The sequence below is a fragment of the Ambystoma mexicanum genome, chromosome 3q (genome assembly GCF_040938575.1).
Source record: "Ambystoma mexicanum isolate Mex_15411 chromosome 3q, UKY_AmexF1_1, whole genome shotgun sequence".
In the NCBI taxonomy this organism is placed as follows: domain Eukaryota; kingdom Metazoa; phylum Chordata; class Amphibia; order Caudata; family Ambystomatidae; genus Ambystoma; species Ambystoma mexicanum.
In genome coordinates, this window is record NC_090926.1 from 953,547,862 (window position 1) to 953,619,950 (window position 72,089).

Sequence of the window (72,089 nt, forward strand, 5' to 3'; positions counted from 1 at the left end):
CGTGACAACGGTACATTAAAGTACTATTCCCCTTTTTCTCTTTTAAGGTAGGCTCTAAAAAGAGACTCTTTTTTCTTTTTCTTTTTGGCCACATATCGTACAGACATGTATTTTTTTGTATTTTTGTCCTACCTTTACTCTTGCAAACATTACAGAACCTTCTCTAAAGCTAGTCTTATGTTCCAAAAAACATTGCATTTCCCAAAGAGGATAGCGCAACACCATCTCCTTCAAAGTAATGTGCATTGCTTGGAGCAATGTTATCGTGGCTACAAAAAAACATACCAACTTGTAGCATGAATGCAGGCATGCCGCGATTGATGATGCACCTCCCGATGCTTTGATCTGGACAGAAAACAGAAGTGTTGTTCCATTGCCCTCTTAGGAGTAAAGCAGAAAAAATAACTTTCCATGTTGGGAAGATGGTCATGAGTGCTTCAACTAACTGTGCCAAATCTGCCAACAAAGTATGCAAAGTCAGGTATCCCAAGTGTCAAGCACCGTAGTGCTAAATTGCCACATGAGGAGTGGTCATTTGACACATGTCTATGCAAACTTGCAGAATTGCCGGAGCATTGGCATAATTGTCAGCGCTCCACACCACCTCCACAAATGGTGTGCCACATGCCTACTTTCGGCATTGTGTTGTAAGCCTTGCACAAAAATGTCTCCAAGCAGCAAAACCCTGACCCTCTGAACCTCTGCCATTTTCAGTGTGTGCACCGTCTTTCGACACAAAAGACTAATGTGAACATCTGATTGGCTGATGCCTACAGTCATCTTTCCATGCAGGATTTGCTGTACAAACCCGTATGTGACACGCCCTATCAGTGGACAACGCGTTGCCTACGTGCGGCACGTAACTCTTACCCAGTCCTTCCACCCTTTCTACAGCGGTACCAAAGCGAGTCCCTCATTGGACACAACTAAGCAGGTGCACAATCATCCACCAATCACATAGAACATCCCTAATATAAACTCCATCATCAACATTGTGCACTTCAAAATTACTGTCGATGATTCTTAATGGAAATCGCATACCATTGCAAGGCACCTACTTCACAAGCGACTGAGCAAGGATTGCAAATTTCTATGTACAGCTCCATCCATGCATGTGCACATGCATCAGTATAGAGTACAGGTATGTATATTTGAATCAGAGTACATGCGGAAGCCTTATGATTTAAAATAGACAAAATAATGCCGGTAAATTTCCATAGGGAACACATAACAATGCTCCCCCTTTTAAAGTGCAAGAATGCCGATTTGTCATTAACAAATCGCACAACCGCTTACTGTCTTATGCATAACCTGTACATATGTTGCAAGCATGCCTATTTAGGCATAGCTCTCAACCATTTTTGTCTTAAAGGCAGGTGAAATCAGCCGATTTTGTTTTTGGCGGGTGAGACGCCCTTTGGATTGAATGGTTGTGCAGGAGGCTTGGTGGGTGAGTCTGCCCTTTACAAGGCGGGTAACACCCGCCAAAAGCATGTGAGTTGAGAAGTAGAATTTAGGGCAGACTTCAATTTTGTATGTGAAAATGTCAGAGTTCTGTACTCTGTACTGCCTACAGTAATGCTACTTGCAATGTGATCATATGAGAATAGTACTCGCTCCCGATTGTGGTTCTGACATGACCTTCGGAGGGTCTCCAAATTTTTGAACATCGTGCTTTTCATTAACAAGTACAAAATGTTTGCCCATCTAGTACTTTGCCCTATCGCTTACAAACCTCTCTCCTATGCATACTACACTTTGTAAAGACCAAAGCATTTCCAAACCCTTAAAAAATGTAGTTATTTTGAAGGACTTTCAAGTACCATATTGAAAGTAGTATGGAAAGACTGCACAGAGAGAAGTGAAATGTGCACGTGGACTCGGTTGAAATATGAAAGTTAAATCCTCTGACGAAAGAAGTACAAGTAAAGACTGCTGTATCATGACCGCTGAAAACACACAATGTAATTGATATCGTTTTTTTTGATTCACAGTGAAGACTACTGTCCTGAGAATCAAGAGCATCTACACTGCAGATGACATATCCGAAGAAACCTGCCTGGTCATCTTGTACAAAAAAGTAAGTACAGTACAACCTTCATATTGTAACTACTCCTTAAAGACGCTGCGTGGGTTATTTGTTTATTTTGGGCACCAAAGCAAGCATTCATTTGTACACCATTCTACCTACAAATATCCATTTACTGAACAAAGAATAACAGGTGGAATGATTGACAAATCCCTGTGTGTTTGGCACTGAAATAACATAGGGAATCCTTAGAAGGTTAGATCGTGATAGAAAGTTGTGGTAGCAAGTTTTTGCCATTTCGGTTATTAATAATGGTTCTCGTCACAAGTAGAGCACTTTGTACTCTCATCTAAAGCACATTGTACTAGTATACAAACAGTAAAGTAGCCTTACCAAATAATAGTTACAGGTCACTGTGCGTTAACACACCATGTCAAAGAGCTTCCCCATCACACGTATGCACACATGCACACAGCACACATACATTGGACAACAGACACCAAAGAATGCCTACCAAAAAGCAGCTCCGTAGAAAGGAACGCAGAATTAGAGAAAATAAAAATAAAGGTGCCCAATGTAAGCATCCACCTGTTGTAGAGTTAGTGGAGAATCTTGGTACAAACCACCTAATGCAGTTGGGTAACATAATAAAAGAAGTCTCAACTACCGAAACTGTACCTCCTCCATCAAACAGTGTCACAAAACATAGAAATGTTGTCAAAAAAACAGCTGCCAGTACAGCTAACAATATTCCTAATGATCCTGATAGTGTAAGAAGAACCCATACTAAAAAAAAGTATTTTAGCCAAAATGTTTCATCACAGAGTTCTTCAGAATCTACTAAGAAGAGGACCAAAATCATCCTTGCCCCTTAAAACGTCCCATAGAAAGTTAATTCTACAAGCACTCTCTGGACAGTGCAATACTTTGCAAAAGGAAGTTGTTCATATTAGTGTTAAAAAGGATGAAAGCACTAACAAAACTAAGTACCAAACTACAAATGAAACTCAGCAATAAACGGAATGTGAACAAAAATAATGTTTTGCATGTTTGTGGTGGTGAATGGAGTCACACAACAACCACAGAGCCATATTTTAATGAAGAAGAATACAAACAAAATCAAACAAACACAATTGCCGTCCATAGCAGTGGATGAGGGTATGAGATAATCCATACTACCATCACGGAACAAGAAACACTGCTTACAGAATTATCTTCTGAAAACTCAGAATTACCTCTTGATTCAGCAGAACCACACTGTCCAGTATACAAATGGCCGTGCACATCAATGTGTGCCATTCCAAACAAAGCTTTCAAATCTTTACGTCAGTTCCTCAATCAATATGTAAAAGGTAAAGACAAAAGTAAAATGAAAGTGCTGCAAAATATGGATATTTGTGTAGTGCGGAAAGTCACAGGACTAAAAGGACATTCATTAGCCTGCATTTCTGGCCCTATTTGCAAAAGTACCTTCCATAATATCAAAATAATAGCAGTACATCATTCCAAAGTAAGAAATTTAGTGTATAAAATATACTGTGCAAAATGTCCAGCTTCAGAATTAGGCAATTTAAATACCACTCTTCTGAATGGTACACCCAAATACTTACAAGAAGAAATGGACCGTATTCAGAAAAAGTATTTTGGAAGTGAAAGCCACATAGAAAATGCAACAGTTTTAGAGCATAGTAGCAAATTCTGCACATAGCAACCTTCTATTACACACATACAGAAAAGAAATACTAACATTTAAAAGGTTATCGGCTGAAGTACCAAACCATGTGCGTGTATGTTGCTGCAGAACGTTTTACAAAAGGAACACAAAAAATATGGACATAGCATACAATATAGAAAACAATGAAGACTCTAAATGGTTTGAATTAGCTTTGTACCTTTTAGCTGAAAACAAATATGAAATAACTGAACGCCTAATGTGTTGCAGTTACTGTACTGCAAAATTAGACAACAATCACACTCCTTCACGTGCAATTACAAATAATTTGGAATTGTTTCCTTTACCTAAAATCCTGCAACAGCTCAATTTGTATGAGAGCATAATAATTCAAACAGTTCACCTATTTCAAGCAAATATATGCCTTCATCCAAAAACATACCTTCCTCTGAATTGGTGAAAGGAATTTGTGGCAAAGTAGTTTACTTGTCATTAGATCTAACGGAAAATGTGCACACTTCAGGAGTGGAACGTTCAATAGACTATTCTTTAATAGTCTTCGTAAATGGAGTACCAACAAAGGTTAAAAAAAATTGGCAACAATTAGTAGACCTACACAAATTTACACAATATCTAAAATATAACAATGAGTACTACAAGGAAATAAATATTGATGAAAGCTTAAGGCAAACAACTGAAATAATTCAAGAGCCATCAGAAACTGGGCAATTCGAACGTCTGGATCCCGCTACAGTATCCACTCTTTTGGACCTTTACACAATTCATCCATTGCATTCCAATGAAATCATAGATGATGAAACTTACCAAATGCGACAAACCAAAGGGTCACCAATGAGTATTTGGGCAAAAAGTATAGAGCATGTGCTTTTCCACTGCTATTTCCTACCGGCAAAGGTGGGAGATACGATGATAGACCCACTCAGATTGGGGTATCAGAATACCGTTCATTACGAATGTATTCGCAAGATCCCAGATTTAGGCAAATGTGGAATACATATTCCACCTGCTCTATGAAAGTGAATTAGCAACACCATGTTATGGAGATGCACACATTCTTAAATCTGGAGCGCACTTTCAAAATATGTCAGCTATGCAGTTAATACAAAAAGTACAAGAAAAAGATGAGGTTTTCCAATCAAGTATGACAAATTTGTTTGAAAACATGCGTGGTACAAAGGAATACTAGTTTAGATGCATGGAGACGTGTGTTGCATGATCAGAAACCTTAGACCACTAACTTGGTTTGTTACTCTAAGTTGTGCAGAATATGCATGGGAAGATTTACATGAGTTCCTATGCATAGCAAACAGCAACAAAAATAACATATATATTTGCTCCAAAGAGCTCTTCATAGTCTTTTTTGAGTACCTCTTGTAATCTGAGGTGAATCAAAGCCAACATTAGGTTGGAGGCCATGCTCAGCTCATCTATTAGTAGCATTTTCATTTGTTTCAAAACTCTGCGTAGTTCCATTGCAGCTTCTGTAGAAAGTTTTGTAATAGTCTAATTTGTTTTGGTGTTCTACTGGAAGGAGTAGTAATCGGTGTAAAGTGACACTGCTTATGTTGTAGGTAGCTAAACCCGTGGGGCATTTACAACAGCTGACAGTTTGTTGTTTGTCAATTGTCAATTGTTGGAGGAACTTGCTGATGATTTTGATTAGAATGTTTTGCCTGAGCCATCTTGACCAGTGATGTATAGCAGTATAGGTTTGTAGTCTTGACAGGTACAGTTTTTATTTTTATGTTGCACACCATATTTAGTTTGTTTTGTTACTTCTTGGAAAATGCTACACTGCTCATTGTTCAGTTCTGATTTCAGTACAGCAAAGTCTTCTGTAGCTTGTTCATACTGACAGATGGTGTTTTCTACTTCTGTCATGGCTAATTCTGCCTCATTTGCTATTAGTGGCTGTCCAAGTGGTTCTTGGATTCCTGTTACAGATGGTTGACTACTGTCGTGAGTGTCCACTTCTAGTTGGGCCTAGAGTTCTTGGAGGTTGCTGCTCATTGTTTGGTACTGTGTAAAGTTTACGTCTGTTTAAGTGCTTTCATTTGCTTTGAAACTGTCTTCATAGTAGTCATTTGTATCCAGTAACTTTTCTTCTTTTCTCCATGGTTTAAAAATGTGTAGCAGGAATATGTAATACAGTTCTTTATGTTGAGGAGTTTTTAATGACAATTTGATATGATTAATTAAGCTGTGTTTGGTAAGTTTCACTAAGCTGCCTTCACAATTTGCTTCTCTGTATCTACCTTTCTTTTCATCTGGTTTAATATTATTTTTGTATGTGAAGTTTTAGGCTATGTGGTAGAGACACATGGTTTCCAAAGTGGCACTCCTGTTTAGGTAGTATGTGTCTAGTAAATTGTTTTTTCAAAATGTCTTGGCTATTGGGATCATTTTTGGCTATTGTTTCTATGTCCTCATATGATTTGAGAACTCGTTTTTCTAGATTTAGCGGGACCAACACTTAGCCATACTATATTGTCAGATTTTCCATACAAGGCAGTACCGGTCAAATGGTCTGCAGCTTCATAGCAGCCACATTCTCTATGGGAGAGCATTTTTATGCCTAAGCTGTACAATTTCTGTGACAGTGTTTTGGCAGATATCATATCATCCCAGAGATCCTGAAACTCTGTTTTCTCTGCTTTGGTTAAGTAGGCTGTATCTAATAAGTGTTCTTAGGTGATTTACCTTTGACACTATGGCTGTAATTCATATAAACCCATTTCAGCGCACAGCGTATTAATGGATTCCCACATCCATAACCAGCCGTGGCGCAGAGCGGCACATCGACCCTGCAGCAGCACCAGTTACGCCCCGTGAACCAAAAACATTGCACAAATCCTCTACATGGCGCAAAGGCCAGTGGACCAGCATACAGCCCCCCAACCAGGAAAATGCATGGAAAACTCCCCATGCACCCTTCGGAATATGCATGCCCGACTCGCGGTAGAGAGAACGCATGTAAAAGTCCAAGCGCACCCCTTGAAATACACGTACCCCGCTCGCACTAGCGAAAACACATGTAAAAGTCCATGTGCACACCTCGGAATACGCCTACACCACTCGCACTAGCAAAAATGCATGTACGAGTCCACACGCGCCCCTCAGAATACGCATATGCCGCTCGTGCTAGCGAAAACACATGTAAAAGTCCATGAGCAGCCCTCGTAATACGTGTACCCCACTCACGCTAGCGAAAATGCATGTAAAAGTCAACGCGCACCCCTCGGAATACACTTACCACGCTCGCGCTAGTGAAAACGTGTGTAAAAGTCCACACACACCCCCGGAATACACATACCCCGCCCACGCTAGCGAAAATGCATGTAAAAGTCCACGTACACCCTCAGAATACGTGTACCCCCCTCGCGCTAGCGAAAATGCATGTAAAGGTCCATGCGCACCCCCGGAATACACGCAGGTAGCCAATCCACCCTCCCCATGCCCCACAGGCAGCCCATCCATCCTCCCTATGCCCCACAGGCAGCCCACACCACAGGGGGGACTTTTTCAACACATTTTACCTAATATGAGCGGGGTGCGTGCATTCTGGGGGTGCGCGTGGACTTTTACACACGTTTTCACTAGCGTGGGCGGGGTACGTATATTCTGGGGGTGCGCATGGACTTTTACACGCATTTTCGCTAGCGTGAGCGGGGTACGCATATTCCAGGGGTATTCGTGGACTTTTACATGCGATTTGGCAGTGTGGGTGCTCCTTGGTGTGCCCCCCCTCCACATCCCCCTCAGGCAGCCCATCACCCCACACCATGCCCCACAGGCAGCCCACATGGCACCATGCACTCGGGAGTACCGACACATGTCCCCCACCCACCCCCATTGACGTGCACCTGCCAGCAGGCCCCGACTCATGTCCCCCCACACCCACCCCCATTGACGGGCACCTGCCAGCAGGCCCCGACTCATGTACCCCCATACCCCTCCCACCCACCCTCTCACCAGTGATCGGCACCTGCCAGCAGGCTGTGACTCATGTCCCCCGACGGGCACATGCCAGCAGGCCCCGACTCATGTCCCCCACCCACCCACCATTGACGGGAACCTGCCAGCAGGCCCTGACTCATGTCACCCCACACACCCCCATTGACGGGCACCTGCCAGCAGGCCCCGACTCATGTCCCCCTGCATCCCAACCCACCCCCATTGATGGGCACCTGCCAGCAGGCCCCGACTCATGTCCCCCCACACCACCACCAACCCCCATTGACGGGCACATGCCAGCAGGCCCCGACTCATGTCCCCGCACACCCCCACTCACCAGTGATGGGCACTTGCCAGCAGGCCCCAACTCAAGTCCTCCCACCCCCAGTGATTGGCACCTTTCAGCAGGCCCCGACTCATGTCCCCCCACACCCCCACCCACACCCATTGACGGGCACCTGCCAGTAGGCCCTGATTCATGTCCCCCCACACCCCCACCCACCCACCAGTGATGGGCACCTGCCAGCAGGCCCTGACACATGGCCCACCAAACAACATGTCCTAACAAAACCGACCCATGGCCCTAATGCCAACCCAAATCCCCCTTGCCCCTCAGTACAAGCATGCAACCATCCACAGAACCCACTCCCAAATTACCCATGCCATGACAGTCTTAAAATAACCACCATGCCCATGCATAAATGCACAACAGAGCCATACAGTGGCAACACATGACTGAGGCAATGTTCATTGAGACATGCACAAAAGCAATGATAGAACACAACACCAATCATAAAGTTAGAAAAAAATATTAAAAACATAATGAAGTACCATAGAGGAAATTAAACTTGAAAATCAATGTACAATGACAGATATAACCAAAGGAAATGATTATCCAATGAAAAAAATAAATAAACGTCAGGTTGAATAAAAAAAGTGGTCCATTGCCAATGTCATTAAGAAATAAATAATCCAAATAAAAGAAAACCATTGATCCATGGGAAAATTGAAAAAGAAAGTATGTATAAGTCTTCAACTATCTACAATCCAAGTCCAAAGGGTCCATGATCCCCAAAACAAACGAAACCTACAAAAAAGTCCTATGAAGAAAAAACTATATACATAAAGTGGAGCAAAGGGTGTCTAGTCAAAGGATCGAATCAAAAGGATCGACACCAAAGGGTCGAATGTTTTTTTTAAATTATATATATTTTTTTAGGTTTTGTTTTGGAAAAAAAAGCGTTTTTTATCAGAAAAAAGGGGGTTAGGGGTACCCCCCCCAAAAAAAATATGTGAAAAAAAAAGAAATCGATCCTTTGTCCTGTTGACCCTTTAGTGTCGATCCTTTGACCTGTCGACCCTTTCACTGTCGATCCTTTGACTGGCAACCGGAGCAAAGTCCATTATCTACAAAATAAAAGAAAAAACAAAGGAAACCTAACACTAATGAACTATGTACAATGGAGGCGGGCAAGTCCAACGGCTCACTTGTTGATGTTCCGGGTCAGGGCATCATCAAACTCCATGTCGATGTGTTGGAGGTGGGCCTCTTCCCTGGCCTCGAGGTCTTGCAGGGATGCAGTCATGGCCTGTTCCACCTCCCTGCGAATTGCCTCGAGGCACTCAGCCCGCCTCAATGCCCTGCGCATGGAGTTCTCCGTCCTGACCATAGTGAGCCGTGCCTCCTCCGCCCGCTGCCGCTCCGCATCTATCCGCTGGCCCAACCGCTGCCACACAGAAGACACTCCCAATCCAGGGTCTTCCTGCCCTCCGGCCGATTCCTGCCCCTGTGATGTTGAAGGACCCGAGCCATCATGGCTCCCACCCTGAGCTTGCCGCTCCCATACATGTGCCCTGCTGGTCGATGCCTGCACGTCCTCCTCTTGCTGGGTCCAGTTGTTGGGGTGGCCACCCCTGCTGGACCTCCGACTCCCGACTGTGGCAGGGATGTGTCCTCCACCAGCCTGGCCGCTGGGTCAGGAGCAGCTCCACAGGGTGCCCAGGTGATACTTGGGCAGGAAGATGGCATGGAGGACGACTGGTGCATAGGGGGATCAGTTTGAGGAGGGTGTCGCTAGAAGATCCAGCACACGGAGGAACCCAGCCTGGGTGAACTGTCCTAGTATGCCGACGCGGTCAATGAGATATTCAAAATGACATGCATTGTCCTCACGAGAACCCTGCACATCATCCTAAATACCACGTTGACGCAACGCCACCCCAGCTAGGACAGGCTCAACCCGGTCCCGGATTGCCACGTCCGCAGGGAGAGGAATGCCAGTTGTTGTTTGCGCATCCCCTCCCTGAAAACGGGTCTGGATGAAGGCTTCCTTGCTGGTGTGGGATGATGCAGTCACAGGATCAGGGATAGGATTACACACAGGCACCTCTGTGGTGGCCTGTGCTGCCTCCTGTCCCTGCCCCTGGACTGCACCACTAGCACCAGTGGAATGCCCTCCTCCCGTTCCCATGCGTGGGCCTTCCACGGCCTCCTCCTCAACCAAACTCCCCACCCACCCGGATGACTCCATGCCATCTTCCTCCATAGGCCCCTGTGGGGGCTCAAGCTGCCCAATACTGCTGCCGAGGAATTCACCTCCAACCTCTGCCTCTTGGACCTTCCCTCGGCAGCTGTGGTCATGGACGCGGCACCAGACTCCTTATTCCTGGAAGAGATGACAACGTGGGAGGAGAGCTGGGCCTTGCATCTCTGGCTGGTGGTGGGATCCCTGCGTGGCAGTGTCAAACTTCACAGATGCCATCTCACTCCCCAACACTCATATCATTTGAACCCACACACATGCAGAATTTGACAGGAATCGTGCAGCAGGCAGCAGCATCCATATGCACAAAACTGCATGAACAGGTTGGCACGATGTCACAAGCAGCATGGGGAGTGCCGAACACATGCACACACGACAACAGACAGACATGCCTCTGTACATCTCCACTACCTGCGCAGAGCAATCATCAGCAACTATGTCACATCTGCCAATCGGGTTCATACATGTCCATGTCACATGCATCCATGTTGTATCACTGTCGCCCACGTGCAACCCACACATGCACTTATATGCCATGCACATACATGAAGGTGTAACCAGCATCCATGTGTCATACCCCAACCATGCCATAGTACATACACATTAATACCAACATGTTTGCATCTCCACATGCAGTTGTGCATCATGCTTTGGAACACATACACCATTGATATGCCTCACTCATGACAGGACTCACATGCAGCACGGCCATGTCCCTAAACATACTCATCCATACATGGGCCTTTTCAGACATATCCCAAGCTGCACACTCCTTGCATACTTTAACATGCACTGTGTCCAATAAGTACGCATGGACACTTACCGCTCTACTCCGGACCGGACTCCCTCTCGAGGACCTGGCGTTGAAGAGCTGGGTTAATACGTTCCAGGACCCTCATGTCATTGATGGTAAATTGGACCCGGTGCCTCACTGCATGCGCTGCTCCCAAGAGGCGCCGGGCCTTCTGGAGTGTCCTGGACCTGAAGTCCTCCCTGCGGTTACAGACCTATTGTATGTCGTGGGTTGCCACCCCCTCCGCGTTGATGGCAACCATGATGTCCAGCCAGATCCTCTCCCGTCCATCCTTGTCGATGCGTCTTCTTCCATAGAGGGCATCATAATGCCCCTGGACTTGTTCCACCAGGATGCCAATCTATCCTGCTGAGAAGCTGGCAGCCCTCTGCCTCTCTGGCTGGGGGTTGCCAGTATTGTCTGATGGTGTTTCCCCCAACATGGCAACCCCCGAGGTAGGTGTGGGTGGGCAACTTGGTCCTGGGGCTGGGCTGTGGAGCGATGGAACTTCAGTCAGGAGTTTTCTGTTCCAGCAGGGGTGGTCACAGCAACTGGACCCCTGCAGATGGCTGACGTGCAGGCACCAAATGGCAGGGCACGTGGCCAGCAGGCAGGCAGGTAGCAGCAGATGGCAGATGGGAGTCTGCTCGAGGCTCTGGGGGGCAGGAAAATGGCCTTCTGGGCAGGAGCGTGGTCTTCCATGTGTTGTCACGTGGCCAGCTTGATACAGAGGGATTTGGCACGTGAAAAAACAGCACGTCACCGTGTAATTACAGGAAAGGCCCTTAGCGCGTAAGCACGTATGTGACGTGATACGCACAGGCATTTCCCTTGTCATGGGTGCATAGTGATTCTGCACGTGAAAAAACTGCACGTCTGCATGTTAATGCGTGTAATTCGAGGAAACGGCCTAAGAGCGTAAGTGACGTGACACGTGCAGGTGTTTCCCTCAGCACAGGTTAAAGGTGAGCGGGGCCAGCAGTTCGCTCTATGTGCCTTTTCGTGGAGACCGACGTGTGTTGCTACTTCTGGTTATTTCGCACACCATCACAACTTCACAGCGGATCAAGGATGTATCTCTTCTTTTGGAACAGGTGTTGGCTACGTGTGTTTTTCATTATCACCCTAGTCAGACGGTGAGTCACGCATGCTATTTTTCCCACTGTGGGTCCACCTATGTATCGCATACCCGTTTTTCAAGGTCATAGTAGCCTCCGTGTCCCACGCGTATGTGTTTTTCATGTCCCTGGGTGCCACCGCGTACTGCAGGAGGTTAATTCCACACACGTGGGCTACAGGGGGTTGCGTGCACAGTTTTACTGCAGTTTTGGGGTGCATGAGCATTGCGTGACCCGTCACATTATCACCGGGGTCACATCCAGCCTTGCAGGTGCACAGGGGTGATGTTAACATCTTGTATCCCACCCCCTTCACCCCAATTGCCCAGGACAATTGTCGTGTACACCTCCCATTGGCACTACCACATCTGTGCCAGTACTACTACATCTGTGCCATGGTTGGGAGGCCACGAAAGGTGAGGGGTGCCTCAGCGGGGCGTACTCCATGTGGCAGGCATGGTCAGGGATGTGGCCGGGGTGACCAGGGAGTAGGGGGACTCCAGGGTGTCCAGGGTGGCTGCAGAGAGGGAAGAGGCAGGGGTGCGCCACTTTGGCACGATGTTGTGCCATGTGTTTGTGCAGTCATGCTACCACCCCCTGTGGTTCCAGGATCTGGCACTGGCGCCCATGTGACCCGGCAATCCGTTTCATCGACTGCCACGGGCCCAAGGGTAGTGGTAGCTGCAGGTGCAGCTGTGGACACCACCACTCAGGCTCAGGGTCGGCCAGCACATGTTGCGTTGGCGCCTGAAGAGTCCCAGGATTGTTTCCAGGAGGTCAGGAGGCACACAGTAAGTGCACGCAGGGCTGCCCTTACCGAGGCACATGTCCCTGGGGCAGTATTGTCATCTGCTGCCCCGAGCAGCCGGGTGTTGGCAAGTGCATGGGCAGATACAGCCGACACCACCCCGGCTGTGAGTCTACCATCCAGGACAGTCCCGGTCAATGACCTTGGCACAGCACATGTTGCTGCACAGGGTCAAGTCAAGGGCACCCAGCAGCCACTGACTCAAGTCAGGGCTTCCGTCCTTGTTCCACCTGCCACTCCCTCGGTTCAATCCACCAGCGCCACTGCCCATACTGATCAGGGCAGCATTTGCCAGTCAGGGTCCGGACCATTGTCCAAGAGGAGGAAGGATGCATCTGCAGCAGAGGCTGGGACCCCAGACACAGCTCCGGCCTCCGGCATGTCGAGGAAGAAGCCTTTCTGCAAGCAGGAACTGGACTTCCTTGTCGACTACGAGTCGGGAAACGACTGTGATATGCTAGTAGGCCCAAATTGTCACACTACGGCTGCCCAGCATTTGTCCCACTGAAAGCGTTGGGATGACCTCTGACGCTCTGCTAAACTAAAGCATGCCTCTAATTACAACATGACTCTGGTGACTGGCAGTGGGCCACCACGTGAGGAAGAAGACCTCACTTTGCACGAGTCAGTCCCTGCAGAGTTCATACCACCAGAATTGTATGAAGGAGTGGGAGAGATGCTGGACTTTGATGCCCATCCAGTGAGGTTTGTCACGTGTTTGTACAGACCATGTGTGGTTTGCTTGTGTGATGTGTTGTGCTTGACTGCCACTACATACTATGTGTACATGGTTCTCATGTGCGAGTCATGCAATGCTTCACTAATGCGTGCCTGCTGTGCAGCATGCTGGACATGTAGAGCAGACAGGGACTGTCCTCATCACCACACCTGCACCCTGCTCACATGCTAGTCACCCGGCAGCCCCTCCGGTCCATGTTCCAGCTCACTGGCCCTTCTGCATGTAGCCTGGTGTGTCTTTCCACTCAGCACTGGGACTATGTCATCGCATGACTGACATGCATGTGGGTTCTGCCTGCATGCGGGTACTCCATGTTGGCATGCTCCCTTGCCCCTCCACCTCTCTGCACCCCAATTTCACCATGGCACTGGTGGGTATCATGTTGGAGTACTGCAATGGCCTGTCCAACGCTCCTGTGTACATGCACACTTCCCCCTGCCAACCTGCCAGACACATACAGTGGGGTACATCCTTTGTCCTTGATGCAGGGTGTCTCACTCCAACTGTGCAGATGGCAGATTCTCCGCAGGGACATGAGTGCCCAATCATGCTCCATGTGCATTCCATGCATGCCCCTATGTGTCCTTGCCCGGATGATCATTATTGTACGTGTACAGGATGACATACATTTAATGGCATTTGATCATCCATTCCATGCCCACTCTGGCTCAGTCCTGCATCACGCGCATGTTTAGGGTGTCACAGTCTGTGTGGGGCACAGGCCTCCAACTGTTTCAGGCCCCCTGACTCTGTTCAACTGGTGGAGTGGCTTCTGCACACATGGGTGTACTACTGAGGGTTCATCATGTGTCCTGTTTACTTTCCCATTCTCATCTGCTGTGTTGTCAGTTGACTCAGATGATGCAGGCAACACTGTCTGCCAATACACAGTTCGCTGGTCACCCTTTCGCTGCCATGCAATGCCTCCATGCATTTTCACTAAGGGGGTGGGGGAGATTGCCTGTATCCATGCAACCCATTGCATGCACATTGCACGTGATGCCTGAACATTTCCTTACACTGCCTTCATTGATTGACATCATAATGTACTTGTTCATGTAGATAGTGGGTAACATACACATGTTCTGCACTGCATAAACCCACTTCTGAGCCATGTTACACCGTTCTACATGCCTACTCACTGCTGCAATGTCAAAGTGACCTGGCATGTATGGTCAGATTTTCATCCCTTCACTGTCAGGAATGCCACGGGCACAGGTGCATCCTGTGACACATGTACTCAGTATTGGAACACCCTAGCGGGTGTTTAGCAAAGTTGATTGATCAATCTACGGCATATACCAACGGGTTTAGGGTGCAGATTGATTGTAGCCTGCCAATCGGGTTGTAATGACTGTGGAGCTGCCTTCACGTGTGTATGTGTACACTTTCAGATACATCAAAGCAAGCATTGTTTTAGCTGCTTGCTTTGCTGTATTGGATGCTGTTCAGGTTCACAATAAAGGTGTATAGGGTAAGGGATGTTTTTGCACACTTTCACATTTACATATGCAAGCAGCTTCTACGTTATGTAGTGCAACATTGCCGCTACTCACTTATGTGTGTGTGAAAGTGGTCATTTACACATATGTCTTCCGCAGCTTTTTGGTTGACTGACTAATATATAGTTGAATGACGTTAATGCTGGTGAGATTTCAGCATTGCACCCGTTATGTTCAACTGGCATAAACCTGAAGGTGCACTGTTATGCAGTATGTGTATGCCCAGGCCACTTAGCTAATATGGTGTGGCCTGGCCGTGATGAATTTACACACAGAATAATGGAATAGGGCACATTCATAGCAAATGTGCTTAATCAAGGAATGAGGGGTGTTCTGGAGGCTTCATGGCCTGCAGCTCGGACCGTACTGGACGTTATGGTCCCTCATGCCTGGTTGTAGGCCCTCACTTTGCTCGGGACATTCACTATGTCTACACGGCCCATGACACCCGTTACGGGCTGATCTGCAGATGCATGAAGCTATATTGGTGATGATTGTTTAGTGATGCATGTGTACATGCATATTACGCGTGTCATTGTGTGTTTGGATTCACTTGCAGCTGTGGGTATTTATCAGTTCAGCCATGCTTATGCTATGTGCCATCTCTTTGTTGCTATCTGTCATTTCTGCCTGTGACATCTGCCTGACAGAGAGTTGGTGTGTGATGGAGGTGATAGACTACATTTTGTACTTGTGTAGGCTTTGCTATTTAGACACATCCATTTCTGCTTTTGGGATGTGTTTGCATATCAATGCCACTAGATGCATGTCAGATTCTCATTTATGTGTGACATGTCTGCTTCATGTGTTGGCTGTCGATGTGATGTCTGCGTGTGTGTGGGTTATGTGCTTCTGACATGTGTACTCATATTTGTTTTTTCCACTTTCCAGATGATGACGCAATGGAGGAAGGGGATGGTGATGTCATTCCAGACACAGGGTTTCTATCACACCAGCAACCCGGCACAACTGGGGGTCGTGGGGTGGTAGGCCACGAGAACCCACTTTTGCTCCAGACCATCGTGTCTAGGGCTGGCAATGAGTCTAGCCCGGATGATCACTCTGATGACAATGTGAGTTGGATGCGCATCATGTCCATTCGTCAATGGTGAGTGATTCTGATGTGGACGATCCTCTGTCCGTGACACCTGCACTGAGGGGCCAGACAGTGGTGGGACCTCCACCTGTGGTGGATCGGGATGCACGGTCACACTCCACACCAGTTGCTGATGTGCCTGGGGCATCACGTCAACGGAGGAATGTAGACCTGCAGCCGTGGGCGGTGCCAATCCAACAAGGACTGCGGCTCCTTGGGCCCCGCGGGTTTCAAGCCCAGCAACGTGGTGGCCGTGCGCCACCGGGGTATACTGAATGGGAGCAAGCCATGGTTGCCGATTCCGAACAACAGGGGGCAGCAATTGATAATATCTCTCAGAGCATGGAACGTGTGGCCCAATCCGTGCTCTCCCTTGCTAGGCAGGTGGATCTCCAGCAGCGGGCAGCACAGTTCATGGCCCGCTCGCTCAGGCTGGACATGGCGGCCTCAGACTGGGCATGCCGGGCTGAAATGGTGTCTCTGTGTCAAGCACTTGCTGCTCACACAGAGGCACACAGGGAGGTCCTGAGGGAAGACCATGCTTCCCTCCGATCTACTCTGGGTGTGCTCTTGATGTCCCAGAGGCAGCGGACAGAAGAGAGATTGGAGCAGGTTGAGAATACCATCTTGGCTGAGCTAGGTGCTTGCTGGGAGGTGCTCCAGATGTCATGCCAGGCCATGAAGGAAGAACTCTGTGTAACACGTGTTACCTTGCAAGATGAAGCATGTGTATCATGGGAAGTTCTGCATGCTGACCTACGTGTCATCGCCGCACAGAACTAGGCTCACCGGTCCTGAAGACTTGCTGCTGATGAGGGGCAAGCTGCGCATAGGCGTGGACAGGGTACTGTGCCATGTCCACCTTTTCAGTCAGAGGGTGAGGTGGACGATGACTTATCTCCTACATAGATTGGGCCGTGCAGGCATTGAGCCCATGGAGTTTTTTTTTTATCTCAACATCATTGCATGTGGGTGTTGAGGTGTACCCTGTACCTCCCCCTCCTGCGTGCCTTCCCCCTGGGTTGTATGTGGCCATTTTTGATTTTTATAGTTAGTTTAATAAGTTAATATAGTTTAAAATTGCTTGTCTATTGTGTATTCATGTGACGGTGTGGTGCTTTGTGGCTTTTGAAAGCATCCACTGTCTGTTCCAGCTGGGCCCTTCAAGCTTGTCTCGTGTATGTGTTTGCAGCTTGGGGTCCTGACTCACATATGCCACTCCTGCTTCCCCTATCCATGGGCTCGCAAGGATGGTTCGGTGTTACAACCATTTACCCCAGGGCATTAGACTTTTGTCATATCTGTGGCCTGCCTGCTACTTTACTACTTGTTTTAACACCCCTTGTGGGGATTATGGATGTTTGCTCCACGGCATGTCTTCAATCAATTTATGTGAGTACATTATTGAAATGTCCATTTATTGATATTGATTGTGATGTATGTTATTTTCTTGTCAGTAGATGTGCTTGATGCACTCCATGCTGTAGACAGTAGCCTGCACCCTTTGCCTGTCAGAGTTACACTGATGGTGGGAGAGGGCCGGATGTTGCCAATGTCAAGTTGGTGCATGTTGAGTTCAGCCCCTGGGGATTGTGGCAAAGGAGGATGCATTAGGAATGAGACCCAAGAGGCACAAGTCACGGTCCAGTCCTCACCTGAGATGTCTGCCTATACTACTACTAAACTCAGTTCCCTTTGGACATCATGTTGTGTCTGTCTTCCCTCTTGGACTTTGATGCTGCCTGAGGGTGCAGTTTTCCTACTGGACTACTGCTCTTTAACTTGTTTTTCCCACTCTGGTGCCTTTAGTCCCTGTTCTTCTTCCTGCTACTGTCCTTGATGCAGATCTGTCCGCCTGTCTGTCGGGCTGTTATTTCCACATACTCTTACACTGCCTAGGTTTGCCTGTGTAGAATTCTGTTCAACAGCATCTTTCTGTCACTCTTCCTGTCTTTCATCTATTACATCCATGCCTTTATGTTGGCTGTTGTCTTTTACCAATGCTATTGAACTGTTGTGGCTCTTGACTTGCTGTCAGCTGTTTACGGCTATCTCACATTCTCTGTGCCTTTCAGGACTTCTGCTGTCTCTGCCTTTCTTTGTTCACACTATCTATGAATGATTGGGTTTCATGGCAACCATCCTGTTGTGCCAGCCTGCTTGGTTATTTTTTACTCAAGTTCCAGCTCTACCTGTCAGGGTACAGAAGATGGGGTTGTGTAGGAGGAGGCGGGATGTAGGTCTCAGACATGGCCCATTAACAACCAGCATGAAGACACACACAGTAAACTTTCAATACTTATTGAGGCCTTTTATGATCTTTCTGCAGGAAAAAGGGGAGCATCCAGACTACCTTTGCCAGCAGACACCGGTCCAAGTACTACTAAACCCTTGCCATGTTGGGTGGGGCACACGTGCACATGCGCACGCGAGCAGAAGCACAGGGCTTGTGCTCAGACGTCTGACAGAAGCAGACATGTTTCCAGGAGCTCCAAGCAAGGTGAGCAGCGTGAGGGGCCATGCCCCAGCCAACCTTCCTCCAGGCCCCTCACAGATGCAAGCTAAGTTGCGCTAGTGCTGGGGAGGTTGGCCAGACATTGGGGAAGATGCACACAGTACAGCTAAATCCGCTGAGGACAAAATGCCAAGAAGCTTTCCCAGTTGTCAGGGGCACACGCAAGAGGCGTCAGCCATATTCTCGAGTCCACCCTGCTCCATTGAAGCTAAGTTATTGGTGCAGTAGCATTCCTAGACACAAACTAATACAGCGCAAGGGGGTACACCCAGCACCGCACAAACTCGAGTGCAGTGCATATCATTAGCATATGCAAATTGCCACGTGGGCTATCTATAGAAATCCACGGCTGGCAGAATGCAACTTGTACTGAAGTCGCACCTCCCCACACGCATCTAGCAGCTCACCCAAGGACCATTCTATCATGTGTAATTCTTACCACATGGTCTTCCATTTACCGGGGGGCCACGTGTGGCTGCCATAACGCATTAACAGTGTATGAACCATCACGGGGTGCAAGCAAGAGGATAAGAACGAAGCAGCACACAAGAGTGCTTGCTTGGGAGGAGTCACTAAGTTTGAGGCATGAATGGTGTTATGTGTGTGGGGAAAACACACACAGAATAGTAACTCACACTCACTTTGCAGCATTTAACTGCTCCTGTTACTGGACCTGAGAGTGCGCAGGCAGGACGCCAGCACTCACTCCAGAGATAAGTCTCTCTTTGTCTCGGCTTTGAGCCATTTTGTACAATGTGCATGAGGAACATGATTTATCTGATTGAGTATATGTAATTGTCAATAGTAGGATTTTGTCATTTCCCTACTTTCCCTTGCCCATCCACCTCCCCTCTCCTATCCCTCTTTCCGGTTATCCTGAAGACCAATGCCTATCCAAACAATGGATCAATGACCCTCTTTCCCCGCTGGGATCTCGGAGGCCTGTGTAAGTTTGACCTTGCGTGTGCCCAGACCACGGAGGGGGTGGTTGGTTTGTGCCACTCCTGCGCCTGGAGACAGGAGCTGTGACACTACCCATCAGTTGTTGCATCCTCATTGATTATTGTACACTGAAAATGCTACCCATCCTGTTGATCCATTTGTCAACTGTGCTACCTTGGTAGTTCTTCAGTCATTCTGCTTGGACATGTGCTTGGCCATATTCAGCAACTTCAAGTCATCTACTGGAGACTCTTCCAGGGTTTTTTTGTGGGCTACAGGCTTTTTCCCAGGTTTGGGGGTTTGTTTCTTGGAGTCTCTGCAATTTGCTATTTTTACCAGTCAAGGTGGCATCTGAGGGGGCTGGACCCTATTTCCACACAGGGTAGAACAAGGAAACCAAGGGCTAGGGGGATCCTGAAGCCAGGCAGACTAGAAGGAAGAAGCCAACGGACCCCAGACACAGTTCCTCTGAAGGTCATGGTGATGAGTAAATGAGGGAGGGGCTTTTGTTGTCAGACAGTCCCCTGGGGCTGCAGTGTTTGGGCACTCTCTGACATTGTCATTGTGGGGTACTATGAACATGATGTTTTCTGCTGATCAATGGCTGTGTTGGTTTTACTTTTCAGGTGTCGTTGTGGTTTGACATACTGGGGTGTACACATGGGCAATATTCATATGTGATGTGTACAGGACACTGAGGGTCACTTGATTTCACATGCATGTATTGCGTGCATGTCCCTACTGACACACACACTTACACAATGCTCCACCACACATACAACCACCCTTCCATGCCCACACGTGCACACAGATTGCCTTCTCTGGCATGCTGTTTCCCTGCAGCGCATGATCACTGTTAAATTACTTCATTAAAGCACTCCCACTAAGTCAATGCCTTTGTCTGGGATGCCCAAGGGAAGCCCTTAATTATACATTTTTATGAAAAGTTATAATCTGGATGATAAACCCTTATATAACACCCCTCTCTTCGAATACCCCTGACCTCAATGAGCCAAGAAGTAGGTTTGTTTTGCAATTTAAAAGATTTTTTGAAAAATTAAACAGTATATGTATATCACACTTTTATGAATAAATTAATATTTGATAGTACACTTAGGAGTATGATGTCGATCAACAATGGATAATGTTACACTAGCACACTTCTTTACAATCAATGAGGAGTTAGTATAGACAGTATGAAGTAACAGAGAATGCTTTTACAATTTCAAGGAATGCAGTGATGGAAAAGAATGCAGCACAGGAATAAACTGATATGGGTTCAACAAGAGCAAATATGTTCACTTTTCCCCTTGTGGCAATTCACTCCCCCCCTATGCAATCTAAGGAGATGGAAGTAAAGCACACAGTTTTCAGGAATACAAACACAATGCAATACAGTTCCCGTTCCCCCAGCAAGCTTAGAGGAACAGGGATGATTTTAAACACAGGCAAAAGTACTTTAAATGTGGTATGCAAAGAAGGGAAAAATATGGTAAAAATGATTTTAATTCCCGGTAGGAGGTTCAGGGTAGGTGATAGCTACTTTGTATTAGTTCAGGTAGACACTAGCAATACTCAATGAGGGATTAGCGGGTTGAAAATTAATTTTAGCAGTTCAAGCAACAACAGCTATTTTGACAGGTGTAGAAATTTTAGCCAAATCGCAAATCACAGCACTTTTTCCGAGTGAGTCGAGCGTGATTACAGGAAGAGTATAAGGAGTAGGAAGTCGTCGGAAAGCGTAGAATCTTAGCTTTAAAATGAAAGTTAAAACTCGCTTCTAGCACAAACGGTTCAAGAGATATGGACAATTTAGTGGAGGTAGATTTTCAGAAATGAAATTACAGTTTCAGAATGACAGATGCGCTTGGAAGGTTTGAATCAACAGGATGGACACATGATTCCTTATGATGCAGTTCTAATAGGTTAAAATAGTTTGAATTAGATTAACTTAAACTAAGAGATTGGTTTTACACAGTTCTGGCTGAGTACTCACACTATAAATTTGAAATAGGCCGCCAGGGTCTGGTCAAGTTCGCACTCTCTGGTACTGGTTCTACTCACAGCGATCTGGTCTGGGTCTGCTAGCGCCACTTCACAGCGGACTGGTCTCTGGTTCTGGCAAAAGTTCTTGGCACTGCACAGAGGTCTGGTCTCTGGTTCTGGATACAGCTCTGCTTTCTGGGTGTTTCTGGCACAGGGTTCTAGCCAGAATCAGACAGCTCAGCCCGGCTGTTTGAATAATTTGCAAATGATTTTGAGGCCTGCTGAAAAAGGATTAAGCTGGTGGTCCGGGCCTCTCTGCTTTAAGTTCTGGAGTTACGTTCTGGATCTCTAGATGTAAAGTCTGGAATCTGGATGTGAAGTCGTCCGTCAAAATGCTCCGCAAGAAAGTGGAAAGTGAATGTCTCTACCTGGGTTTTGGTGTTCCTTTTATGTCTTTAGAAAATGGGTGTGTGCGTGGCATAACTAAGCCTGCCCCTCACAACTTATCATTGACCAGGGTTTCCTCTCTCCCTTGATTGGGGGACTGAGTTGTGAGTCAGGATGAGTCAGAGTGATGCTATTTTTATGGCTGGCTGAAATCCCTCCCCTTGTCAAATTGCACACAAATCTATATTTGATCCAAATACACATTTATCTATGTACCATTTTTCTAATATTATATGTCCAGTTAACATATTTTCTGTAGCACCAAACCATCCGATCCCTGTCTTTGTAAGATGTCGTGTCCACTTCTGACAGAATTCTGCCCTTTTCATCCAGATAATGACCTCTAAACTTTTCCAGATTTTACACAAATGTGCACAAGGAATATGGGTATCAGATGACAAGGTGTCAGATTTTTAACTACATACATTTGGAGTAACAACCTATTTTCCGCTACTACCCCAGAACATACCACAGAGTCCTAACACCTCTTAAAATGTTCACAGATTATATAATTTTTATATAATTTTGACAAGTCCGCACTATGAATTATCCATCTTTTTAAAATGATGCTCTGGCCCAGAGGGGTGTGGTTTCCCAAAGCACATGGTGAAAATTCTGTTTTGTCCACTTCCTCCAGCTCAGCTTGCTCACAGAGGCACTGCCCCTCCCAGTTTCTCCCAAGAGGAAGCTATTTTACGACCCCCCCCAATATAACATTTGCCTGCCAAGGAAAGTACATTTTTCTGTTTCCTTCCAGTCCTAGGTGCCACTCCCCTGATTCAATCCATCTCCTTTTGGTGGGGGCAGCAGAATGCAGCCAGGCCTGGGAAGAGTTGCTGGGCAAGTTTCAACTCCTGTAGGGGGTAGTTGCCAGGCAGAATTCAATCTCTTTAAGCCAGGCTTCAGCTAAAAGTCACTTTTGTTCCAGTTTTCCACATCCAAATCAAACTTACAATTTTTACACATGCAGCTAGAATGCTGATTCTAAGTTCAACACTATGACATTTAACAGTTGCAAACTATGTGACACTCAACAGTAGGTCACTCATTTATTTTAAACATTTAGATTTTAGTGGCATTCTGTCCAATTTAACTTAAGCTGCTGACATCCACAGCTCAGCTAGTTTCATTATGAACATTATTTTAGGCTCTTTCTTTTCCCAGATTTTGTATGCGCACAAGACTTCATTCTGCCAAATGTCTGCTGGTGTTCAGTGAGATTTTTGAATATCTTGCAATGTTTGAAATAGGCATTTTGAGCTTGCATTCAGAGAAAAAAAGGTGATTTCAAAATGTTTTTGAGCTAACAGGCTCTGCTGGCACTGCTGTTTTTCCTTTTTCACTCATGGCACTCCTGGCCCATCACACTCGCACTGGTGGGTGGCAGGTTAGGCGACAATTTTGGTGTACGCAAAAACTGCGCAGTTTTCCTGGATTCTGGTGCAATGTGTGCTTTTTGGCCATCTTGGATTTTCTAAGCCCACAGCACCAAATGTTGCATCATAATAGCTCGAACGTGGGTCAATAAACCCGACAAAGCCCCCCCGCCCGACGGCACTTTGATTACGAGTCGAGGGGGAGTCGGGTGCAAAAGATGTTTTGATCCACGTGCTGGGATGTCCACATCATCTTCTTCCGATTCCGCAAATGGCAATGTTCAGCATCTTTTCTGATTCCGCAGATGGCACAGTTCAGCATCTTTTCCTTCATCAGGGTGGATCGATCAGTTCTCCTTGCTGGTCCTGATGGAAGTATTGTGCGGTACCCTGGGCCCCTCGGATCTTTGCTCCCGGTCCCCGGGTCGTCCTCCTTGGTCAGTCTCCATGGTTTCATCTCTCCTAGGATGACAAAGAAAAGCGGCAATACCTATTCGTAGACATTTCTCCCCCACTATTGATATAGTGGGGGGGCATATACATTTTATAAATCAAAAGACATGAACATATACATTTTTTTAAAATCAGAAGACAAGAACATATACATTTTTTATAATCAGGAGACAATTTGCATTCAAGAATCATAGAATTTTATAGGCTATATGTGGAATATTATTAGGTTGGAACTGAATTACTCTGGAGCGACCCCTCTCCTCCTCCTCCAGTTGCTGCAGAGTGTGCCTGGGATGGCAACACTTTAGCTGATTAATATGGACCCACTTCTCTTCCCCTTCCGCCAAACTACCTTTGGGGATGCGGATCTTGTAAGCGACTGGGGAGATCTTGTATACAATTTCAAACTGCCCCTTCCAGGTAGGCAAACATTTTCGCTGTTTGGCCTGGTTCCTTTGGAAATTGTATAGATAGACCCGGTCTCCCACATTATATACTTTCCTGGAAGTTTTCAAATCGTAATGGGTCTTCATGCTATCAGCTGATCTTTCTAGATTTCGCTGAGCATAGGTAAAAGCATGTTGGAGGTGTTTCCTTAAATTCTCCACTTACTCATGAGTTGTGGAGGCATTTATCAAAGTTTGCTCTTGGGTTCTGTAGAGCAAATGCTGGGGAAGCACCATCTTGCATCCAGTCATCAGCTCAAATGGTGACATTTTAGTTGCAGATGAAGGGGTAGATCTGATGGCCATTAGGAACGGAGGTAATCGGATATCCCAACTTGGCCCAGAATCTGCCACAAACTTTTTTAATATGCTCACAATGGTCCGGTTGTGGCATTCTACTGCCCCAGAAGAAGCTGGCTGGTAAGCAATATGTAGCTTCCTTTTGACCCCCAGTATCTCCCACATCTTTGTCATTACCTCGCTGGTGAAATGGCTACCTCTGTCTGACTCCATTCTTTGAGGTAGACCAAAACGGGAAAAGATGTGGTTAATCATCAGGGCAGCTGCTGTTTCTGCCTTGCAGTTTGGGGCCGGAAGACATTCCACCCACTTGGTAAACACGCATGTCACCGTCAACATGTACTTATTCCCCCTAGTGGAGCGAATCACGGGACCTATAAAGTCAACTTGTAAATCTGACCATGGCAGTGTCATCCCCTTCTTCTGGAGAGGTGCATGGTGTGTGAGGGATGTTGGCTGAAATTGTGCACACACAAGACACCCCTTCAAGTATTGGTCGAGGTCCTGCCTCATGTGTGGCCAGTATGCAACCTCTCTTAAGATTTCAAGTGTTGTATGAAAACCCCTATGACTTGCGGTGGCCGCATCATGGGCGTGACTTAACATCAGGCTTCAGAATAAGGTAGGAACCACCCACTGATCATGGCCAGCTTGGGATTTCCTTACCAACAAACCGTCTTGGATTTGGAACATCTTTGGACATTTCATCAACACTCTAAGGTCATCTTTCCCAATGTAATCGGTATCCGTCAGGGGAAAGTTCTCAGGGTCCTCAATGTGTTGGTAAAACTTACCAATTATTGGATCCCCCTTTTGAGCCGTAATCAAATCAGCATCTGGGGTCTCCTTACTCCATTGTGCAGTTGAAAGATCATTGTGATCATTTGTCTGGGACCTAGTGATAGCGGTGACCTGGATCTCCCCCAACAGGAACTCAATCTCTATTAGATTCCCTTGGATGGCCCCGGTTTTGGCCAGCTGATCAGCTTACTCATGTCCAGTTTTGTCTGGTCCCTCTACTTTCGAATGACCCTTGATCTTCTTCCAATAGATGGTCATCCCTTTCACTGTGACCAGATCATCAATATTTTGGATTAACTTCCCATGTTTCAGGGGTTTGTTATTAGCACATAACATGCCTCTGGTTTTCCAGTTAACCAGGTGCTCCACAAACCCGTTCCGTACATAATCTGAATCTGTGATTATTACCAGTTCGTGGAGTAGTTGTTGGACAGCAGTGAGGATGGCCTGATGCACAGCCATCAATTCTGCCACCTGACTACTTCGGGGTCCAATTTTGTACCCAGCAGAGGGTTCTGGGGACTCATTCACCCATGCATTCCCTACGCCGGCCACCACTTCTTTCTGCCCATTGTTGTCAACATGGTAAGAGCATCCATCCACATAGACAGTTGGAATTCCCTCACACTTGTCTTTTTCAAATACTTTGTGCAGGGAATTAAGGTATGTCTCCATGTTGTCCTTGATATTCAGACTTTCGTCCTCGAGACACAATCATGCAAGTCAGCCAGACCTTGCGTGAGGGGACTCTTCTTGTTTTGGCCATATCTGACCTCCACAGGAAAGCCTTGCATTGACAGAATCCAGGAAGTAATTCGGGAATTACTCACATATTGCAGAGGCTGGGGTGGAGTCTCCACTATGATGTGTTCCCCCTGGATGAACGGGCGGTAATTCTTCAATACCCACACCGTTGCCAGGAGTGCCTTCTCACAATCGTTGAATTTTTCCTCCACAGAGGATAAAGTTTTGCTTGCATAAGAGATTACTTTATTGACCTTGTCATGCTTTTGGTGTAATACTGCCGTCAAGCACGTATTAGAGAACCCTGTCTCCAGGAAAAACTCCTTGTTTCTGACAGGGTAAGCTAGGCAGGGTGCTTGTGAGAGGCTTCTTTTGAGCTGTCTTACTGCCTCAGCTTGTTCTGGACCCCATTCCCGCTTGACCCCCCCTTTCAAGAGATGAATCAGGGGTCTGGTGATCTCTACGTAGCCCTCAATGAACTTTCTTCTGTAATTAGTCAGTCCAAGGAGGTTCCTTAGTTCCCGCAGAGTTGTGGGGTCTTCCAGTTTCTGAAGTGCTTCCACTTTCTTTTCCTGGGGACAGAGACCCTGAGGAGTAATCTCATGCCCCAAGAAATTAACACGGGTTCTACACCACTGTGCTTTCTGAAAGGAAAGTTCTGCTCCGGCCGCCCTCAACTGGGTCAGAACATAATGGATTTCCGCTATGTGTTCCTCCACAGTTGACCTTTTGATGAGGAGACATCATCTACATAAGCCAGGTAACCCCTCGCACCCAGGTCGGGCATGGCCTTGTGTAGGAAAATGTTGAATTCATTTCCGGAGTTGAGGTATCCGAAGGGAGTCCGGGTCCATCTGTACTGCTGGCCCCCGAAGGTAAAAGCCAGCTTGTATTGGTCCTCCCTACTAACAGGCACAGTCCATTGGTCAGGTCTATTGCAGTGAATACCTGTGACCCCTGAATCTGGGCCAGCCCTTGGTCAATGTAGGGAAGAGGCCATCAGGAAGTATGGACCCATTTGTTGAGCTCCCTAAGGTCGGCGCAGAATCTCCACTGGCCGTTTGGCTTCAATATTCCCAGTGTACTGGACGGATTATTCCCCAGGACTCAAGGTTCTTAATTATTTCAGTAAGGGACTCCATTGATGCGAGAGGCAAGCGATATTGCTTCACAAACGCTGGAGTCATGCCAGGATCCATGGGAATTGTTGTTGGGTGGATGTCGGTGCGACCACAGTCATATGAGTCTACCGCAAAGAGATCTTGGAAATCCAAGAAAACTTGTTTCAACTTTTGCTTCTGTTCCAGAGTCACACAGGCATCAGCTAGGTTGACTCTCTCTTCCACCATCTGCCTGAAGCCTGGAAAGACTTCTGGTTTTGCTATCTCAGCAGCCTCCTCCAGCTGGGTGGAGAAGTCCCTGGTCAGAGTGCTGATTTGGACCGGAGGCTTCAGGTGGGAAAGGCAGCCCTCATGGACCTGGAAAATCACCTCATCCCCTCTGAAGTCACAAGTCACATCTTCCTTAACATAAGGGCAAGAAGTGTACACCAGGAAGTTCCCCCCATGCCGGGTAAAGATCCTGTCTGGTGTTGTATTGTCATCACTGTCACTGTCAAAACAGTCCTTGGGGATTGGTCCTAACAGTTCATTTCCTAAATCAATGGAGAAATGTCGGTCATCAACCGCCATTCCAATAATGGTGCCTGCAACTGGAGTAATACTCTTTAAGTCGCTGTTATCCACCTGTATCCACCCTTGCCGTTGGAGGGAAGCATTTAGATGAATATAAGCATCAGGGTTTTTCAATGTTTGTCCTCTTTTAACTTTCACTTCCAGGAAGAATTGTCAGGCCCTTTCTGGGATGGTGACTTCCTCTTTAATCTGAATTTCAGCTGCATAAGGTAGCAATTGAGCTGACCTAAATGCTTTTTCTGGATCATCAAAGCCCATGGGATTCTCCGCTAATCGGGACCAAGCTTTGAAGTTTATTAGGTCTAAACTAATGGCAAAGCGATTGAGAATGTCACTGCCTTAGTAAAAGGGTTACTAAGGGTTACATAGGGCTCAATGGAAATGGGGAAGGCGCTAAGTACGGTGCCGCAAATTGCGGCACGGTAGTTAGCACCAAGGTCCCTTTGCGACACCCTACTTTAACGGCTGGTAAAACCCTTAGCGCCTGGGTCGTAATGAGGCCCCATGTCTTACATGGCTTTACCAAGCCACTGTTACGCCAGCCATTTTTGGCGCCAAAGTGGATTATTTCTCTAGCCTATTGCAAGGTGTTAGCAAAGGTTAGCAAAGGTGAAATCGCCTGGCTCCAGATTGTTCACAACAGCACAGCCGTGGTTGGTCTCCACAGAAAAGATCATGTCTCGGAGGGAGAAGGGTGCTGCATTGGCGCCCTATTGTCAGCAGAATCTCCTTTCGTCTCCTGTCTATCACACATCAGTGCCTCTATGGCAGCAGTCCCAGATATTTATCCAGCAGTATTTCCTGGTTGTCGGCACAAATAGTGCATTACTATTTGATACCTGTAGGTTATACTTTGTTGATATACACATTAAATCCAGAGTGTGATTGGCCAGTGACTCTAGGAGTGCTAGCCTTGCATGTTGCTTAAATAGCTTTCGGTGTATTTCTGATTTTGCCATTGTTCTTCACTGTTTCCTTCATAGTTAAAGTGTGTTTAATAAACTTGATGGCAATATCACTCATAATGATCGAAGTGGCTGACTTATTCAATTGTATTGCATCAGCCATCTCTTTGCTTTCTTTCTGAAGTTGTGCAATAGTTTTGCTGATCTTATTGGTTTCTTCCGGATTTTTGTCCTCATTATCAACAGATATGGGCATTTGCAAATTAGATACGCCCCTCCTCATTGTTGCTGTATCATTGCTCCGAGAGACTTCAACACTGTTGTTAGCCAATGCCATCAGTTATTGAACATTATGATTTGCTACCTCCTAGAGCAGTGAGAACAATGATGGCGGTAATCATTAATTTAAAACACTGCCACCCCAAGTAAACTAGAGTCAGCAATAGAAATCCGAACCGGCTGCTTTGAAAAGAGCAATTATTATTGCAGAGCAGACTGTCGGATTCACTCTATAACGGTGTAATTTTCCTTGCATTGCAAGGTTGGCTTTTTTCGGATTACTAAGGATAACTGCAGTATCTTGTCCGCAAAACGTTCTAAGTGCCGGAAATCTGCCTCCGCATCCCAGGATCCTATTTACCCTGAATGCATGCGCATCTTGGCAGAGGGCATTGTAAGCGATATTCAATCAACACTACAGCCAAGTCAATGCCTAGTCTGGGATGCTGAGGAAAACCCTTATTAATGTATTTTTATGTCTAGTTCAGTACTCTGGATGACCACCCTTGTATAACACCCCCTCTTAGAATCCCCCTGACCCCACTGAGCCAAGAAGTAGGTTTCATTTGCAAATTAAAAGGTTTATTTGAGAATTTAACAATATATATATCACACTTTATAATAAATGTATATCTGATAGTACACTTAGACATATCATGTTGATCAATACTGGGTAATCTGGCACTAGCACACTTCTTTATAATCAATAAGGAGTTAGTATAGGATGGATAAAGTAGCAAAAATGCTTTTATGATTTCAAGGGAAAAGCAATGAGGAATAAAATGCAGTACAGAAATACTTGATATGATTTTAGCAAAAGATAAGCTAATCACTTTTTCTCTGGCAATTCACCTCCCTCCCCTATGCAATGTAAGAAATGGAAGGAGATGGAAAGAGGAGAACACAGTTCTCAGGAATGCAATCAAATACAATATGAAATTCAGTTCCCCCCCAGCAAGCTTAGAGGAAACAGGTAGGAGTTTGAAACACAGGCCCAAAATGCTTTTTAAATGTGATGGCAATCAATGGGAAAATGTGCCAACTGATTTTAATTCCCTCTAGAGATTCAGGGTGAGTGGGAGATGCATGTTGGTATTAGTTCAGGCTCACTTTAGCAATGCTCTATGAGTTATTACCAAGTTGCAACAGATTTTAACAAAAGAAAGAATGGAGCTGCTATTTTGACAAGTGGAGAAATTGAGCCAAAATCGCAAATTGCGGTAAATTTTGCGAGTGCGTAAATTGTGATGCGGAAAAAGTATAATGAGTTGGAATGCTTGTTGGAAAGCTTAGATTCTAAGCTTTCAGAGGAAAGTTAAATCTCGCTCCTAGCCCAAACGGTTCCAGAGATATGGACAATTAAATAAAGGTAGTTTTTTGGATTTAAAGTAAACTCAAAATGACAGGTGACAGCTTGCAGCTGCAGAATTGAGAGGTGACAGTTGTGCAGCTTTAAAAATGACAGATGACACGATTTCTAGGAGGCAGTTCTACTTAGGTCAAAATAGTTTGGATTAGATTATTTTAACTAAGAGATTGGTTCTGCCCAGTTCTGCGAGGTACTAACAATATAAATTTGAACTAGGCCTTGTCACAGATCTGGTCAACACGTCCGGCTGCTGTTCTGTCTGCTCGGCGGGTCAATCAGGCACCGGTTCTGCTCACAGCGATCTGGGTCAGCTCTGCTATGCTGGTCTAGCCTCTCTGGATACTGGATGTAACACTGCTTTCTGGGTACTGCTACAGGTCCTTGCAAAATTCTCAGCAAAACTTCAAACAGCTCGCCCGGCTGTTGAATAGTTTGGTTAGTTTTGAGGCCTGCTGAAGAGGATTCAGCTGGTGGATTCAGGCCTCTCTGCTACAAATTCTGGAGTTAATTTCTGCTACAGGTTCTGGAGATTGATGGATTTGAAGTCTGGATCTCTGGATGTGAAATCGTCGGTCAGCATGCTCTGCAGCAAATGGAATTGAATCTCTCTACCTGTCCCAGCAGTCTCTTTTTATGTGTTTTGAAAATGGGTGTGTGCCTGGGCCTAGCTAAGCCTGCCCCTCTCTACTTGTCATTGGCCCAATTCTCCCCTCTCCCATGATTGGGGGAACTGAGTTGTGATTAAGAGTAATGAGGTAGATTTTATGGCCAGAGGGCCCTCCCCTGTCATCTTTACACACAAATCTATATTTGATCCAAATACATATTTCCCAAATACACAGTTGTTTTTACATCACCTACACACATCATATATCACATGAGGTAGGCACTGTTCCGACTCTGGCGTTTATAGGAGCTTGGGTAAAGAAATGGCAACTTATTTTCGATTTTAGTGGGTTATGCAACATTGGTTTTTCATTAAAAATTATACACATATACACGGCCTGTCCATACATACTCCAGTAAATTCCCATGTCTCTAGCTTAAACACAGAGTCTGTAGTATCAATAAATAGCGGGGTTTTGCCCCAGAACATCACACAAATTGGAGTTTGGGCTTGAATTGTGGGCAAAGTTTTCATTTTAAGGATCCCCAAATTTCACATTTCAGTCATCTTGTTACCAAGAGTTATCAGTGTTTCTGTAAAATATATATTTGCTTTCAATTCAAAGTGCTGCAGTGTTTGAGTCCGCCCCCAAAGTTTGGGGATGACAGTGATCACATGGCTGGCAGATCTTTGTTGACAGGAAACAGTCAAAATCACCATATCCTATTCAAGGGAAAAGGTCTTTTGTGTGGGCTCCAGCAAGCTGAGGTCAACAGACCAGGGGGCCACTTTGCATTTGGTTAGCATGGCCATGTGATATCCTAGGCTTTCTGAGGTGAGAAGGTTTCCCAGCCTTTTGGCCTGTTAATCAAATCAGATTGTCTCTGGGAACAGCAGGTGGTTAGATTTTCAATTAACTAACAAGCTTTGAAGTCCCTGCCCCTCTTGCAACTCCTAAATACAGTTTCCCTGTCAGAGTTTAGACCGCTAGTGCCATCTTGGGGAATTTGTCGGTACTGCATCCATTTTTGAGTTGTCTTGAATTACTGCATTTCAATAGAGTGGTCTTACATGGAAGTATGTTATCCAGGTTCAGCACATGGCACTGGTGTGGTTCTGCAGTAAAATAATTTTGTGCCCATAATTTAGCCATATTTGACCTGAAGAAAATGAATTCCCAATAGTTATGGGTTGCTTTTGGCAATCAGCATTGCCCCTTTTGCAATGGTTTCAGGCTACTGTGTGTAGCCCAATGGTGGTTTTAGGCAGTGCCCTTCTGTGCCCACAACATAGGCAAAATGGGTGGCAGCCTATTCTTCATGCATTTCCCTGTGCATTCTCTGGGGAGTTCTGGCCATCATGATGTTTTCCATGCCAGTACTGCACAGTTTTATGGTAGGGCTTGGATGCATGGGAAAAAACATCCCACAGCATCTTGGTAAAGAGCAGCTAAAGAGCAGTTATTGCAGTTGTTGTGGTTGAGTTGGGGAGGTTGGGTATGCTATGGTTGAATTCTGTATAATGAATTGAATGATGAGTTTTCATTCTTTTTTTGTTGCGATTTTTAACTGCGTTAACGTGTTTTAAGTGTTACGCCAATCGTGTCCTGTATCAGTAAACCCTGTTTAGAAAGGGCAGCCGTAGATTCTCTTGGGCTGTCGGGCATGTTTAGGTTTGTTGTCTGATTGATTACTCGGATTTTATTCATTTGTTTTTCTTTGGTTTGATAATTTATGATTGTTTATGAATAATTTGTTTATTTAGTGAACCAACTGTGTTTGTAAAACTTTGCATATTTCTGTGGCTTTTAGTCTATATGTCATTATTATTAACTTCCGGCATGCCAGATCCTAAAGAAATTGCGGCCCATACTTCCGAAGCCCTACTGACCCCCCGGTCCTCCTCACAAACTATTCAGTTATCACATATTAAGAAATCTGTTCCCAACATTCGCACTTGCTCTCCCTTGGCTGATATCCGACATTTCTGTGCGCCGGCAGCCCGAGTTTCTTCTGCACAGAAATTGTCAACTCTGGCGGTGCCTATTTGTTTGGAAGTTGTTCCTGCTCAAGGGATTGCTTTGTCGGCGCTCTCTAGTTCCTTCTCCCCCCAGATTCTTTAGTTCAAGCAGGGGTTTTAACCCTATCATCGCTTTCACCCTTGCCATCCAACTTGGGACCTGACAGCACTTTTCACAGCCAACCTATTGGGGATGAGCTCACTCCCTCTGTTGAGATTGTGGCTACTAGTGCTTTAGATTTGCCAATTGTTGCTGATGGGGCTATTATGGATTCAAATACAAACAAGAACGGCCACCAGGGGGTGGAAATGCACTTTAACGCTGCTCCACCACAGGGTTGTGAACTTTCCCAAACCCCCATTCTCCCCAACCGCACAAAGTGCGTCTGTTTCATAAAGTTTGTTTTTACAATCAACTCCCCGTAGCAAGATTGCATCTCCTTTTGATTTATCTAAGGTAAGCTCAGTGAGTCTAACAGTGGGGTTGGATACCACTTTACAATCAATGACCTTTTTGCACTTGCTAGGCTTTACGAAACCCTGGACAATAAATTAACGGTTCAACACGGACTGATTACCCAACTTGTCCAAGCCAATGCTAAAAGTGTATCCCAGTGTTTTCACTGTAATGGTTGCTGTAATATTGTCAAGAGTGCAGTCCCTGTGGTGTCTTTACCAATTGTTCCTCCTATACCAGTGGAGGAAATCTTGCTTATTGACTGCTCAACATCTCAACAATCGTTTCTCATGCAGAAGGACCACAGAGAAACATTTCCTTCTTTAAAAGCCCAGAAACTCCCTAATTTTAACTTACAGGTAAAGGCACTGGTCACGCCTTGCATACAAAACTCTTTCAATGATCTGGTGGTGTTCAGTGCCCTTGATGTCCCCTGTTCAAAAGATTAAAAAAAGATGATCAAAATGAAGAATGTAATCCAACCTGAGCTCCCTCGAATTGATCTAACTTCGACGCATGAGGGTTCTTGTCCATCTTACAGTCAAGATGTTGTTGAGGTTGCGTCAGCCTCTAATTACAATATTTTTGAGCTGAAAGCTAAAATTGTTAATTGTAATCAACTCACAAAGAAATCAAAAAACATAAAGCTATCGCCTGTAAATAAGCCCACAGGTGCTGAGAAATTCATCCAAAAATGGTCTATGCCCAAATCTGTAACCGCTTTGGCGAGAGTGTCACATGTTTCCCCCCTTCTAACCTGTCTGTGTTGTTTATTGGAGTTCTTTGATAGAGTCTTCTTGCGCACAGTTCAGGTCTTGTATAACCCTGTGCGTACGTCCTTGAGTTCCAGCGTGCGTTCGGCGTTCCAACTCCTGGAATGTTCAGAATGTCAGGAAGTACTGGAAAACGATGAAGAGTGTACTCTGAGAGGGGTACACGGAGATCCGGGATGCAAGAGGTAATAAAGAGGAATGGGATGAATGAGGAGGAAAAATAGGGGCCAGGAACCAGGAATCAAAGAAGTTGGCAAGTGCGAACTACGATAGCTCCCGTCTAGCTACTGCAAGCGGTAGCGTTGAGACGCACGGGGCCACGGGGGCGTGGCTTCTTTATAGAACGTGTGGCATCCGACGCGGAAGCTGGTAAACAGCTTTCCGTGTTTGACGGCTATGTTGGGAGAACTGCTGAGTGCAAGCCCCTATGTGTCAGGGACCAGGAAGTCCAAAAGGGACGTGTCCGATGGTTCATGACAGCATGCCTCCTCCGAAGGCCTGTCCCTCTGGATTTGCCCGGGTGTATAAGATGATACCGTCTGAGTAATCTGGGGGAATTTAGGTTTGAGATTGGTTCCCAGGTGCGTTCACTAGGAGGGTACCCCTTCCACTCAACCTGGTACTGTAGCTGACCACATCTGTACCTGGAGTCACATATTCTGGACACTTCTGATTCCAGCTGGTCACCATCAGTTACAGGGGTAGACCTCGGGGCAGTCCGGGATGACTGGACATATGGTTTCATTAGAGACGTGTGAAACACTGGATGGGTCCTCTTCCAGGAGTCTGGTAGTTTGAGTCGGAAGGCCACTGGGTTTAGGAAAAGGGTCCATTGTACCGGGGAGCCAACTTATTTGGCCGTAAATGTCGAGGCAGTAGTTTTGCGGATTGCGGATAGCCAGACCTTATCACCCACTGCATAGGAAGGCCCTGGTCTTCTTTTGGAGTCTGCATAATGCTTGGTGTTACTTCAGGCCCTTTCTAGGTGTTGTTTGACTTCCTTGTGTACATTGATGAGAGTTTCAATCCAGGAGTCAACTGTAGGTACTGGTGTAGGATGTGGGAGAATGAAAGGTAGAACCGACGGGTGGAATCCTTGGCTGCAAAAAAAAAGGGCTGGTCTTAACAGCCGAGTGATCCGAATTGTTGTAGGCAAATTCAGCCACTGGTATTAAGAGTGACCAATCATTCTGTACCTTGGTGGTGAAACAACAAAGTTATTGCTCTAGGGTTTGGTTCACACGTTCAGTAGCTCCGTTAGTCTGTGGATGAAAACCTGAAGAGAGGGTGCGTGGGACTCCTAGTGTACGGCATAAGTGTTTCCAAAATTGAGAGATGTATTGAAGTCCTCTGTCTGATATGATCTTGGAAGGGAGTCCATGAAGTCGAAATATGTGTTCCAGGAAGATTCCAGCGAGTTCTGAGGAAGATGGTAGTTTATACAATGGTGTAAAATAAGCCATGTGAGTGAATAAATCAATGGTGACCATGATAGTCATGTATCCCCTGGAAGGTGGCAATTCCACAATAAAGTCTGTAGCGATGAATTCCCAGGGCCTTGTCGGTAGCGTAGGTTGAAGTAGGAGACCCGCCGGTCTCTTGTTATCATGCTTGTTATGATTGTAGACTCCACAGGCTTGGATGTACAGTTGAATGGCAAATTTCATTCTTGGCCAACAGAATTGTCTTTGTATTAGACGAAGAGTGTTGGTGATTCCACGATGTCCTGAGTGAAGGGTATTGTGACAGAGGTTTATAATCCTTTGTTGTAGTCTCTGTGTGGGAATGACCAGGCCATTATCCTTGAACAGATACCCGTCCCTTGTTCTAAGATTCCATCGATTCTTCCCTGTAAATTCCTTCCAGATCTCAGAGGACTGGGTTTGCATCCGAATGTCTTCCAGGAGAATGATTGCTTGGGCTACAAAAATTGTGTGGGGAAACATCTTTGGGAAGGACCGATCTTCAAGAGTTTCGTAGCCGGGACGTCGGGATAAGGCGTCAGCAATTATGTTCTGTGTTCCAGGGACATGATGGATCTGGAACTAGTATTGGGCAAAGAAGAAGGCCCAATGGGCTTGACGACTATTCCTACATTCCAGAGATTATAAAACTTGAAGATTCTGATGGTCTGTACGGACCTGAACAGGATGTTTTGCTCCCAGAGGTAGATGATGCCACTCTGTGAAGGCTTGACGGATAGCTTACAGTTCCTTTTCCAAAACAGAATAATGAGACTCACTAGGAGTTAGGGTTTATGAAAGATAAGCAATGGGATGTTCTACGTTGTCCTCAAATTCCTGCTTTAGAACTGCTCCTATGGCGTAGTTAGAGGCATCTGTCTCCACTAGGAAAGGTCGATTGATGTCAGGTTGAGCCAGGATGGGGGCTTGTTTAAACTCTGCCTTCAATCGTTGGAATGCTTTATCTCGGGCTGCTGTCCAGAGGAAGGGAGTTTCTTTTTTCAACAATGTAATGATCGGTTGTACTATCTCAGAAAAGGGTGGTATGAATTTCCAGTAAAAGTTGGCAAGCCCCAGGAAGGATTGAATCTGTTTCACAGTAGTTGGAACAGGCCAGGATAGTATGGCTTTTACCTTTGAGTGGTCCATTCCAATTCCTTCTGTACTAAGGACAAATTCCTTCTGAACAGTAGAGACATGGAAAAGGCATTTCTCGGGTTTAGCCAGGAGCTTGTGTTCACATAGTCGCTGTAAGACTGCCTTAACATGCTCTTCATGCTTAAGATGATCCTTGGAGTATATCAGAATATCGTCCAGGCAAACTGTGACGAAAAGGAACATTATATCGGAGAACACCCGGTCCATGAAATGTTGGAAGACTGCTGGGGCATTGGCGAGTCCAAAAGGCATGACCAGGTATTCAAAGTGACCAAAAGGTGTTCTAAAGGCTGTTTTCCATTTGTCACCCTCCCTTATACGGATCAGATCAGATGGTAGGCACCTCTGAGATCCAACTTCATGAGGACTACAGCTCCTCTCACTGCTTCCAGGATATCTGAGATTAAGCTATTGAAACTATTGTAATAGGTTTTTGAAGAATGAATATTATCATTATTTTATTTTTTTCTTCTTTTCTTCTTTTCTTTAAAAATTGTATATTTGAAAGGCTGTATGTGTCAACTATAACAAATAAAAACATTAAAAAAATAGAAATCCGAGCGTACAGATCTCCACCACCTGCTTACTGATTTCTACAGTTTAATTAATGTTGGGTAATGTCGGGTAAATCTGTCTCGTTATGTTATGACATCCCAAATCCCGTCCACCACTGTGCCAACCTACAAATAAATCAGGCCTTCATTCCAAGATCACACCCAATCCCGGGACAGTCCATGGTTGTCCTTATCCAGTCCTTCACGCCAGGTTTCATGCTGCATTGAAGGCTAAATAGCATTGTACTATTGGACACAAAGCATACCAAGTTTTGAGGCTGCTTCCCTTTCTCCTCCCCGCCTTCCAGCCGAATGTGCAGAGTGTCTGACACTGTCAATGACTGTCCTTAGCCAGTCATTTGCGCCAGCCCTTTACACTATATGGGCGTTTAATATCATACTAGCGTAGGGTGCACAGCACACCCGGATGGGATGCTGCTTCCCTCACTCCTCCACATTTCCTAGCCGAATCAGCATAGCTCCTAAAACTGTCCATGACATTCCTTAGCCAATCCTTTGTGCCAGTGCTCAACTCATGGACTAGGGTAAATAGCATAGTAGCGTAGAACACAAAGCATATGCAGGCGCCCCTCCTCACTTACCAGCCGGCTGAACAGAGTCCAACCATACCGGTAGGGCGGCATCATTGTGATTGGACATCAAGGGAACTTTTGAGCCAATTCAAGAAAACTTAAGTACTGATTTGTGCTATGTCCTTTTGATTGTTTCTATTTTCCAGGGTGGTCAGACTGTTGTGCTGTGTATTGTTTTCACTGCATGGCATGTCTTTAAATTGCAGAGCTCACGCTCAGGAGATCTTTCTGAGATGAACCATGGAAGAATACCCAGCCCATTCCTGGCCTTATGCAAACATTATTTCAGTGTTGTCCTCCATGCTCTTCTACAATTTGACAAAGAGAGCAAACGGATGACTGATTAATAGCCACGAAAAAAATACGCCATTTCTGCCAGACGGGAAACCTTATAATGAATTTCACTTTTAGTCTAACACCTTAAGCCTCCAAAACATGGAAACAGGGGCTTATCTAAATCTATAAGTCATTCTAGTGTTACTAACACGTTTTTTTCTGGAGGCACAGAAAGCGGTTACCATCTCTGGAGAAAAAGCTAATCTTTTTTCCATGTTGTAGTTGTCAACCTTGACAGGCCGAAACAAGGTAATTACTTTTTTTGTTAATTTATTTTGTTTGAATCTGTCATACCACCCTGCAGTGGGAAGCAATTTCCCTTGCTCTGAACTTCCCGAGCTTTGGAGAGCTCCATTAGTCAATGTGAGCCTGTTTTACCCAAATAAACACGAAAAACACTTATGCACTCGCCTCTCCCAGGATCCCGCCTGTCTTCCTGTCCTGTTCTGAAGGAGCAATCATCAACTGAGGTCAGTCCATACTCCTCCATGTCAGCCCTCCCACCCCCAAGTGCCTGAATAAAATACATGTTATCAATAAGGAAAGCATGTGATGAAGAGAGATCCCCTCAAATGTAAAGTGACCAATTGAGTCCATCTGGCTGGGGGCATAATGTTCTGGACCTGGCTTTTCAATTCACTATCTATTGCATGTTGGGAGATGGAGTCTTGATGGGCTTTAATTGAGTATATAGGTCTCAAGTAAAAGCAAAGTACAGGACTGGAACACTGTAGCATCATTAATTAATAAATAATAGAGAAAAACATGTTCATAACCCCCCCCCAAGGGAAAACAACCTGTCATTTCAGAGAAAGTGTGACATGGCAATTAGATACTACTTTTTTGATCCATGCTGAAATGTACTGCTATTTATCAAACGGCATACTGAACTGTGTGATCCTATGTAAACAATCCTACTCTAATGTGTGATGTTGGGTAGCCGATCCTCCTGTACAGTGTGATCTTAGGAAAACGATACATGAATCAAATAAAGTGGTGATTATTCAGTGCTAGAGGACACCCCATGACAATCACATTGGGACCCAGTTCCCACAGAAATTTGAATGATATCAAATATCACCACCAGCACATTACACTACAGCCTTATTGGGCCAAATGCTAATGGATGTTGCTTCACAACACGTTGCAGAGTATGTACTCTAGGAACAAACGCAATCCATGTCAATGACATTATACCTGAACACACGCTCAAGAGTTGTTTGTAAATCCTCAGTCACTATAATGGGGACATGACATAGCTTGTTCTTTATTGGGGTAGTTTATGTATTAAGCTTGATTTTGTTTGCAAACACCTTAAGGGCGGCTGTCTCAGATTGTTTAAGAAAATCCCCTCATTTGTTGTAATGCACACCATTGCGGATTTCTGCTGCGTGGATTGAGTTGAATGCTGTAAGATCCTCGACTGTCAGAAAAAAGGAAGGGAGGGCCTCTATTATCAACGTAGACTTTTCCAAACCTCATGCATCCTTTGTACTACAATTAAGTGTATGCAATTTAGGAATGGTATTTCTTTTCTGCTTCATTGAAAAAAGTAACCACTTTGCCATTGTCTTTGTTTCAGCGTCTTCACATCTGATGCCATTATCTACTAGTGTATAATAAGGCAACCTACAGATGTTCATATATTTTGACCTGCAAATCCTATAATCCCTACTGGTTTACGGTTTCACCTTCTGTCTGAAATATCACTGTCGGTGGCCATCTTGGATTGGTGACTGAAATCACTCCCAGTAACCATTTTGGATTGGTGACATCACTTCCGGTTGTCATTTTGCATCAGTGGCATCATTTCCTGTGGCAATCTTGCATCAACCACATCTCCAGCTAAAGGCCACAAGAGGCTCCTCTGGGAACCCCAATCATGAAGAAAATGCCTCATCCCACCAACAGGGACAATATCAGAGACCAACCACTGATGGACTAGGCAATCAGGTGACAAGAGCGTATGTCATCCCTTCTGGTTTCTGACTTCACTGCCAGTGGCCATCTGGGATTGATCACTGACATTACTTCCGTCGAGAGACAGATGACTACGTCATTCATGGTGACTGTCCCTCCCCTACCCTATACCATAATGCTGTGAACTGGATCGACCCCAGCCGGCCCATGTGACTGGGGGGTCTCCAAACAGACCTTTAAATGAGTAGGAGCACCCCCAATATAGATGGGGATGCAGATTCATTCTCTTGCACCAAATAATAATGACAACTCAATAGTTTGGCAAAGGGAGTCCGTTTAATGACAAGTACAAAAAACGGGGAGTTCAATGAACATCAGCAACCTCTCGATCTTCCTTCTCGCTTAAACTCCACTTAATTTCAGAAAAAAACACAGTATTTATATCAAAAACTCATCATCACTGAAGTGCAATCTTAAAAACCTAACATGCAACGTGATTGGTTATAGGAAGGTATCTTTAACATAGGTACTATAACTGTATATGGTAACAGGGAGAGGGGTTTGGATAATCAATGTCAGGTGGGGCAACTAAGCCCATCCTTCAAAATGGCCACTATAAACGTCACTAAAAGTACGACGTCTTATTGCTTCTACTTATATAGGACCCGAGATTACACGTTTCACTACGATTGTGTTGGCATTAACCCCAATCATACTTTTGCACTCACGTCTAGCAGCATGCAGAACAACCAGCTATGTGAAGGGAGTTTGTGTGCACCCCAGCTTCCCTCCAATTATGTTATAATCAATCATATCAGTGGTCATGCGTCAATTACTTCTTTGTAGTTTGGCCTCGATTCTGCTTCTTAGTCTGAGAAAATTAAGGAATATGGGTATGCCAGGGATCCATGCGTCGGTGTGAAAGTCCTGCCTGCCTTGTCATGTGATTAGGACACCATGACATTGACTTCTTCTTCATGCAATTTTGTGTATTTGATTTAATTCTGCCAGCCTTCTACCATCTGTGGCTTATCTTGACCTTTCTGAACAGGATACTCTGTTTTATTCTCCTTTAATTGTATCCACTGTTGGCCTTTTCCAGCCCGATCCGACCTTGGCTTCTTGGCATGGGTACCTTTAGCTGGGTTTCTCTCCATCTTAATTCTTGATTTGCTTGCTGCAACACTCTCCTCTTGAGACCTTTAGTAACCTCCGTTCAATTCTGCTCATGTGCGTAGTGGATTTTCACTCATCTATAAAGTGCTTTTGAGGTATATATATATATGTATATATATATATATATATATGGTTGGCGCTTGCCGCAATCTATTTTACTAATAAGCATAAGCAAGCTTCACGATTTCTTTGCTTCTTGCGGTTGCCTGCATCTGTACACGTTTAAAATAACTAAATATCTTCACTGTGCATGTGGAATAAGTTTCTTCATCTTGACATCAACTGTTTCACCTTAGGCTCAGCATGTCACGTATCCATGGTATTTTGTCTGTTTGTCAATATTCTTAAGTCATTATATCTTCTATATGTGCGTCAGTCTGATTTCTCATGATGTCACCATTCGTCTTTCTTTAGTATCTTCTTGGCTTCTTTGGGTATTACATTCTGACAACCGTCATTTTGTCTTGTCTGTAGACATGGTTTTCTCAATGGGTACCTTACTGTCCAGGTTTTCTTATGTGTTGGTACTTTAATGGGTGCTGTTATTATGTCAACTGTGGCTCTCTGCTGGTTTATCTGTTCTCCATACATCACATATTTTGGCGTGACCGTACCTGGAACTTCGAAGGGGGCGGCTGGAGTGTGGATGGTGCTTGGCACTTCCTCTTCAGCTGAGAAACACTATGCACTAAGGCAACAGTATCGGCCTTATCCCATACAAATTCAAGAAGGAATTAACCTTATGTAACTAAAGATGGGGGGGCACAAGTGAACTCACTGCTAACTGACACACGCTAGTACAATAGACACATAGCAGGTATGCATTCACCATGAAGAAACACAAACACTAGGTCAACCGTGCATTTAGACATGAAGAATATTGCTTTCACCATGTGAAGAATATAACATACCCAATGTAAATCCTGAAATACAAAATGAACAATATCCACATATAGCTTGTTAACGTAGAAACGCAAGCGTAATTAGATTGAATAGGAAGCCTTGAGGGTGCAGGGAGGTTTGACTTGCTGAATTCACTGAAATACAGATCTGTGCAGGACAGACAGTTGCTTTGTGACCCCTTGCCAAGGTTACTGTGAAATAAGGTTGGGTTTGGATGGCTCTGAAGGGAACAGAAGATAATACTTCCCAAAGTGTAAGACATATTTCTTTTAGATTATGAAAAGAACAAATATCCTTTGACTGCCAGGTGCCAATTAATTAGCATCTTAATTCTGTATAAGGGATGTCTCCAGTATATAGAGAGGGTAACAACACGGATAGGCACCTGCATCAACTCCATACAAATTCCCAGAACAGAGGCACACGACAAGGCCAAGTACAAAGCTAGATGTCCTGGTTCATGGACTAGAAAATAAGGGTTGGCATGCTATTTAATTGGAAGAAAACAGTTTCACGGTTTCTCTCCCCCACTCCTTTTTTGCTCATGTGCTCATGACCTGCCATATGCTCAGGTTTGTTGAGACAGATGAAAATCAAAACGCTCAATGTGATGCCAAGTACATGTTGTATTGGCCAATTATCTATTGCAGAGATTATGTCTTTTTTACATTTATCAATTTAGGGATGTCCAAGGTGGGGACATCAGATAACTATACCCAATGAAAAGACTAATCCCTATATGTTGTATATGTACACAATTACCCTAACCAATCCCCCGACCCAATAGATTTTTGTAACTAAGATTATGTCAGCTATGATGTGTTTTTCATTGGTAATTTGTTTTTCTGTATTGAAACCTCTGAGAGCTCTTGAGATCTGTGTGTGGATTGCTGCCCCTGCTTTATATGGATTGTTAATGAAGCGAGCTTTGCCATTTACTTTGACTATTTCCATTATTGGGTGCAGTATTTTGCGTCCTGTGGGTTTTTGTTGTACTGTAGCTTTCCAATACACCTTCACAATTCCAGCAACCATCTTGGATTGGCGTCATCACTTCCTGTGGCCTTCTCGGATCAGTGACATTACTTCCTTTGGCCATCTTGAATCAACCCCATCTCCAGCTGAAGGCCACAGGAAGAAATTGCCTCATCCCAGCAACACCAGGACAATATCAAAGACTAAACCCTGATGAACTGTGCGATCAGGTAACAAGAGTGTGTGTCTTCAGGGATGTTAATTAGCTTTCAATAAACAACTTATTGCCCTACGAGGGACATCAATGTTGTTATCCAGAATCACCCCCCCACTTACACTGCATATTGCTATAATTATGCATAACAGATAATTACTGATCAGCCAATATAACTCCTCAGTTATCTGGTATTCTGGCTGTAAGACTGCTTACCCAAAACAATACAAAATATGCATGCAATGGGATTTTACAATCTCAAATGTTAATGTTGGACAGTGTTGCTAGTAGAAACACTTCCCTATCTCTAAATAATGAAAATGGAAACTACAAACAAAAATACGACTCAGTAATTACCAAAATTGTTGTCAATACATATGTTTCTGCTAAATAAATGAAGTCGGGCGGAGTCGGTGCAGAGTCTCGTGAGTCAGCTTTGCCTGCTGTATCCTGCTGGACTGTTACTGGAGTAACCCAGTCCTCTCTCTACTACCACCATCTGACAAGGGGTGTGTGCTTATAATCCCCCTGTACTCCGCGGAGCGGCACGGAGTCGGTGCAGAGTCTTGTGAGTCTGCTTTGCCTGCTGTATCCTGCTGGACTGTTACTGGAGTAACCAAGTCCTCTCTCTAGTACCACCATCTGACAAGGGGTGTGTGCTTATAATCCCCCTGTACTCCGCAGAGCGGCGCGGAGTCGGTTCAGAGTCTCGTGAGTCTGCTTTGCCTGCTGTATCCTGCTGGACTGTTACTGGAGTAACCCAGTCCTCTCTCTACTACCACCATCTGACAAGGGGTGTGTGCTTATAATCCCCCTGTACTCCGCGGAGCGACACAGAGTCGGTGCAGAGTCTCGTGAGTCTCTGGATGCTCTCGAGGCTCTGAGTGCACAATCCTCATGGATCGAGGAAAAATTTCTAAGGTGCCGTCAAGAATTATACATCATCCTTTTACCCGCTTGCAGCTGAAACGTGCGGAAGAAGGATCCGAAGCGAACTTACCTGTGTGCTGGAACCGTTTTGCCGCAACAATTGCAACAGCCGGGAACAATCAAGTACGGAAATCCAAACTTCATTCCTCCCCGGCTGCGCGCATAATCTCACTGCCACGTGTGTCAATGGATGAATTGAGCGCTAGCGTTAGTGACTCCTGAGCCGTGCATGTTGATGTTTCTTGCTTAAATATCTCCCACATCGAGTCAGACGGTAACCTTTCTCCTAACAATATATCGAACTTTAAAAAAATAGGATCTGCTCCTATTAGCACTGGATCCAGGGACAAGGAAGGTGGGCTTTTTGGCAACGAGGAAAGGAGGGAAGGCAATGACACTCTGTTTAGTTACATGAATAAGAGTGCAAGCTGCGCTACTGGGAGTGGGGTACATGCGTCGGACGAGCCGACTTCGGCAGGCGATTGTGTTAGTCTTGAGGGAGTCCAACCCTCATGCGCACAGCCTGATCACATAGTAGTGCCTCCTTGTACTCCGGCAGCAGCACTGTTAGCTGCTGATATGCAGGTCCCTGGCAACCGCAAATCTCAAAGGCTAACCTCGGAAGTTACTGGCTACTGGCTTGAAAGCACTTTTGACTCTGCTTCATTGCCGCCTACGCCTCCTCGCATGGGCAGTCCTTCACTATTTCAACAGCCTAATGTCTCCCAACTTCTGCCAACTGCACCCAGCCCTTTGCCCTTCCACCAAAATATCCGCAAAAGAGGACGAAGGAGTCCTTGCCAACGAAGCCTTGAAAAGCAACTGGCCAGCAAACATATCAGAAGAAGTCGAACGAAGCGCGAGAGATGCTATAGGCATCCATGTTCCTGCCATTCATACAAACCTTAAAGATTCGAAAACACCTCATGATGAAAAACGCAATTCCTTGGCCATAGTGAATAAATTTCTAATGGACCTAACAAACATGAACAGCTCAATGGATGCCATATCAACATCAAACGACATTGATTCTAACAGTGAATCTAACACCATTGAATCCTGTCTCAATACACAAGCTCCTAAAAAACTTGAGGACAACGCACGATCAAGCAGCTCATGGTCAAGGGGCCTTAGAAAAAGAAGACGAGTTGACTCCAGTGAATCTCCTCCCATACCCTGTTCCCAAAATAGAAAGCAACGGTGTGGAATTTCCTTGACTCAAACTTCTCCAGTGCCATCCAGATGTCACAAGCAAATTAATGCAAGACTCTCTATATCTTCATGCAATGAGGAGATATCTGACTTTTCATCTTTGGACGAATCGCTGAACGTCTCCCCTACTAGACATCAGCCACCCAAAGGGAAATCTTCCAATTACAGGAAATCTGCCTCTCAAACTCTGAGAGACCTTAAGCTACAGAACATTGTGAAAGAGGCCTTAAATGATCTTAGACCGTTTGTTTTATCGGCATTGACGATAGCCATGGCTCCAATGCTCAAGCTTTACGAGCAAATTAATGACAACGTCAAAGATCTAACCACACTTGCAGCTTTGTCAAATTCTAAACTTGCAGCTGCAGAACTGTCTCATAATGGAGGAAATGTCAAAATGCTGGAATATATGCAAAGATTTGAAGCCTTAACAAAGAATCCAGTGGAGCAAAAAAACGCTCAAACACTGACGATAAATGCCTAATGTCTGAAATAGCACTAGAAGCGTTAAGCCTACTGAAACAAGCTCAAACATCAAAGAGAACGCACTATGAATCCCAGCCAGTTTCTTGGTGTGCTGAGCCTTCTTCACAAAATGTGGATTTCTTTTCAACTGACCTGGATGGCTGTGTCCATTGAAATGATGATCCTCGAAAGCCCTCAAGGACAACCGTTCTATAATCGACAACGAATGGCCAAGAGGTGGTAAACACTTCCAGGCCTCTTCCAAAGCAGACGAATACGAGCGCCCCCCATCGGGCTCTCGCGGGTGATGAAAGGTCTAAGAGTGAGGCAGATAATCCTCTGGTCGTGACTCACCCAAAAATGCCATTGGAAATACCACCACCTGTTCTGGATGCTGTCGGTGATATTTGTCTGCCAGATGCAAACACCGCTTCACTTTTCACTGAGCAGTCAGAAACTGCAATGAAACCTCCTTCAACCACTTCAACCGTCCCTTCGGAAAACAATCTGCCGGTTGTAAGTCACTCAGTACCATCTACATCAGCTAATGCTGAAGGAGTCATTGGAATCTCAGAACAAAAAGAAAGCAGCTGTTCAGACATCAAAGATAAAACATATGATATATTCCAGAAAGCACACAACGCTGATGCAAACAAATTGCAGGGTAAAAAACCAAAGAACCAAAAATGCAAACGTAAAGGCAACAACATGGGCTCAGGGAAGTTTTTAAGAAATCTAAAATCAGTCAATGTATTTGTTAACACGGAAAAAGTAAACGAACCACCCAAAAAGTCTAACATAGATGCCAACCAAAATGGCTCTGCTGCATCTGAACCGACAATCGTGCTTGATGAAAGTGCTGAAATCGATGAGCAAGAGCTCTTAAACTTATCAGTCTACGAAGATGAGACAAATGCTGTCATAGACGACGAAGAGCCTGCACACAAAAACACAAGCAATGAGGCATTGGTAAAATCAGATCGGCCAAGCTCTCCGCCTGGAGTAGCCCATGTCATTAGCAGGCGAGTTTGTGAACTAATACTCCCGCCAACTGAAGCTATTCCTCTGGCCCATGTCGAAAAACATAACAAATTTGAAACTATGGCAGAAAAAAGTTGCTTGGGTGCTCGCAATGAAACTCTAAAAACTACAAATGAAATCAGTTCAGTCTGCTGGAATGAGCACAACAAAATGCAGACTGAAGCAGTGATGAAAATGACAACCAATATGACTGACTCGGCTAATACAAGCCAGCTTATCTTGAATGATCCCAAAACATCTGCGACATCAAACTTGGACAACAAAAACCGAGGAAGACTGTCATCTTCGTAAACAAAGATAAACTGGGAAAACCAGCGAAGTACATGCTAATTTTGGAAAGAATCCTGGACACAAAAGATGGCCTAACCTTGAATCGAAACAATGTCCTTAGGCTTTTACATCATGTCCCTGGACTGCGGTCAATAGAATCCAACAACATTCAAACAGTGGACTTCTTTAATGACCATCAGAATGATAAAGTTCGACTGCATATAAATTCCAGACTTGTCTGTGATTTACTCTTGAATGCAGTCCCCTTTCTGCTGTCCTTGGGCTTTGACATTCATGAGGACTCGCCAAACAATGACGCTATACCGTGTCCTACAAAGGCTGTGGAACACATGGCCAACAACTAGCCCTTAACCTATAAGGTTACTTTTGGAAACACTGTCAGCTCAAAACCTTCCAATAAAGTTGTTAACATGACAACTGCTAACAAGTCGGAAAACAACATGGAACAAAATAGCCCTCCACAAGAAAAATTCAATTTGGGAGAAAACATCAAAATTACAATTTTGGGAACAGCTTCTTTAGCTGAAAGTGAGCAAAATATCAACCCACAAATCTTGGATGACAATAACACTCCGAACAACTGGAACTGGCTTGCTGGCGTCCTGGGAGGGCAATCGAGCTAATGCCATCAGGGACGTTCTAGTCCCCATATGAATGTCCTTTCATGGAACACCCGAGGATTTACTCATTTGTTCAATGAAGCTAAAAAAAGTCCCTTGAATCAAACAGTGATTTGCCTCCAGGAAACGTGGCTGACTCTTTGCCCATTATCAGATGACTATGAAATAGTCATGAATCCAGCCATAGCAAGAAAAAAAGGCTGTCCATCCGCTGGTCTAATAACAATGGTGGAAAAAAACTTGGGATGGAAAGTAAAAAATGCCTTTAATTATACACCGTAAATCCAATATACAATTGTGGAAGCCACTTCCATGACTCCCGGAAATAAAATCCAGCTTAACATACTCAATCTATATTGGCATCATAAAGAAGCTGGCACATACAAATTTATAAACACAGTATTGGACTTAATTGATGCTATCAACATCGAGCAACAAGTACCCAATATAATTTGCTGTGGTGACTTGACTTTGTCATGCATAAGGGATGTGAATGATTCTGTTTCATCGACCACATCGCAAAAATTGGTATGTTAATGTTAATGTTAAAGGTCATTTGTACCGCGCACTATCACCACCGGAGTGGTCCCCTGGCGCTCTGGCGGCTCTGAAAGAGGGAGGGAGGGGTGGGTTAGTGGGTGGAGGCTGAAAAAGTGCAAGATTGCAGTGATGTGCTGTTGGCAGCCTCAGCCCGGTGGTTCCGTCGGCTGGGCCTGGGGTGTATGCGGCCGGTAGTCGTCGTGTGCTGATGTGCGAGTCTATGTGTGTTTTTGTTTTGTTGTTGCAGTGTAGTGAAGTTCGTGCGGTTTGCTGTGCTGGAGGTTAGTGGTTGTGTTTGGTTTGGAGTTTGAGAGGTGTATGCAGAGAAGGAAGTTGTTAGTGGTATTGGTTAGTTGGCATCTCTATCCTGGATTGAGCCGGTTGGGCTCGTGTAATCTTACACGACGGGATGCTTGTACACCCTGTGCCTCAGGAGGTACGTGCTCGTTTTTTTTTTCTCCATTCGAGGCCGTTTGAGGATTTAGCTGTCCCCTCCGCCCGCTCCCTTAATAACTTTGCATGCTCCTCACCCCCCCACATGACTAGCGCAGCTGCTAGTGTCCATACTTCCGTTTGTGTGGTGATTAGTTGTGTCTTGTCCGTTCCACAGCTCGTGGTACCTAGTTGTGGCTGTACGGGTGATGGGGGATGGTGAGGGTTGGCTGGAGTCGTTGCCTCCGTCTCCCTGGGTCTCGCAGGTGGGCCCCTGTGTCAAGGTCCTTTTTGTTGAGTCATTTGTCTTATTGTTGTTTCGGTTTTAGTCTCTGGTTTTGAAGAGCCAGGTTTTTAGTAATTTTCTGAATTTGAGGTGATCTTTGGTGTTCCTTATTATTTTTGGGATGCTGTTCCAGGTTTTCGCGGCTAGGTGGTAGAAAGCGGTTCCTCCGAGTTTCTTCTTGATGTAAGGTTTTTGTTCCAGTCGGATTTCATTGGTTGACCTGAGCGGTCTTGTTGGCTTGTAGATTGTTATTTTCTTTTGTAGGAATTCCGCTCCTTGTCCGCTGATTGCCCTGTGCGTTATGCACATTGTTTTGAAGATGATGCGCTGTTTTACTGGGAGCCAGTGTAGTGTTTTTAGGGCCGGGGTGATGTGGTCTCTTCTGGATAGTTTGAGGAGTAGTCTGGCTGCTGTGTTTTGGATCCTTTGTAGCTTCTTCAGTAGGTATTCCGGTATACCGAGGTAGAGGCTGTTTGCATAGTCGATGCTTGACATGATGAGGCCGACGATGGTGAGTGTTTTGTGTGTGAAGGAGAGGAAAGGTAGTATTTTTCTTGCCGTGTGGAGGAGGAAGAAGCATTTCTTGACTGTGCGTTTATTTGCGGTTCTAAGGTTAGGGTGTTGTCCATCAGGACTCCCAGATTTTTTACTACCTTAGATGGTGATGTTATTCGGCTATGCAAGAAAGAAACATAACAATGGCCAACGGCAACACCAGCGGAGACATTCCAGCACAAAAAACCTGGAAAAGCGGCAACTTAACTTCCACTATAGACTATTTCTTTATTTCAGAAAACTTAGCACATCGAGCGGTGACATTAACGGTATCAGAAGATCCAAACATAGACCATAGAAAGTTAATACTTACTCTGCTTTCTCTGACCATAGTGAAACCAATCAGCTGGAGGAATCAGGTTGAAGTAGAGCCCAATAAAACTCATCTGAAGATAAGGCCATATGAGGTAAAGAGGATCACAGATTCATACTACAACCTCATATCCAATTCAACAGACTCCAGCCTTGAATACACTGCTGTTCTAAAACAGTTTATGTCCGTCCAAAACGGATCAAAAAGACTGGATTTCACACCTAAACACTGCTACAATCATGAAATTGCAGTAAGAAAGAGGCAATTAAGGAAAGAACTAAGACAGCATACACAACAACTCGAGCAGCGACAGCAAGCTAAAAAAGCCTCAAAGCAGCAATACATAAATTCGCTAATTTCGCACAAATCAATCCAATACCAACAGGACAGCGAAGTAATGCTAGCAGTGCTAAGCAATAAGAACTCAGCCGATTTTTGGAAACTGATTAACAACATGAACTGTCAACAAAGTGCAATTCAAACAAACATGGTTACTCAAGCTAAATGGTTTACCCACTTTGACTCTATAGAAAAAGCAGTACAACAATTGAACCCAAACTACCGAAGCTCACTGAGTGGGATTTAAAGTTTGACAAGGTGAGCATAGTACAGAGCATCTTATGAGCATCCTCCTCAAGATCCCCCGGTCCCGATGGACTTACCAACCTGCTAATAAAACAAAATCCAGAGGATTGGTCTGAGTTCCTCATGCTATTGTTCACAAGGATTGCAGCAGAAGCCAGCATACCATCAAGCTGGAAATCTGCAATTGTAATTCCCATTTTCAAGAACGGAAATAGAGCAGATCCTAAGAACTACAGGCCTATAGCATTATTAGATGTTCTTGGAAAAATATTTGCTATCCAACTACAAAACCAACTGATGAAATGGATGGAAACAACAAAACATCTGGACCTCCGACAAACTAGATTTGTCCGTGGCATTGGTTGTGGCCTAAATCTGCTACTGTTGAATATTTTGAAAATGGATGCTACAAGATCAAACAAGAAAATTTCCCTCGCTTGTGTGGACTTATCCCAAGCATTTGATAGCATTGACAGGGATCTATTATGGAAAAAAATGGTGACCTGGAACTGTCCTCTCAGTCTACTCTTGGCTATCAAAGCACTCCACACCGAGACAGTTATAAGGGTCAGACTGAATCAACAAGGTCTCCTCTCTGAGCCAATAAAAACCTATAGAGGAGTTAAACAGGGTTGCCCACTTGCATCCATAATATTTAATCTGTTCATCTCAGACTTGGGGGATGCATACAAGAACATAAATGCCGGAAAGGAAGTAAATTGGCTCCTGTATGCGGGTGACCTAGTCCTACTAGACTTAACACCCATAGGACTTCAACGGAAACTGCACATACTCGACCAATACGTCACACAAAACGGTTTAACCATAAATTCCAAAAAATCTGAAATCCTAACTCTGCAAAATCTTCAAAAAAACGAAAAAGAGCGTGGGCTTGAAAAAGTTTGAATGGAGAATTGGGAAGGAGCCGCTAAAAAGCGTCGACCAAACAATGTACCTTGGCATGTGCATTAGCTCAAGTATCAATGATGCTCCTCGGGTCGTGAAGGCAAAGAATAAATGCAAACAACTAACAGCACAGGCCTGTATACTTAACAGGAAGTTTGGCAAACGCTTGCTAAAACCTGTCATGGATTTCTATAAAATGAAATTCATTCCGGCAATTACACACGGAGCTAACAGCGCCCTGGGATGTCCAGACTCTTTATGGTCATCGCTTGAACATCACTTCTGGTCCAAAGTCTTGCATCTTCCAATGGGTGTACCAACTGCATGTATAAGATACGAGCTAAATCTGTTGTCCATTAATGCAGTAGTAATGTGGACTACTCTAAATGAGTTTAGAAAGATAACTATTGATCCAACTGTTCCACAATACTACATCTGAACTAATGCAGACCACAGACTGCATTCTGGCACAATGGATAAGACGCTTTGACGACATTCTAAGCGACTTAAGTACCAATAGAGAGCTACTCCATTCGAATCCTGTCAAAGTAAAATCACCACTATGGCAACAAGATTGGATTGACACAGTTGACACACGAGGTACTCATAGAATTATGAGAACATGTCCAGCTGAAGCAAGAAAAATAAATGACCCTCAAGCCTACTTGCTCAAGTTCCCAAATCCTGCCTGTAGACTCCTTTACATGAAATTTCGCTTGAACCAATTTCCAACAAGAGAAACGCTGGCGATCCGGCAAAAAGATGGAGCTCCATTGTTGATCTGTCGGCTATGTGGGGAGGCAAATGAAACACTAAAACACCTCACATCATTCTTCACGCAGTTGCGACAGGAACGATCTACCCATTTGGGAAAGCACATTGTGGCAAGACCAACCTTCTCCGCCGAGGATTGGTGGGACGAGTTGCATCAAGACGTGGAACGTAGTCTAACGTTTGAATTGACTTTCCTCCTAGAAAAGATGAACGTAAAACTGGAAAAACATGAAATCGACACTAAAGTTGTCTTAAATTCCGCTTGAACTTTGGAAAGCCAATTCTGATTGGAACGCTAGGCTCTTATGCTTCGTCTAATGCTCCTCCTTCCCACTTTCATTCTGTCTTGCTTGATCATCATCTTTCCTGTTTTGTCTTGGAGCTCCATCTGTGGACCTTTCTTCGAGAATGAATTCTCAAAATGTATTCTTGTGTTTTTTTTCTCTTTTTTCACAATTTTTGTACATAATTTTCTCTTTTTTAAAGGTTTGTAACAAACCAATAAAAAAAATAAAAATAAAAAAAATAAAATAAATGATGCATTCTACTTGACTATGTTTTTTTTTTTGTGTGTGTTTCACATGAAGTCATGTCAAGCAGTATCATAGTCAGTTGAGTCAGTTGAGTCTTTTTAATATCTAAGTGATTATTCACACACCTCCTTCAGAATTGCAGGTTACAAATCCCAGCACATGCTTTCAATATACAGTGAATTTAACACTTAAAACAACTGACATAGTTCAGTTTATTATCTATGGGGTCAAAGTACCTGAAGGGGTGTTCCATTCTGGGGCACTTAGGTATTCAGGCGAGCGTCATTCCCACTATTTTGGTTAACCAGAGCATAGGACACATGACTAGACTAAAAACCCAACAATTATCGGCACCAGGCACTGTCATTTCTTTTCCTCATGCATCCATTGACACTAATAGTCGATTGTATTTTTTTTCAAAGCACCAACAAGCAGTTTTTTGTTTTACAGTTTGTTTCCCCACGCACATATATTCAATGAAAAGACTTTGTTAAAGGGACATTATGGTTACATGTAAAACCAACAAAGCCTCAGAAATTCGACAGTTATGGTCCGCTAAGCAACCATAACTTGTGCCACCAACATGCATTGCTAAGACTTAACACCCAGGACATCAAAGATGACATCACAAATGTACTCTCACATATAGAGAAACAGCAGTGCATACAGTAACTTCGATGAAATAATAGATTGTGTTCCAAAGTGAAACAGAGCCCATTGAATGTAACAAAAAAAAGAAAATGTCATTTTCGTTTTTCCATCATCCTAATTGATAGCCTGCTAAGAGAAATGTTCACTAGACTTTCAAGCTTGAACCTGGTTTTCTCAAATAAAAGCCTTATACATATGGACAATCCATAAGTGATAGTTATGTAGTTGGAAACTGTGTGCCTCATAAGATGTATTTTAAAATTGCAATTGTGTGTGAGTTTCAAATGCCATGTGCTGCAGGGTGCATGAACGGTCACTTCTCCCAACATGAAACTAACCTCGAGGCCTTTCCTTCTGCTGCCCTGAAGACACAGGCCTGGTTGTCATCATCAATGAGAGCCATTACTTATATATATAGAAAGAAATACAAAGGCTTAGATCGTAAACACAGTGAAGACCATATAAGCCATGTCTGTTCTTGCAGCAGGATTGATCTTGAGGTCACAAGTCCCATAACATGTTCAATAGTGTGGCTATCATGCCTGGAAGAGGCAGGCGGACCTAAACACATACCAGGCTCTACCACATGTCTAAGGATAAATGAAACTGGAGGAGCAAGGGTGGGAGCCACAGTGAAGGAGTGTGAAACTGCAGTTTGATTAAAATGGGAGAAATACATTTTTATCGTATGAAAAGGGCGGCAAGCATGTCACAACGGTCATTCCAGACTTTTATTAAAGATGACAGTCACCCCTTTTAACCATGCTAAAATGACTTTTGGTGTGATAAACATAACTCAAGTTATTAATGTAAAGTGATTTGGGCCTTCCCTTGATTCCATGAGATGTGAAAGTTGGTATGAGTGTGTAGGTAGTAATTAACATGGGGACTATACAGTGGCTTATTTTTCACTTATATGGCTCCTGAGTAATGAAGTGAAACTGATTCTCTGCATAGGAAAACATGCTGACTTTAGACTAGCCTTATATGATTTGCCTTAAAATGTAGTTTTCAAAATGATATGCATGCATGTAAACATTTGAAAATGTAGTGTACTTGTCATGTTGAGAGATTTTGTGAGCCCAAAGCATGTAGAGACCACCTGTCAAAGTGGGACGATGAAGCTTTCTCCTCCCACAGCTGTCCCAAATCACTCCCCGAACCCATTGTCCTATTAGCACACAGAGAGAGGTGGATAGTAAAAACCAGTCAATCCCTTTCGCGAGAATCTTGACAAGTTTGGGGATGTCATTTGCCCTATAAGTAGATCAGTTTGCATTAGAACTGGAGTTCTTCCACTAATACTGCGAGGCAACCTGCTGCCAAAATCTGGTGAGAAACATCCCAGCAGAGAGGCCTAAAACTGACATTGGAGACAGGAACCAGGAGACATAGAAGCTGATTGGGACCGCTTGGATGAGTCAGAGGGGATCCTTCACTGACCACCTAGCTGCCCCAGTAGTTCCCTGCTATTCCCTGATGCCCAGTTCCAGGCCTATCCTGTAAGTAATACTAACCCAAAGCCATAGGTAGTGTAAGCCCTATATTTTTTCCAGCATTATTTTAGTGATTTCCCCATAGAAAAATACCCTGTTTGTGTAGATCCCTAGCATATTTCATCAAAGTAAATCAATTAATTTCCCTATTGAAATCACAGGATCTGTTTGTAGGCATTCAAAACCAACACTCTCGTCCCAGTGCGTTGTGAGCTGGTATAGACATAAAGATTTGCCAAAAAGAATTAATCCCAAACCCTGCTCCCACATGAGTGTGCAAGGTGCAAAACAAAATTCCCAATTGATCCCCTTCATTTTAAATCATGAAGGGTGAAGCCTGGTAGTGCCTATGCATGTGCAAGGTGCAAAACGAAATTGCCCCTATGTACCCATTGTGCTCGACCAAAACCCCAAAGCTTTGCCTGTTCTTATTGGATGTGGCAAGACGAATGTTCCCATTGCTTTTCTGTCTCTCATATTGTTTCTGTGAACTATACCCCAACACCGATTTTCTCATTGTGTTCCCACTCTCTGCCATTGCCTTCCTTTCCGAGGAGTCATGTCTAATTGATGTTTGGAGGATGAGGGCTGATGGGAGAAATTATAAAACAATCTGCAATCACTGTGTGTGTTGAATTGTTCTTTTCCTGTATTGGTGGGTGTTTTAAAATAAAATAATTGTAACTGCATATCTTAGAATTATCTCTGTGTTGGTGCATTTACATAAGTCATTTTTGTTCTTATGTTGCCACAGCTTTGGTGGCTGATGTTAATCTATGTGTGAAATTTGGTTTGAATAATTTAATAAATTTATATTCTTAAAACACACCGGCTTGGTTCCTAGTCCATTGTGGCACCTGGCACTTTTTGGGGTTGGGTGAGAGACGGGTTGGAGGCCTCACCAAATAGAACCTGAATCAAAATAATAGTGATTTGTTGTGTGGCGTATCCATTGGGGGAAAGTAACTCCCTGAGTTGAGTGTGACTGTGTAATAAACTGCAAAAATGAGAAGCTAAAATATGGACATAAGATGTAGAAAAGCATCAGCACATGAATGGAAGGCAGCAGGTTTAGAGGGTGAGGGCCGCTCCAAACACCCTGCAAGGATCAGTGCTCAGTCATCAAAACAAATAAATAAATGCTCACTTCCTATTAGGCCACGTTCATTACACAAGACCTGCCAAAGCCTCTCCTCCTCCCCTTTTGACAGCCCTGTTAGTAGGTGATGTAAAAGCTCACAGATGTTCATAGGATGTAAGGTCAAACATGATTTGAGTAACATTCATTGCTGCCACAAAGGCGCGGGAGGCAGGAAGGGGTAGTTGCCCGAGGTCTCATAGTTTCATAAACCACTGCATGGAGGTAGAGCGGGGAGTGCTAGGTATCTCATGGTTACGACCACGCCAGGGGTTTCACTGGGCTCGTAGGTCCACATGTGACCTGGGCCAGGGAAATTGCTGTGTATAAGAGGGAAGCATAGGGGTCTGTGCCGGGATCTGGGGCCATAGAATAGGGACTAGGGGTGAGACAAGGGGCTAAAAGAGGCTGGGGTGAGAAAAAGGGGTGGCAGTGAGAAGAGGCACTGGAGGGGCAAGAAAAGGGTCCAAAAGGGTTTGATGCTAGAAAAATCTAAATGGGGCGGGGGATAGAAAAGGGCCTGGGCGCGAGAAAAGAGTCTGAGGCTGAGAAATGGGGCTAACGTTACTTGGGGGTTTGCACTGGTATTTTGTCGATGGTGGCCCAGGAGAAGGGAGAGAGATAGGGGGCTGGTGGATGGTTGTGCATGTAAACGGTAGAGAAATAGGTCTGGTGGCAAGGGGAATGTGGAAAGAAAGGGAAATTGTGGTGCTTGTGGGGCCAGGATGGGAGTAGTGGAAGCGCTTTAATAGGGAGCGGAGGGCGAGGAACTGTAAAATCACCTCCAACTGGTCTACAATTACACGTGTCCAAAAAAAATTAGAAAAAGCAACCAATTACCCTAGGCAACAACTTGCGTTGAAGGAATGTATTGTGAACAGGTAGTGTTGTTTATTTGATCAAGGACTAATAGAGATAACCCTCAATGCAAGTGGATCTTTCAACGGTTTAGTTAGCACAAGGCAGACAAAGTAACAATGAGGACCCACTGAAATAATACATCAGGTCTGATATGGACTTGGCTGATAGTTTAGAAAGAGGTCCGGGTTGGATCCATAGTGTGAGGCTGGAAATGTATACAGCTGTGGAAATGTGGAATGCAGACAGAGGAGTACCAAGGAGAGTACTATATTTTAATGATAATGAAAGCAGTGTTTGTGCCCAAGCACGCTGAGCTCAGCCGATTCAAATTTAGTATACAACCAAAAGAGTATCTTGAACAGGTCTGTATGTATTATTGTCACAATCTAAGCTGAGCAACGTGTGTTCTGAATCGAGATATGTCTTAGCTAGGGAATGGCAATTAGACCTTTCAGTTTGCAGGAAGTTCACTCCACTATTATTCGTAGCATGGCTGGTTCAACACGTCAGCTGTGCCTTTCAAACAGGTATGTATCAGTGTTCCCAAGCAGAAGCATTTACCTTATAAAGCCACATTCTTCAAAGGTCCTGCTAGTCACATGTCTGCTATGCCCGTCCCACAACAGGAAATCGGTTAATACTTTGACTCCCTAACATGCCCCGTCAATCAATTGGCAACATCACTCTTATACATGCCCTCATGACAAGGGAAGCATGCATTTTTATATATATGTTTTTATATATTTATTTCACAGGTGCTGAAGACAGCATTTCTGAATGGACTTCCTCTTTTGGGATGGCACCAAGCCTGACTTGCATTTGATCTTTCCCCTTTCTGTAATTGCTTAGTAAGACAAGAACAATCGTCTGGAGGGTTGCCCAGAGCAAGGCTAGAGATTAAGATTATTTCTAAACCTTCAGCCATCACTTCTTTTGTTTTGTTCAGTCACCCTGAGTGTGACAGAAATGCCCAAACATTTGTCCCGTGCCTGCTGACCCTAGAGACCCAAGCTACACCTGACCGATCACACTGAATGAGGTCAGAACAGGTCTGGGTCAGGACCAAGCCTGATTTGCATATTGTTTTTCCTCTTCTGTAATGGCTTTGCAGACAAAGACCAATGGTCTGGTGGGTTGCCCAGAGCAATGGCAGAGGTTACAATTGATTCTAAACCTTCTAGTCATTACCTCTATTGTTTTTCTGGGTCCCCTTTTAGGTCCCTTTTTTGATCAACTACAGACCTGGAAGTAAGGTCAGGCCAGAGGCATGCCATATTCACTGTGCAAAATCCTTACACTAAAGGAGAATTATCTTGTCTCGTGGATGCACCACACACTTCTGATCACAAGCATTGATGTTCCAGGTGCAGCATTGATCTGGAATGCCTTCCTTGATCTCTCCACCTTTTGCCACACACTTACCACAATGTTTTTTCCCCTCCTGAATACACTCATGTACCTAATTTGCCATGCCACTCTATCATACCTGTGCCAGGCTTGCCCTTACTTTTCACAAGCTGATTGAATGTCCTTGTTCTTCTGCTTGTCTGCTCTGTGTTTCCCCCAGTGCTGTGATCCTTACATACTGTTCTGTGCTAGCATGAGTTGTGGCTTTCATAGCATTTCCCCCTTCCCATGATCCTTGTCTGCTCACCTTGCGTTGCTTATTGTTGTCGTCCCCTGCATCACTGTGGCTGGCGTTCAAATGTTCCCTCCCTTGGTGGCATCACTATGTAAAACCTGGGGTTGGTAAATCTTCTGCCTGCAGTTTCTGGAAACCTCTTTTCCATATACCAGTGCCTTATCCCAATTGCCCTCTGTTATGATCGTGCCAAGATCACGTTCCCAGAGAGCCTTAAGTTTCAGTGCCTCTTCCTTCAATAGTGATAACAAGGACAATCTAACACATATTTCCCACCCTCAGACAGCTCAAACCCTGAACTCAAGCACTTCATCAGCCTCAGGTATCTACGGAGGATCCTGCCACCAGGTCTCTGCTATTCGGATTGACCTCACATATCCCAAAATTTGGCATGGGTGCAGATCACAATCAGATTCCATCTCTGTAAATGGTTATACTGATCCATTCCTGCGAATATCCCCCCATATAGTCACACCCTTATCCTCCCATCGCCTTCATTGATTCATGGACCATTCTGCCAGCAAATCCCTGTTTAACAAATGGGGATTTGCGGGCAGAATGGCGCTCAAATCCCGTTATTATTTGGTGCAAATAATCCATGAATTACCCCCAGAGTATCTAGCACAATGTTATGTCTTCCTGTGCCCTACAACAATTCGCTCACCTAAGCGTTCAATCTCCTAAACCAGGATTTCGGAATAGCAAAGGGGAGATTTGCAAAGTGGTACAGTAGCCTCAGCAAAATAACTATTTTGACAAATGCTGCCCTTCCCATCATTGAAAACGGTAGCCTGTACCAAAATACCATAGATCGTGATATACCATCCATTGCCCGCTCAATATTTTGATCATGGGCATCCTTAACATCATGGTTAATTGAATACCCAAGTATTTGAACGATTCTACCACCCATTGTATCCAAAGCTCCGGCAACCAATGCCTCTCCTGCATAACCAGGGTTGCAAACAGGAGGAGACAGGATTTATTCCAATTAATCCTAATGCCTGATCTTTATGACAGAATGTAATCTCCTCCTGATCAGTGAGGTACTCCTGATGGGTACAAATCCTGTCTGGTCCCTGTGCACAATTGAATTAATCACATGGCATGCTATGCCCACCAGCAAGGCCGTAAGGATCTTAACGTCCAGTTTTATCATGGCAAAGGGTTTATACAACTCACATAACTGCTGTGGTTTCCTGTTTTTAATACTGGTATTATCAATGATTCCCTCATAATCAGGGGTGCATTCCACCTGCAAAGGCCTAATTAAATGTCTGAAGCAGCTTAGATATCAAGATCTCACAATATATCATCAGCTGGTAGTCCATCTCCACCCACTGTTTTCCCAGATGGTAAGGATGCCACCACTGCCCGTAATTCCTCCTATGTTAAGGGCGTATCCAGCAGGTCTGCCTGTTGACTTGACAGCTGGGGGAGAGCAATGTGGTACAACGTGTATGCTACCTCTGCCTTATCAATATTATCATCTGCCCAATATAACAATGTGTATTAGCTCTGAGAGATACAGTTAATTTCCAGTTGGGATTACCAGGTTTTCCCAGACTCATCTGTTATGGAGCATATCAAATGTCTAGGGATCTCTCTAGGGCATATTCAAGCAAGCAGCCTTCCATATGTATCCCAATGCGTGTGCATCTTCTTGGTGTATACCTCATGCTGATGCTTACCAAGCCTTTCCCACTCCCCACAAACGGTTGTCTTATTGCAAATGGCTCCCGTTCCTATGTTCAGCCTTTCAAAGGGTAATCCTCCCATGTCTGTATCTCCAATTCGATCTTGGAAGGTTCTGCTATTAGGAAATTCCAAATCCCCCCAGCCTTAGCAATCACCTCACCCTGGATAAACAACTTAAGTGACTCCCACAATGTACCATACTTTCCCAAACTGTCTTAATAAATCTTGGAAAATTCCTCAATCATTTCCACCAGATGTTCTTGAAACGGTTCATCTGTTCAATCCTCCATTCCACTCTGTCCATGTTGGTGCATGGTACAACATGCAACATCCATGTTATAATTATTGGGGCAAGGTCCAAAATTGATATATCTAGATACCCAAAGTTAATAATTCATGAAGGTCTCCCCTCCAAGTAAATAGATGCATGCATGTATGGACACCTCGAGGTGCAGAATATTGGGAGCATGCTTTCCTCAACACATTCACCTCTCTCCAAACATCCACCAGGTTCAGCTCTTTTAGTATATTATGTAGGGTTCTCACCAGTGGGGAGTGGCATACAAACATATTATCTGACCTATCCAACAAGGGATTCAGTGTTCAATTGAAATCCCCCGCCCCCAAATCCACAGCGTATTCATGAACCAGGTCGGTTTCCTATATAGAGAGTGGGAAAACTAGAAGCATCATGATTCTGGTCATACCCGTTGGTAACACACTCACCTACGTTCTACATATCCATGCACCAGTATGATCCTTCCTTCCTCATCGGACTGTATCTCCATCAATCGAAAAGGCACTGACTCATGGTGCCAAATCGGTAACCCTCTAGCATATATTGAATAGGTGGCGGCATGCCCACACTTATTAATAAGATCTGTTTGTCTCTCCATTATAAGGTGGGATTCCTGCAGTATTGCGATCCCAATTCGGTACTAGCACAGATATGTCCTAACTCTCTTTCCCTTAGTAAAACTGTTCAGCCCGCAGACATTCCATGTCAGCACATGTATAGGGAACGCCATTTTAGGAAAGAGAAAGGGCATGCATTACTGTACCTATCCGTCCGCCATCTCAAATTAAAGCATGGAGTCCTAAGCCAGATTGCCTTACTATACCCAACACTTGCAAAGTCCCCAGATGACTTTCATGTATTCTGCTATCACCCTGTCCTCCCTTTTCTTCTCCCAGTCCCATATCCATCTAAGCGTATTGCACAGACCCAGCGATGTTGACATCCGATAGCAATGACTTTAAACCAACCATATATAACAGAACCCCAACAACATAAAACTACAAACAATGCTCAACAGTATTATGCCATTTGAGCTTTTGCACCTACTTTTAACAGCCCAATAAGAGAGCACATGGGCACACCTACGGGCTGCGAAACATACACAGGGTCCAAGTTCAAGTGAAACATTATTTCAAACAACATATTTGGTGGATGTGTACATTCCCATCAAGCCCCCACCAACAGGATCACCATTGAGCCAACTCCCTGTATACCTCAATTGCCAAGAGGTTATCCATGTGGATCCTGCGGCACTGACTCCTCAGAAAGAAAGGAGGGGACAGTGTTGTTCTGGTGTGGGATCAGTTGGATTTGCCTTAATCCCGTAAAAATTTCATTTTATTGTTATCCATCCAGTGGTGTGCATCTTCAGGGATTGAATTTAGTCAGATACATCATTGTGTAATTTATTGTAATCTGGTGTGGTCATTGCTTAATCAGGACAAACTGGTTGCACTTTTTATATATCAGCATCATGTAGTCTGGGTAAACAGCCTACATTGATGACCCCCTCTAGATTTGTCCTCTGTCCTTGGTGAATTTCTAGATACATTCCGTATCTTTGAAGTTCAGGATCCTAACAAAAAGGTGTATGGAAGGGGATTTTGTCCATGTGCATGCACAGCCCAAGAGTACCCCTAAGTGTTAGTTCCACCAGGGACAACCCTGCTCTAGTTAGGTTCAATTCACAAACCTGTGTTTCCGCCCAGAGACATGCATAGCCTTGTACGTAGAACACAAATATCTCACCACTAGCTATACAGTGTCACAATTGTTCCAGACTACTCATGTCACATCTCATCAGAAGTCTGTGGTCGACGCTGTGCACTTGAGGCTGGGCTGTCATGTGCAATACTATCTTGTATCTGGGTACTGGGTACCTGCAGTGTCTCCACTGTCTGCCTACTAGCAGATCTGCCCTGCACAGCCCTAAAGGAGCCTAGTTCCTATCTATGGCAACCTATTTCCACCTATCTTATTGTTTTCTGTGTCCATGCTGCGGTCCAGACATGGGCACCGACGGATAGTCGATCTCTGTCACCAACCTTTCTCTGGCAGACCGTAGGGCTAACCTACCATCCTGGCTGTGCACTGGCATCCAGTGGCTGTTAGCCCGGTCCCCACATTCATGCCCCAGCTGTTTTCACCATTATCCGCACATCCGTACGTTCGATCGATGCGTTGCTCATCGGTGGTCAAACCCCCCCACACAGCCGATCCATCAAGGCTGTTGCCAAGTGCTCCACCATTTCCCACGCCTCCGTTTACTTAGAAACCACCTTAGTTTGTTTGAAGACATCAGCGGGTTGCTCAGAAAAACAATTTTGCGTACCTTCGGCTTCTCCTCACACGCGCCGCTGGGTCCTCTTCACCTAACAAGTGTGCCCCAACCTTCTGAAGATCTCAGATCGGTCCCAACCTCGAGGTATCTATCGTATTTCCAGGATCAACAGGAACTTGAGTGATGCATGCTTGAGGGATGTGCGTCCTCAAAGCATCATAGCTGGCCTCGCCCCCTGCAAGATAGTTATGGGGTCTCACCAGATGTTTGGCCAATGACCTCACAAATCCCTCTGACAGCCGTAGAAGCATTGCATTGTAAAACACGGTCTGATAAAATGCTTAAGAAAGAGGGTCCAATGTGCAAAACGTTAGTGATCAGCCTAAACTCCTTTATGTTCTTGTTTGCTCATAGAGGGCCATGTCAAGGATTAAAGGCGTCCAGCAAAATGGCAGGTTGTTGCCACCCCTCCATACACTGTAGTGGTTCATGGTGGCCCTCTGGTGGGGTGCCCCTATGCACTGGCCGAGAATTGCCTTCTTGTAGAAGTGACCCTCTGTCTCATGGTACTGCCTGTAAACTCTTTACTGAGTGTCTCGCGCTAAGGGCCATTTATTGAACGGAAGAGTCACTGCGTCACTGTCACATCACTGTTCCCACTCATTGAAGTTTAACAGAGTGGTTTCATGATTCAACCTACTGGGCTGTCATTAAAGCAATTAATGTATTACCGCGGCTAAACAAACCTGTGATATTATCTTCAGCCTGAAGTGCTTTTCTTTGATTTCATGCCCCTGGATTTGCTGTCTTCGTTCAGGTGAAGTATCAGAGGGATTGTGGGTAAATTCCTAAGTACAAGACGATGGTGTGCCAGCGGCTTGGATGATAGGCACGTACGCCATTTGCCCGTGCCAAGGTGAATCCGGAGTCTCTTTTAACCCCTAGATGGCCTGGTGCAGAACGATCCCATATTGGAAGGTACTGGGATGCACGCATTGCCCTGATGCGAAGAATGGAGACTTCTTGGCGCTCAGCAGGCATTTCCTCCGCAAGAAAGTACCGGCAGGTTACACACTTGGCTCGGTCAACAATGAACACCATTGTTTAATTTGTTTTCCGAGTCTTAAGATTCATTTCTAGCCAATCCGTTTCTCGCCTGCAGGCTGCGAGTGAGTTTCTTATATGAGCTGATGAAGCGTTCACATGCCCCCTTTTAAACACAACAGTACACACTATAAGTACCTCCCCTAAAGGTCTGTGTTTCCAATAATTCCTTAGGTGCACTCTCTTTAATGAACATAAAGACCCAGATAAGCGCAAATACGCATCTGGAAATATGCAAGAGCCCTCAATCCACAATTTGTGAGCTGTGGTGGGAGAAGGACCAGGTTCAGTGTAGATAAGGGCGTTTCCCAAAAGGTCCAAATGAAAGGCACAGCGACAGGTTACAGATTAACTGGTTTCTCGTGCTAACTGACGCGTACAGCACGGGCAGCTCCTTTTATTAACTCCCATCATGTGATGCCTATGTCACACTTCTAAAAGTGGAATACACCACACTCCTCCTTTTTCATCATTAACAAAACAAAACCTGCAATACTTACACAGGGCAACAACATGTTAAACACATAACAAATGCACCAACATTGCAATACACCTGGAAAAGGTCTGGCGTTCCTGATGCCTGTCGTTTAAGGAGTGCTGGTCATACAATCCTTCAGATATTCAGGTGGTCTGCGTTGAACCCGCCTTGGGAAGCGCTGACTCGTCTCTCTTACGTCGTCATCTGGAGGCATTCCTCCTTCTTGGTCCACTGGGCCGTTTTCCTCATTGCTGAGCACCGATCCCTCAGCATCTGACTCTTCACTCTCAAACCCCTGCCATTCCACATTCCTGTGATCTGCTGACTGGCCTACCCGGCGCAAGATACTGGCTTGCCTTGCCACTGTTGTCATGCCGTCAGAGGCTGTGACCATTGTCCACATTTTCCATCAGATTCTGCTCATTGTGCAGATCTGGCTTCCCTCTCGGGTGTCTGATGCATAACAGCACCCGGTCACCGACTTCCAAATGATAATCCTGTAGGCCTCTCCTGAAACTCTCTCGCTCATTGTCTTTCCACCTTTGTTTGACCAATCACTCCTCATCGATTACACCTGGGATGCGGCTTGAATGTTCTGGTATTAGCCCTCTTGGGCACTGTTGGAATAAATCTTTGGCTGGGGAAACCCCGGTCGAGCCGCGGGGCATGGTAAAGTATTCGGCCAAGAACTGGTATAGTGCGTGTTTCCCCATGTGCTATTTGAACACCTTGTTGATGATTCTCACTTTGTTGATGGCTTCTTCCATCTCTCACCACAAGTGCATTGTTGCTGCGACCCGCTACACCACTCACCACCCTCCACCGAACCGTGGGTCCTTTGAAGAGGCCATCTGCATACCTTTCCTGCATTTTGCCATGCGGCACATTTCAGCTTTGCAAGCGCACAGTTGTGCCTTTTTGGGTGAATGGAACCTTAAATACTGTGTGGTTTGCTGCAACCGTGATTGCGGGGCCTTCTCCAAAAGGCACTGCATGTCAGGGCATTGTGCCGTTTTTTTTTCAATTTGCTCCAAAATGTCCGGCCTCTTCCTCAGCACCATAGTGCCTCCCAGGGTTGCCATGGAGCCCTGAACACAAGACTGCTGATTGCCCTGTCCCTTCTTAACCTGGCCAATGAGAAGCTTTCTTTCTTTTCTTTTCTTTCTTTCAATTATTGGAGGCGTGGGCGGACCCACGCAGGCGCTTCCCCATCCTAAAGGATGATGTGCACCAGACCCACCAATCATTACTTAGCTTACATAAACTCACAACTCCTCCCACCACCCCGTCTGCCTCACAAAATCCAACATCACAAAGCTGACAGGCAAAGAAGCTGGACCCCTACTCTAAGGCCCAAATCTTAAGGCCCTGTCTGTTCCTGTCAGTGCCTGGATGTGTTCTGGGCCAAACTTCATGGACCATTCAGTCAACTTGCTCTCAAAAAACATATTCAGACCCACCATTTTAGCTTGACTGTTTTCTTCCAGATCCTTCGCCATCAAGTGAGTTAATTGGCTGCCTCAGCCCCATAGAGTCGTTTCCCTGCCCTCCAAGTCTTCAACTTCAATAATGCCACCTGCTACTCAGTGACTTTGCTCTCTGCCTGCACTCTTTATTTCCCACTTCACCATCCACTGCATTGCCGTGCTGCCCCCTGTGCCCTTCAAAGTCTGTTGTCTATATGAAAATAATTTTTAGATGTGCCCACTTGCTACCTAGAAAGTGCCTGTTTGTATGAAAATTGTTCTCAGCTGTGCACGCTTTCTGCCTAGAAAGTGACTGTTTGTATGAAAATCGTTTTTAGCTCTGCCCGCTTGCTGTCTAGAAAGTGCCTGTTTGAATGAAAATAAATGCATCAGAGCATCAGCCTGGTAAGTGTCCTTATCACCATTGCAGCTAGCTATGTCACTATCTATCTCTCCGATTTTATCTAACTGCTTCTCTATTTCCTATACCTCTCATATCACTAAATTAAATATGGCTGGAAGAAACTTAAGATGGACATATTGGGAACCAACCCAGGCCTTCCTACTGCAGACACCTAAGTCATGGCTTCCGCCAGAGAGACTCTCACAGACATCCTCTTTGTCGTTTCCTCACCCTACCTATGGACCCAGTACATGGTCACCTTTCTCTCTCCTATCACCTCTTCTCCCATCACTGGTGGCACCCGTTGGGAGGTCCTCCTCGACCTCTTCGCCATTTCCTGGGTCAACATCAGTGTCTATCTGAATGGAACCATCATGGTTCAGGGCCCTCAACCCAACTTTCTTCTCTTTGACAGGCTCCTACCTCACCTCTCAAACCTTACATCTCCCCATATACATGCTCCCTTGCCTACTGTGCCATCCTCCTCCACTGCACAGGCCCCCTTGCCTGCTATGCGTTCCTCCTCCTCTGCACAGGCTCCCTTGCCTGCAGTGCCTTCCTCCTCCTATGCACAGCCCCCTTACCTGCTGTGCCTTCCTCCTCTTCTGCACAAGCTCCCTTGCCTGTTGTGCATTCCTCCTCCTCTCAACTGGCACCATGGCCTTGCCTTACTGTCCCGTCTCCCCTGTCGGCCTTGGCTCCCCCACCATCATCCACTATTCCTCTGGCTCTACTGCCACCCCTGGGAGGGCACAGTCGCCTGCACCCCCTCATTGGAAGACCCTCAAATATGGCAAGCTGCTCCAAACTGCCACACTAAACTCTCACTCTGCTATCAAACATCCTGTCCGAAATCTGCAACTTCCTTGAACTTATTGATCTTGATGTGCAACGCCATCACAGAGACACGGTCCAAGAACATTTCTGTAACAAGCTTTGAAACACTCCTCCCTGTAGGATACACAATCCTTTCTGTCCTCAGGCCCAATGGGTCAGGCGTGGTAGTGGCAAAGATCTTCCCAGAATGGATACCTGTGTCCATCACCCACACTCAGGCCTACTCCTCTTCGATTGCCTTGTCTGCAGTCTCTCTCTCTCTCTCTCTCTCTCTCTCTCTCTCTCTCTCTCTCTCTCTCGTAAATCCTCTCTCCTTATGGCCTCCTTCTATTGGCCACCAGGACATTCCACTCTTCCTATCAGAATGGCCTGAACTAGCCTCCTCTCTACTCTCCTCCTCCTCCTCTCAACTCCTCCTGTTGCGTGACCTCAACATCCACCTGGACTTCCCCAACTCCTCAGGACCTTTCCGTAACCTATGTGATTCACTCTCCCTGTCTGTCTTACCTTCTGCCTCCACGCATACAGTGGGCACACTTTGAATGATCTCATCTCCACTGACATCCCTCTTTCTACCCCTCTCACCACCTCTCTCTCCTGGATGGACCAGTCTTTTCTCTCATTACACTTGAAACCCTCCTCTCCCCTTTCAACGGCACACCCCTCGCAGACACTTGGAGTAAAAGTCACCAGACCCATGAAAAGAGTGCCAGTGGCTGCCTTTGCCTCCACCTACTCTCTGCCTCCTACTCCTGCAGCTGACTCCCACCCTGACCCAGCCCTCGTCAATATCAATCTCTCCATCTGTAACACCCTTGACACTCTCTCCCATGTCATGAGGGTCCAACTGAAGCCTTCCAAAAAGTGCAACACTTGGTATGACTCTGATCTGGCAGCCCTCAAACGCAAGTGTATGGCAGCTGGGCAGAAATAGAATACATCTGGTGGACCCTCTGACAAACTGGACTTCTGTCTCCTTCAAAGGCAATATTTATTAACTCTGCATCCGCACCAAGAAAAGAGTCTTTATTCAAGCCTGCATCTCTGCGACTTCAAAAAAAACAGCCACACTTTTCAAAATCTGTAATGAACTGGCCAATCCTGCAGCAGCCTCCTCTTCTGTTACATCCACCCAGGGTGTAACAGAAGAGAAGCAGAAGAGCAGGGGACCTCTGCTCGGCCCTAGCCTCTCACATTATTGCACAAACCCACAACAATCTTTCCTATCTCGCTCTCACACCACATCATATACCAACACCTCTGGTGCCTCCCTTTGTCCTCCATCACTTCTCCTCTCTTCTCTATCTCCCATCACACCTGATGAGGTCACCAAACAGGTAGACCCCTGCCCCTCCAAAACCATTAGGGACAATATTGACTCTCTCATTCCAGTCTTGGATGATCTCTGCAATATCTCCTTTGCCACTGGAGTGTTCCCAACCTCTCTCAAGCACTCCTGTGTGCACCCTCTCCTTAAGAAACCCTCGTCCGACCCCTCCATTCTGCCAATCTGTTACCCCTTTCCTGGGAAAACTCCTAGAGAAGCTGGCTATCTCTCAGCTCACCCTCCACACTGAATCTGCCGGTTGCCTCCACAACCATCAGTCTGGCTTCAGAGCATCCAGAGGCATGGAAACTTTTCTCCTGAACACCCATGAAGACCTGCTCTCAAATCTTGATACTAACACTCCCTTTGTCCTCATTCTTCTTGACCTCTCCTCTGCCTTTGACACGTTAAACCACAACATTCTGATCGCAACGTCTCTGTGACACCCTGGGAATCACAGGTCAGGCTCTGGCATGCTTAACTTCCTTCCTCTCTGACGGGCCATCCCATGTACAACTTGGGTCCTTTCTCTCTACTTTCACTGTTTCAACCTGCGGCTTCCCCCAGGGTTCTGACCTATTCCCCTGATTCCTCAATGTCTACATGGCTGCCCTGGCACGTGTGATTGCCAACTTCAACTCCAACTTCCAGTGTTATGCGGATGACACAAAACTCTCCTTCAGGATACCCTCAGGCACCTCCTCTACCTCGCTCTTATCTGACTACCTATCCGCAATACAGTCATGGTGTGCTGCAAACAACTTCTGCCTAAATGCCAGCAAAACTGAGATTGTTTGCATTGACAATCCTGATCCTGCTTTTCCACTTTCACTCTGGTCGGCCTCCCTAGGCCCTGCGCGCGCACCCACCGCCTGCGAGGCAAAAAACCTTGGGGTCATGTTCAACTCCACCCTCTCTTTCTCCACTAACATCTCAAATATCTCTAAAAAGTCCAACTTCCAGCTACACCTCCTCAGAGCTACTCTTCCTTTTCTCACCTTCCCCCAGAGGCTCACTGTCTCCAGAGCCCTGGTTCTCTCAAGACTGAACTACTGCAACAGCCTCTTTCTCAACCTTCACGCCTCTTCTCTGCACCATCTGCAGCTCATCCAGAAAAGAACTGCAAGACTTATCCTTGGCCTCAAGACCTGGGACCGCATCTCTCTGGCACTGAAAGCCTTCCACTGGCCCCTGTGGCTGCAAGGATCAAGTTTTATACCCTCTGCATTGTCCATAAGGCTTTCTGGGGCAGGTGACCCACCTATCTGCATCAGTGCCTTCCCAAACACTGTTACCTCTGAGCCCTCCGCTCATCTATCTCCAACCTTCTGCGAGTGAGCTGGTTTTCTAAGCCGTATCCTCAGCAGGGGTCTCCCTATGGAATAGCCTCACTGCCATCCTTCATCTTGAGTCTGATCGCCTTAAGTTTCATAAACTTGTCAAGACATTCCTCTTCCCCTCTTCCTTCTCTTTCCCTATACTCTGCCAGCCCCTGTCTCTGCTCCTCCTCCCCTCCCCCACAGCATGCTGACAGTCCGCTGGGCATACCTCAGAGTCTCAAATGTCCCTGCCTCCCTCGCCAGTCATCCAGTACTTGCCTCCGGGCCTGCACTTTCCCTATAGCTACTGCACTTGGTCATTGACCCATGAGAACGACTTCTCCGAGCACTTTCCAGCACTCTGACTAACCGGCCACACTTGTTTCCCCCCCTACACCTATCCCCCCTCCCCTCTCCTGTACCTGCTGTGCACTTGCACGATCTGATCGTACCATGCTTGGAGACACTTATATTGTGTTTAGGCACTACACAAATAAACATTGCCATATCATACCATTCGTTCCGCTTCTCCATTCACACAAGGCAATACTGGCGTTATCTTCTGATGATGAATCTGCAGCCCCATGAGATATTCTGAGAATCCTTGACACTGGAATGGCGGGACATTGTCCGTACGCATTTCTTTCGGAAGTCCATGAGTGGTGAAAATCCATTCCAGGACTGGGATAACATCCTCCAGTGAGTTAGATTACCCAAATCCAACCTCGGGGTACCTTGACCATTAGTCTGCTAGCATGATGAAATGGTTCTCACAGCAGATTTACCCGGAGGTCATGTGTACTGTAAAACAGGGGATGTAGCTCAGTCCATGGATTCTGTAAGCGGATCTCTTTGGTGGGGCCGTGCCGCCTGACACCAGACACAATTGCGAATGAACTCTTCTATCTTCTCTTCGAGCCCGGGGAACCACACTTTCCTGGGCGACAAGTCAGTTTGATGTCATATTCTTGCAGGGAAAGCAGCCACTTCTCAATTCTTGCCAGTGGTTTCAAGGACAAACCAACCATTATGGGAATCAGCAGCTTATGGTCGGTGACCACGGTGACAGATTTACGGTGCACATAAAGGTGAAAGTATCTGCAGCCGCACTGCACCGCTAGTGACTCGCTCTCAATTAGTGAGTATCGCTGCTCTGTGCTTGAAAGTGCCCTGCTGGCAAAGGCAACAGGATGGGCACGCCCTTCTCTGTCCGGCTCTGACAATATCGCCCCTAGACCAAATGGACGGGTGTTGACAATGATTTCTGCGCGACTGTTGGGGTTGAAAAATGCGATTGTGTCTCTGCCATCAGGGCACTCCTTATCTCATCAAAAGCATTTAGCTCTAACACAGTCCACTTCCAGGTACCACCTTTCTTGGTGAGGTTGCAAAGGGGTTCTGAGAGTGTAGACAAGTTCTGGATGAATCTCCCACCGTAGGTGACCATACTCAGAAAGCAATGCACCTCCGAGGCATTTGATGGTGGCACCGCCGTTTGAATGTCCTTCACTTTTTCTGCGTCTGGGGAATTTCTTGGAAGACAAATCTGAAAAATCTGATCTTTTCCAATGAGAATACACACTTATCCTTATGTAATGTGAGTTTGAGTTGTTGAACTCACCCTAGCATTTTACCCAGTCTTCAAGATGTTCTTGTTCAGTTCTGGAGTACACCATAATGTCATCACTTAGGTTAATGGCACCCTTTAGGCCAGCCAGGGTGCTTCGGATTGTGTTCTGAAATACTTTGGCTGCAGAGGATATGCTGAAGTTAAGGCGCTTGTATCGCTAGTGTCCCTTGTGGGTGATGAATGTTTTGATCTAACAGGATGCCGGGTTCAGTACCAGCTGGTGGTAACCTGATCTTAGGTCCAACTTTGAAAAAAACGTAGTTCCTTGAAGGTTTGTGTTATGTTTCACCATCCTGT